At 36.5% G+C, this 72,089-nt stretch overlaps 4 protein-coding genes and 2 non-coding genes across 7 annotated transcripts in view; 1 reads left to right on the forward strand and 5 right to left on the reverse strand.

Moving 5' to 3' along the window:
* Positions 1-7,997: 7,997 nt before the first annotated feature.
* On the reverse strand, positions 7,998-8,105 carry LOC112793629 (small nucleolar RNA R71). The gene has a single exon (XR_003198329.1). It is a non-coding gene; the product is annotated as a small nucleolar RNA R71 (small nucleolar RNA).
* Positions 8,106-27,683: 19,578 nt separating this feature from the next.
* LOC112790561 (homeobox protein knotted-1-like 2) lies at positions 27,684-39,254 on the reverse strand. 2 transcript variants are annotated; one of them, XM_072233153.1, is made up of 6 exons: positions 38,332-39,254; positions 32,819-32,939; positions 32,028-32,224; positions 31,458-31,589; positions 28,364-28,515; positions 27,684-28,233 (listed from the first exon to the last, which is right to left on the reverse strand). In XM_072233153.1, exons 1-6 carry the CDS (start codon positions 38,860-38,862, stop codon positions 28,230-28,232), a joined length of 1,137 nt encoding a protein of 378 aa, XP_072089254.1. In that variant the 5' UTR covers positions 38,863-39,254; the 3' UTR covers positions 27,684-28,229. The 2 variants fall into 2 exon arrangements, with proteins under 2 accessions (XP_072089254.1, XP_025688798.1); XM_025833013.2 differs by having other exon boundaries at positions 27,684-28,244.
* A 3,445-nt stretch (positions 39,255-42,699) lies between these two features.
* On the forward strand, positions 42,700-44,142 carry LOC112790562 (rhicadhesin receptor). Its single transcript, XM_025833014.3, has 2 exons — positions 42,700-43,149; positions 43,486-44,142. Exons 1-2 carry the CDS (start codon positions 43,038-43,040, stop codon positions 44,031-44,033), a joined length of 660 nt encoding a protein of 219 aa, XP_025688799.1. The 5' UTR covers positions 42,700-43,037; the 3' UTR covers positions 44,034-44,142.
* Positions 44,143-46,448: 2,306 nt separating this feature from the next.
* Positions 46,449-46,556, reverse strand: LOC112793992 (small nucleolar RNA R71). The gene has a single exon (XR_003198675.1). It is a non-coding gene; the product is annotated as a small nucleolar RNA R71 (small nucleolar RNA).
* A 22,753-nt stretch (positions 46,557-69,309) lies between these two features.
* On the reverse strand, positions 69,310-69,957 carry LOC140182696 (phytochrome A-2-like). The gene is made up of 2 exons (XM_072229941.1): positions 69,711-69,957; positions 69,310-69,574 (listed from the first exon to the last, which is right to left on the reverse strand). The coding sequence occupies exons 1-2, from the start codon at positions 69,932-69,934 to the stop codon at positions 69,364-69,366; spliced, it is 435 nt and encodes a 144-aa protein (XP_072086042.1). The 5' UTR covers positions 69,935-69,957; the 3' UTR covers positions 69,310-69,363.
* Positions 69,958-71,796: 1,839 nt separating this feature from the next.
* LOC140183516 (phytochrome A-2-like) overlaps positions 71,797-72,089 on the reverse strand; it is a 333-nt gene continuing 40 nt past the window's right edge. The window contains exon 1 of the mRNA XM_072231964.1: positions 71,797-72,089. This exon is cut by the window's right edge and continues 40 nt beyond it. Within this exon, the coding sequence (XP_072088065.1) occupies positions 71,797-72,089 (293 nt within the window).

The raw sequence follows: 72,089 nt of genomic DNA on the forward strand, positions 1-72,089 counted from the left end.
CATTAAATAACAATAGATCTCTTTAACCCAATGAAAAGAGTTAGTTTAATTCATTGCTCTATTCTAACAGAAAAGAAAGAACGTACAGAAAAATAAAGAAGAAGATCAAGAATTAAAGAAGAACTGAAAATTAAAATTTCATAAATGAAAATTACAATTGAAACTAAACTATTACAAAGGAAAGAAAAGAAGAGAAAAGGAAGAAGAGTGGTGTATGCTAAGGGATGTGTGTGCATGATTCTAGACTCCCTTCCAATCCAGAATGATTCCTCCAATCTAGCTAATTCATTTATATAGGCTTACAAACTAAAAGATGAAAATACAAATTACAAATGAAAATTCTTAATCGAGATGCTTCTTATACCTTGGGTTGAGTGATGTTTATAGGCTCTACTTGCTTGCATGATCCAGGGGTGTATTGGGGCCTTTAGTGGTGTTGCAGCATTTAAAAATTGCTCCCAGACCCTTCCTCAGCATTTTCGTCAACGTTGGCATGCAAACGTTCTCCTCCAATGCTCTTCCTCGTGTGCGTACGCACAAGGCAGTGTGCGTAATCACACTGGCAAATTTCCTCTTCTGCGTATGCACACTAGCAAAAATTTCCAATGTTAGCGTTTGACCTGAGTGTTGGAGGCAACGTTGTTTGGCTAACGTTCCACTTGTGCGTACGCACACTAGCCACTTTTCTTCTTGTGCGTACGCACACAAGGTGATTCTTCCGGCCTTGAATTTTTGAGATGTATCGAGAACGTTGGGGGTAACGTTGGTTCACCAACGTTAGTTCTTCACTTTCTTCATACTAATGTTGGTTCTTCCTCGTTGCTTTTCTCTGCTTCTCTACTTCTATTTTTCCTATCATCAAACAAATAAGTGTATCAAAGTAATATACAAGATAATCTCTATTATACTAAGTGTGCTAATAATGCTCAAAATCATAACTTCACTTAGTGTGATCTATTTCATCATGTTTTCCTTGTATATTAACTAAAATTCACCTATGCTTGAGATTTTTGTTTATGAAGAGATTTTTCATGCTTTTGCTCCTTTATCAACAGAATTTGTATGAAAACTAAACTAAAATCTACTGAAAAGCATAGAAAAATAGGACATGATGCCCTGGCATCAGCGAGAATAATTAAAAGCAGTAGAAAAACCTTAAAATAATATTTAGAATTGAAAACCGGGCACAAATTTTAAAGGTTTGGGCCAAAAATGCTAACAGGATTGACCGGACCCAAGTTGGGCCCAAGCTTAACATATAAATACACTTAAAATGAGCCATTTCAGCTCATAACCCACCCACACACTAAACCTAGAAGCTGCAAGAGAAGAGAGGAGAAAAGAGAGTGTTACTATTCACATACAACTTCCGATGGCCATAACTCGAGCTACAGTGCTTCGATTCACATGCCGTCAGCGGCTACGCAAAGCTCTTGTCGAGGCCATTATTTCTATCTAATCTTTGTTGGTAATATTTTGATTTTTCACCTCTTCCCCTCTGCCTTAAAAATCCAAAAATATGGGTAATGATTTTGAATGAATTTTTGTGTTTTGATTGTTTAGATAGTACTTAAGGTTGGACTATTAGTAGTTTGTGCCCCAAACACCATCGAGAAAGGTAAGAAAACTCTTTACCTTGTGAAATTGTGATTTTGATGAACCCTAGGTATTGATTTGTGGTAATTAATGTGTATAGCTTGGAAAAAATTGATTGTTGATGCTGGTTGGAGTTAGTTGGTGAATTGTTGGTGACTTGATTTTGGGTTGAAAGCTTGCTTGGACTCAAAGTGGTGTTTTGTGCATATTGAGAATTGGCTAAGGTATGATTTCAGTTTCCTCTATGTAATATATAATATTTCTGGACACTTAGACTAGTGACCCATAGGATAGGATTGAATTAAATTGGTTGTTGGAATTCTTGTACGATGATGTATGATGATTTGGGTTGTTTTGGTGAATGGTAATGTTGATGTTAATAATATGGTATTGAAGATTGAGATTAAGATTGATTATGATGATTGTTGGTAATGGTGGAATGATAATTGATTAATGTGTTAGTTGAGAAATGAATATAGTGTTATGTAATTGATAATTGGGATTGATGATTTCATAAGATGAAGTGGTGAATTGTGGTATGAAAAGTGTGAGATCTGATGTGTTTTGGAGTTTGATGAGATTGTGGTTTGGTTTTGGTTGGGAAATTGGAAGGTTGAGAACTTATAAGTTTTTGGTAAAAATGAGTTTTGGGTTAAGTTTGACGCATAACTTGAGTTTCAAAGCTTAAAATTAAATGAAACTTGTTTTAAATTAAAGATGGCTTTGAGAGATTTAAATTGATATAAATTTTATAGAAAATGGATTTTTGTAGAGGGAGTTATGATCATTCAAAGGTTGGTGTCAAAATCTGAATTCTGTGAATGCTGCAGAATTTGTGATTTCTGGTTTGTGTGCGCATGCACAACCTTGTGCACACACACACCCTGTGAATTTTTGAACCTGTGCGCACGCACACACGGGGATATGGCTTATGTTGGGAGCGCTAGCACGCTCTGTGCGCACACACAACCAATGAAATTTTGCAAGTTGTGCGCACACACAGCCTTGTGCGCATGCACACGTTGGAACGTGCACTCTGTTGAGAGCATTCGCACACATTGTGCAGATGAACAGAGTTGAAATTTTTATTCACTGTTGATGACTTGCATCATTTACCCCTTTTTCTTATCTAAAAGGACCATAAAAAGAGCACAATCTCATTGAAACAATGCAATTTCATGAAACAAATGATATATATTATGGTACATTGCTTTGAAATGGGTTTGTGCTGAATTTTAGGTGAAAAGAGCAACAAAAGGGAAAGGAAATAACAAATAAAGCTAGGCGTGTGAAGCTGGGCATGCCACTTGAAGCTCTGGGCATGGCACGCCAAGCTTTTGAACTATCCCTCAACAATGGGTGTGCCACTTAGAGCTCTGGGCATGGCACGCCAAGTTTGTGAAGCCAAGTCTCAAAGAGGGCGTGCCACTTGGTGCTATGGGCGTGTCATGCCAAGTTTGTGAAGCCAATATGTCAAAGAGGGCACGCCACTTAGTGTTTTGGGCATGGCACGCCAGGCTTAAGTTCCACAGGAGTAATTTTGAGCCCCACTATGGGCGTGGCACGCCAAAAAGTGGGCGTGGCACTCCGGGGCATATGCCAGCCTGACCTCCTCTCATTTAAATGACGATATCTTGAGCTACACAACTCCAAATTGAGTGATTCTAGTGCCATTAGAAAGTAGACATTCAGGGCGTTTCAACCATATATAACACTTTATGATGGACACTGGAATTGAGAATGATATTGACACTGAAAACACAATGAGAAAAACACGTCACTGCAGAGTTACCAGCCTGACCTCTTCATCTTCAAAGGAACATAACTTGAGTTTTAGAGGTCCAAATGATCTGATTTAGGTGGCGTTTGAAAGCTGACATCAAGAGCTTTCCAACCATATATAACACTCTAGGTGGATGTTAAAACCTGGGCATGCCACTTGATATCGAAGGCATGGCACGCCAGCTCTATTTTCATAATAGGCATGGCACGCCAAGTTTTGGGCATGGCACGCCAGTTCTAATGGCCAGAGAGGAAGATTTTGTGCATCATTGAAGGCGTGGCACGCCGGGCCACTTGACAGACTAACCTATCCATCTTCAAATGGGCATAACTTGAGCTACAAAGGTCCAAATGAGTTGATTCTAGTGGCAATGGAAAGCTAACATCCAGAGCTTTCTAAAAATATATAATACTTTATGGTGAACATTCAATTTGAGGCCCAAAAAACTCCATACTTTCAACATTGTAAAATGGGTCATACTTCAAAGAGCAAATTCAAGTGGGCATGGCACTTCAACTTCTTCCTGCAGCCCCCAACCTTCAATCAAGCCCACTCCAACTCTCATTCAAGCCTACAATTGTCAACCAATCAAGGCCACAAGAAGCATCTAGAATAGTTTATTTTCATTTTATTGTAATTTGCTTTCAATTTTATTTAAGTTTGTAATTTAGGAGAGCCTATATAAAGGCCTTAGTTTCATAGAACTTGAAGGAATCATCTATCATTGGGAGGGGTCTTTGGACTCCCTCTTCTCACCCACACTTCTCTCCTCTTCCACTTTCTTACTTGTAAATATTTTAGTTATGAATCACTAATGCTTTCCATTGGGAAAGAGAGCTCTATTGTTTTTCAACGGATTAATTTGTTTTTATTCTTCTTCTTCTCTTCATCTCTCTTTGATTTACTAGAAAGAACTTCGTTCTTCAAGCTTAGCATTCAATTATCTTGGAAAAGAGATTGAATGCAATTGGGTTTTATGGGAACCTTGGAAGAGGAAATATAAAACCATGCTTGAAATTCTTTCTCACACTTGAATAGATTTGGGTTTTGGGATTGGATATGGTGACATATAATCCACCCACTATTTAGATCTGTGATGATGTGTGGTATAATCAAGTAACAAGCTTCATCTCCTCTCATGAGCAACTAGACCAAGGAATTGGCTATTGATCAAGATTGGGGAGATTGAGTTACCAAGGGATTGGGACTCAATCACTCATGATTGCCAAGAGGTCAATGAGTTGCATGATTGAAGATGAAATGAAATCAATTAATCCGGAGAATGCAATATCTCTTGATCTCAATGTTTATTTTTTCTTTCTTTCTTTTATTTACTTTATGGTTATTTACATTTTCTGCACTTTACATTTCTAGCACTTTACTTTCTTGTACTTTACTTTCCTTGTCATTTACTTTCTTGAACTTTATTGCTTTCCTTTACTTTTATGTCATTTACATTTTCTTGTTGCTCATCATCCAATTGTGCTTGTCTAAGTAGGCTAATTAATCAACTATTGTTTGCTTAATCCATTAATCTCTGGGGATCCAACCCCACTCCATTGTGGGTTATTACTTGACGACAATTTGGTGTGTTTGCCAAAGAATGGATTCATTATATGTGGGTAGTGAATTCCGGTCATCACCTGTGCGTACGCACACATTTGAAAATCCTCTTGGGCATGCGCATGCACACCCCTGTGCGTACGCACATGCCCTGGTTTTCAACTAAAATCTTGTTTTTAATTGTTTTGCCTTCCAAACAAGTGTGCAAACTTATGTGACACTTATTTAAGACTCTTTGGCTTATTTTTCGGGTATCAAAACATAGAAAAGGTCCTAGGAGATTCAATTTGATATTACCTTGAAATGTCAGAGAATGGAGGCTTAGGTTTCTGCCATACTGAGGATGGGTTTGGTTGAGAGAGAAGGAAGAGTAGTGAATTGGCAAATACTGACAATGAATTAAGAAACTTGTGAACTAATGAGTTCGAAACGAAAATTATGAATTGGCAGTGGTTGAGATGAGTCTGGGACTCGAGATGGAATGATGGATCCATGATATATTGAAAAATAATTTTTGAAAACCACTAAATCACTGTTTTATACTAAGATTGTTGAGACGCTATGCGCCTAGCAAGGATGGTTTGGTTGGATCCCGCCTGTTGAGGTAGCGGCGGCGGCGTAAGGGCGTTGGTTCGTCCTGCTTACGTTGATATGTGAGGTCTGTGCCTCCGTGGCAATAGTATCCCGCTCGCATCCCTTCGGATCACTAGAGTGTGCAAGCACAGAATCCTGGACGGTGTTTCGAGCACCATATCTCAGGGGTTCCTATTATGAGTCCAAAGGTCGACATCTCCATGGAGATATGTCGGGTTGGCAGTTGAACCGACAATGTGATATCACAGCCAATAGGGCAGACATTCATCATGTGTGTTGTTTATGTGGTTGCTTTCTTTGTCTACTTGCATATTATGCCGGGGATTGTTCGAGTTTGGACAACTGACGGTTCATCTTGTTGCTTAGATTAGGTAACCTTCTTTCTTGTTTCAACCTTTATTTTCTTTTCAAAAAGTTTTTGAATAAAAAAATTTAATAAAATCAAAAAACCAAAAAACTTTTGTGTTTCTTGTTTGAGTCTTGTGTCAAATTTTAAGTTTGGTATCAACTGCAATTTTTTTAATTTAATTTTCCTAAAATTTTCAAAAATTCATGCATTGTGTTCTTCTTTGATCTTCAAGTTTTTCTTGATGATTTTCCTTGTTTGATCTTTAATTTTTCTTGTTTTGTGTCTTTTATTGTTTTTCTTGTGTATTTTCAAATTGTTAGTGTCCCTAGTACAAAAGTTTTTAAGTTTGGTGTCTTGCATGTCTTTCTTTTATTAAAAATTTTCAAAAATTTGTTCTTGATGTTCATCATATCTTCAAAGTATTCTTAGTGTTCATCTTGACTTTCAAAGTGTTCTAGCATGCATTATTTATTTTGATCTTAAATTTTTATGTTTTGTTTCATTTTGTTGTTTTTCTCTCTCCTCATTAAAAATTTAAAAGTAAAAAAAATATATTTTCCTTATTCTTTTCATAATTTTTGAAATTTTGAGTTGACTTGGTCAAAAATTTTTAAAATTTAGTTGTTTCTTGTTAGTCAAGTCAAAATTTCAATTTAAAAACTTTATCTTTTCAAATATTTTTCAAAATCAATTCTTTTTCATTTTTTATGATTTTCGAATTTCATTTTGAAAATTTTTCAAAATCTTTTTCATTTTTTTCTTTTAATGTTTTCGAAAATTTTAAAAACTGATTTTTCAAAAATCTTTTTCTTAATTTTATTTCATATTTTCGAAAATCCTTGCTAACAATTAATGTTTTGATTCAAAAATTTCAAGTTTGTTACTTTCTTGTTAAGAAAGGTTCAATCTTTGAATTCTTAAATCATATCTTTTAGTTTCTTGTTAGTCAAGTCATCAACTTTAATTTTAAAAATCAAATCTTTTTAATTTCTTTTTCAATTCTTTTTCAAAATAAATTTCAATCATATCTTTTTAAAATTTTAATTTCAAAATCTTTTTCTAACTTTTTATCTTTTCAAAATTTATTTTCAAATCTTTTTCAACTAACTACTTGACTTGTTTGTTTTAATTTTAAAAAGTTTACTATTTCTTATCTTTTTCAAAACCACCTAACTACTTTTCCACTTCTAATTTTTGAAAATTACTAACCACTTTTTCAAAAATCTTTTTAATTAACTAATTGTTTTAGTTTTTAATTTTCTTGTATTTCTTTTTTCAAATTTTTGAAACTAACTTAATTAATTAAATAAAAATAAAAATATTTTTCTTTTCCCTCTTCTTAAAATTTGAATACTCTCTCTCTCATCTCTTTCTATTTATTTTATTTATTTGCTAACATTTCTCTTCTACTCATCTAATAATTCGAACCCTCTCCCTCTCTCTATGTTCGAATTCTTGTTATTATCTCTCTAACTCATTCTTCTATTCTTCTTTTCCTCTGACACATAAAGGAATCTCTATACTGTGACATAGAGGATTCCTCTTCTCTCTTTGTTCTCTTCTTTTTCATATGAGTGGAACAAGGATAAGGACATTCTTGTTGAAGCTGATCCTGAACCTGAAAGGACTCTAAAGAGGAAGCTAAGAGAAGCTAAAGCACAACACTCCGGAGAGGACCTTACAGTAAATTTTGAAAAAGAGGCAGACATGGCAGCCGAACCTGAGAACAATGGTGGAGATGCAAGGAAGATGTTTGGTGACTTTACTAAACCAACTTCCAACTTCTATGGAAGAAGCATCTCAATTCCTGCAATTGGAGCAAACAACTTTGAGCTTAAGCCTCAATTAGTTTCTCTAATGCAGCAGAATTGCAAGTTTTATGGACTTTCATTGGAAGATCCTCATCAGTTCTTAGCTGAATTCTTGCAAATATGTGACACTGTTAAGACCAATGGGGTTGATCCCGAGGTCTACAAACTTATGTTTTTCCCCTTTGCTGTAAGAGACAGAGCTAGGATATTGTTGGACTCACAACCTGGGGAAAGCCTGAACTCTTGGAAAAAGTTGGTCAATGCTTTCTTGGCCAAATTCTTTCCACCTCAAAAGATGAGCAAGCTTAGAATGGAAGTCTAAACCTTCAGACAGAAGGAAGGTGAATCCATTTATGATGCTTGGGAAAGATACAAGCAATTGATCAGAAGGTGTCCTTCTGACATGCTTTCATGATGGAGCATCTTAGGTATATTCTATGATGGTCTGTCTATATTGTCCAAGATGTCATTGGACCACTCTGCTGGTGGAAATCTTCATCTGAAGAAAACACCTGCAGAAGCCCAGGAACTCATTAAAATGGTTGTAAATAACCAATTCATGTATACTTCTAAAAGAAATCATGTGAATAATGGGATAACTCAAAAGAAAGGAGTTCTTGAGATTGATACTTTGAATGCTATATTGGTTCAGAACAAAATATTGACTCAGCAAGTCGATATGATTTCTCAGAATCTGACTGGATTGCAAGCTGCATCCGGCAGTACTAAAGAAGCCTCCTCTGAAGGAGGAGCTTATGACCCTGAGAATCCTGCAATGGAAGAGGTGAATTACATAGGAGAATCCTATGGAAACACCTATAATCCTTCATGGAGAAATCATCCAAATTTCTCATGGAAGGATCAACAGAAGCCTCAATAAGGCTTCAATAATAATAATGGTGGGAAAATTCAGTTTGGCAATAGCAAACCTTTTCCATCATCTTCTCAGCAACAGACAGAGAATTCTAGGCAGAGCCTCTCTGATCTAACTAAGACCACTCACAGTTTTATGACTGAAACAAGGTTCTCCATTAGAAATCTGGAGGCACAAGAGGTTCAGCTGAGTAAAAGAGTTATTGAAACTCCTCTTAGTACTCTCCCAAGCAGTACAGAAGAGAATCCCAAAAGAGAGTGCAAGGCCATAACTATATACAAAGTGGTCGAACCTGGAGAAAGTAAAAAGGCAGTGATTTTTAGTGAGAAAGACCTTGCTGGACGTCCACTAACCAATAAGGAGTTCCCTATTGAGAAACCAAAGGAATCTGAGGCTCATATAGAGATCATAGAGATTCCATGGAACTTAATGTTGCAGTTCATGAGCTCTGATGAAGATTCTTCCTCTGATGAGGATGAAGGTCTTGTTGAAGAGCAAGTTGCTCAGTATCTTGGAGCAATCATGAAGCTGAATGCCAAGCTATTTGGTAATGAGACTTGGGAGGATGGACCTCCATTGCACATTAAGGAACTAAATACCTTGGTTCAGCAGAAATTATCTCAAAAGAAACCGGATCCCGGAAGCTTCTTAATATCTTGTACCATAGGCACCATGACCTTTGAGAAGGCTCTGTGTGACCTTGGTTCAAGTATTAACCTCATACCACTTTTTGTAATGGAGAAACTGGGGATCTTTGAGGTACAAGCTGCAAGAATCTCACTAGAGATGGCAGATAAATCAATAAAATAGGCTTATGGACTTGTAGAGGATGTCTTAGTGAAGGTTGAAGGCCTTTACATCCATGCTGACTTTATAATCCTAGACACTGGGAAGGATGAGGATGAATCCATCATCCTTGCAAGACCCTTCTTAGCCACAGCAAGAGCTGTGATTGATGTGGACAGAGGAGAGTTAGTCCTACAACTGAATGAGGACTACCTTGTGTTTAAGGCTCAAGGATCTTCCTCTGTAACCATGGAGAGGAAGCATGCAAAGCTTCTCTCAATATAGAGTCAAGCAGAGCCCCACATTCAAACTCTAAGTTTGGTGTTGGGAGGCCACCATCATGCTCTGAGTGTCTGTGAAGCTCTATAAGAGCTCACTGTCAAGCTATTGACATTAAAGAAGCGCTTATTGGGAGGCAACTCAATCTTATTTATCTATGTTAATTACTTTTTGATTTCATTTTCCATTGTTATTTTATGTTTTCTTTAGGTTGATGATCATGTGGAGTCACAAAAACAGCTGCAGAATTAAAGTGGAATCAAAAATAGCATCAAAAACATCACACCCTAGAGGATAGGCTTACTGGCATTTAAACGCCAATAAGGATAGCAGAATGGGTGTTTAACGCCCAGTCTGGCAGCATTCTGGGCATTAAACGCCAGAATTGGCAGACAGACTGGCGTTTAACGCCAGAAAATGGTGTCTGGCTGGCATTAAACGCCAGAAAGGGGCATCAGTCTGGTGTTTAACACCATGAAAGGCAGCAGAGCTGGCGTTAAACGCTAGAAATGGCACATAAAGGGCGTTTAAATGCCAGAAAGGTGCAGGGATCAGAATTCCTTAACACCTCAGAATCTGTGAACCCCACAAGATCCGCACCTATCCCAACTATTTTTCTCTCCTTTTCACACCTTTTTATAACACTATTCCCCAAAATAACCTCCACCAATCACCTCCATTTCTCCTCCAAAACCATCATACAACCCACCTACCCCCACCCATTCAAATTCAAACCATCTACCTCCCAAACCCAACCCCTATTACAAGAATTCCCTCTCTACTCCACTCCTATATAAGCCCCTTATCACTCCTTCATTTTCACACAACATAACCACCTAAAACCCCCCTTGGTCGAACCATTCACACACCTCCATCTCCTCTATCTCTTCTTCCTCTCATCCTTTCTTTCTTCTTTTGCTCGAGGACGAGCAAACCTTTTAAGTTTGCTATGGAAAAAAGCTCTGCTTTTTATTTTTCATAACCATTAATGGCACCTAAGGCCGGAAAAACCTTTAGGAAGAGGAAAGGGAAGGCAGTTGCTTCCAACTCTGAGTCATGGGAGATGGAGAGATTCATCTCAAAAGCCCATCACTAGAATGAGGATGGAGCAAACAAGAGAGCCCACTCATGGACCTCAACAAGAGCATGAGGAAGTCCCCATCAAGAAATTCCTAAGATGCCTCAAGGGATGAATTTCCCTCCACACAACTATTGGGAGCAACTCAACACCTCTTTAGGAGAATTGAGTTCCAACATGGAGCAACTAAGAGTGGAGCACCAAGAGCACTCCATCATCCTCCATGAAATCAGAGAGGACCAAAAGGCCATGAGAGTGGGGCAACAAAGGCAAGAAAGTTATGTGCCCGTGGCATTTATGTATCCGGTGGTAATACTGGAAAACAAAATGCTAAGGGTCACGGCCAAGACTCATAAAGTAGATGTGTTCAATAATCAAAAAGAACTTAACTAGAAAAATCAATAACATTATTTGTATTTCTGAGTTCCTAAAGAGGCCAACAACTTTGAACTCCAATGGATAGAGAGATGCCAAAACTATTCAGAGGCAAAAAGCTACTAGTCCCGCTCATCTAATTAAAACTAATCCTCATTGATATTTTTTAAATTTATTGTATTTTTTCTTCTTTTTTATCTTATTTTGTTTTTGGTTTCTTGGGGACAAGCAACAATTTAAGTTTGGTGTTGTGATGAGCAGATAATTTATACGCTTTTGGCATTATTTTTGGGTAGTTTTTAGTATATTTTAGTTACTTTTTATTATATTTTTATTAGTTTTTATGCAAAAATCACAATTCAGGACTTTACTATGAGTTTGTGTATTTTTCTGTAATTTCAGGTGTTTTCAGGCTAAAATTGAGGGACCTGAGCAAAAATCTGATTCAGAGGCTGAGAAAGGACTACAGATGCTGTTGGATTCTGACCTCCCTGCACTCAAACGTATTTTTCTTTAGCTGAAAAATTCCAAATGGCGCGCTCTCAATTGGGCTGGAAAGCTAACATCTTGGGCTTTCCAGCAATATATAATAGTCCATACTTTGCCCAAGATTTGATGGCCCAAACTGGCATTAAACGCCCGCTAGAGACCCTTTTCTGGCGTAAAACGTCGGAACAGGCACTAGAACTGGAGTTAAACGCCCAAACTAACATCTAAGTTGGCGTTTAACTCCATAAAAGGCTTATGCATGTGTAAAGCTCAATGCTCAGCCCAAGCACACACCAAGTGGGCCCCGAAAGTAGATTTCTACACTATCTGCACTTAGTTACTTATTTTCTGTAATCCTTAGTAACTAGTTTACTATAAATAGCACTTTTTACTATTGTATTGGGAAGCTTATGCCATTTTTCACATTTGGGAGGCTGGCCATTCGGCCATGTCTAGACTTTTTTCTCTTATGTATTTTCTAACGGTGGAGTTTCTACACCTCATAGATTAAGGTGCGGAGCTCTGCTGTTCTTCATGAATTAATGCAAGTGCTATTATTTCTCTTTCAATTCACGCTTACTTCTTCTCCAAGATATACTCTCATACTTAATTCAGTTAAGTCAGAATGAAGGGGTGACCTGTGACAATCACCCACTATCTTCGTTACTCGCCTAGCTAAGATTCGCCTGCCTAACAATCACAAGCGGTCTACATGATGTTCAATGTAATTATTGGACGACAGTTGGAGTATAGTCTCTTAGGTCTCTGATCCACAGATTTGACTTGCCTCTCCTGACAACAAAGAATTCGAATCCGTGAGATTAGAACCTTCGTGGTAGAGGCTAGAACCAATTGGCAGAATTCCCGAGATCCGAAAAGTCTAAACCTTATCTGTGGTATTTCGAGTAGGATCTGGGACGGGATGACTGTGACGAGCTTCAAACTCACGAATGTTGGGCACAGTGACAGTGTGCAAAAGGATAGAGAGATCCTATTTTGACACAAGTGAGAACCGACAGATGATTAGCCATACGGTAGTTGTGCCTGGTATTTTTCATCCGAGACGAGAGATCTGACAGTTGATTAGTCGTACAGAAATCATACCTGGACCATTTTCACTGAGAGGACGGATGGTAGCCAATGACAACGGTGATCCACCAACATACAGCTTGCCATGGAAGGGAGCACGCACGATTGGATGAAGACAATAGGAAAACAGAGGTTCAGAAGCAACAAAGCATCTCCAAATGCTTATCTGAAATTCCCACCAATGAACTACATAAGTATCTTTAATTTAATTTACGTTTTATTTATCTTTCAATTATCAAAACTCATAACCAATTGAATCTGCCTGACGAAGATTTACAGGATGACCATAGCTTGCTTCAAACCCGTAATCTCCATGGGATTGACCCTTACTTGAGTAAGGTTTTATTACTTGGACGACCCAGTGCACTTGCTGGTTAGTTGTACCGGAGTTGTGAAAAGTGTAATCATAATTTCGTGCATCAGTACACAAATTATAGACCCGAAGGAGGAAACTTGCGAGCGTGCGACATCACACGGAGTGGTGAAGCTTTACTTTTGCAAATGACGTTTTCTATAATTAAGTTGACAGACAAGAAGACCCCATTGGTATGGACGTCAAACTATGGAGAAACTTCTCCAGGATTTGAAAAGAAGATTAATTTTGGTTTTTACGTGTAGGTTCTAGAATAATTGATGTAACATTTGGTACCTGGTGAATCATTTAAGTGTAGAGGTAAGTAGAAAAGGAGAAAAATAAGTGGGCATGAATTTAGGATTGAATTTTGATTGGGTTTTACATTGAGTGGTAATTGATATTAGTTATGATAAGTAAGAGTTTATTGGTTGTTAGTATATCTAATGGAGGTTGAATTATATACATAGGTAAAATTGTAAACGAAGCGGATAATTAGATACAAAATAAACAATGTGGTGGTATTGTGGATCTTGGAATTTTGTCAAATGAGTAAAGAAAATCGAGAATAGAATATTTTAGATGTTTGAAATGATTGAGTGTGTTATAAGTGTGATTGAGTATATGGTATTAAAATTATAGTTAGTATAAGAACGGTTGCTAGGCCTTGAAGGTGTTGAATGGTTGGAAATTGATGGATATTGTAATTGGAGCTATGGAAAGTTGCTTATGATTGAGAATTTGATGAGACATTGAATTAGGCATGGAGATGCTATAAGGCCCTAAGTATGACTTAGTCTTAGGACGAGTGTAAATCTTATTTGGGTCATGTTGAGGAAGTTCAAAAGTAAGCCTAGGTTTTGTAATCCGATGAATAATGTATGACATAATTGAATATTTGGATTAGTTGGTTAATTAGTGGCTAAAAATCAGAGTGGCGCAGCGAAAGCTTGTGGAATGCAATAGCACATGATAGTCGTGAGTAGAGGTCGTAGGAAGATGACTAAACGTATCTTAGGTTTGAATACTTGAAGAGTTAATGGGTTAATGTAAGTAAAGGTTTTCTAAACACTAAGTTTGATTGTGACAGTAAGATTAGAATGAGTTGGGCTGTGAAGATGCGGGTAGGCGAATAAATGAGAATTGGGTGATAACTGAATGCAATTGTCGTGTCAGGAAGATAGGGATTGCGATATTTGATCATGATGACTTTGGGCATAGGTTGAAATAGGAATTGAATAATTTGGAAGATAGATTAGAAGAGCATTGAATTGAAATGCTAATATTGTATTGAGCTTGAATTAAGGAAATCTAAGAGTAGGAAGGATGAGTACGATATAAGCTTGAATTCAGTCAAAATATGGAGTTATAAATAAGAATAAAAGATGTAATCAAGAAATTGAGCTGACGTGGAGGTACAAAATGATGAATGGTGAGAGGTAGGTTTAAGTTGAGGGAACTTTTAAGGATGATGATGGGTAAACCAGATTTTGAGGGCAAAATTTCTTATTTGGTGGGGAGAATGTAAGAACCACGAATCAATTAACCGATTAATTAACGTTAAATAATAATAACTTAATTGCCTGAATTAGGTTCAAAAAGATTTAGAATATTAATTAGAAAAAATAAATATGATATTTGGATTCAGTAGATTTTTCTAAATTGAAAAATGTAATTTTCTGTGAAAAATTGCATAAAAATGCGTATCGGTAAATTAACCGGCAGTACTGGCTTAGATCAGTTTGGTACTGTGCGACTGATACAGAAAAAATTAATTCTCCGCAATAACTACCGGCAAGTGCACCGGGTCGTATCAAGTAATAAAACTCACAAAAGAGTGAGGTCGATTCCACGAGCATTAATGGATTAAGCAAGCAATAGTTGATTAATTGGCCTAGTTAGACGGTTCATATTGGCATGATGATCAAACAAGAAATGTAAATAACAGAAAAGGAAAGTGCAGAAAAGTAAAATGACAAGAATGTAAAGTACAAGAATGTAAGATGCTAGAAATGTAAAGTGTAAGAAAGTAAATGGCTATAAAGTAAATAAAGAACTAAAAATAAAATGAACATTGGCATCAAGAGATATTGCATTTTCCGAATCAAGTTCATTCTCATCTCTTCCTCAATCAATGCATTCATTGATCTCCTTGGCAATCTTAGGTGATTTGATCCCAATTCCTTGACAATCCAATCTCTCTAAGCTTGAACAATTGTCCAATTCCTTGATTTAATTGCTCATGGGAAGAGATGAAGCTTGGTGACTGATTATACCACACACCTTCATAAATCAAAGTATTCGTAGGATTACATGTCACGATATCCATCCAACCCCCAACCTAATCCAGCATGAGAAAGCATTTCTAGCATGATTTCCTAATTCCTCTGTCAAGGTTCCGAGGAAATCCAATTATGGACAATTTCTTCGTCGAGACAATTGTTCAATTGAATAAAGATTGAAAGCTTTCTAGTAAGACCAAGAGAAAAGACAGAGGAAGAAGAATGAAAACTACAATTGATCCATTAAATAACAATAGATCTCTTTAACCCAATGAAAAGAGTTAGTTTAATTCATTGCTCTATTCTAACAGAAAAGAAAGAACGTACAGAAAAATAAAGAAGAAGATCAAGAATTAAAGAAGAACTGAAAATTAAAATTTCATAAATGAAAATTACAATTGAAACTAAACTATTACAAAGGAAAGAAAAGAAGAGAAAAGGAAGAAGAGTGGTGTATGCTAAGGGATGTGTGTGCATGATTCTAGACTCCCTTCCAATCCAGAATGATTCCTCCAATCTAGCTAATTCATTTATATAGGCTTACAAACTAAAAGATGAAAATACAAATTACAAATGAAAATTCTTAATCGAGATGCTTCTTATACCTTGGGTTGAGTGATGTTTATAGGCTCTACTTGCTTGCATGATCCAGGGGTGTATTGGGGCCTTTAGTGGTGTTGCAGCATTTAAAAATTGCTCCCAGACCCTTCCTCAACATTTTCGTCAACGTTGGCATGCAAACGTTCTCCTCCAATGCTCTTCCTCGTGTGCGTACGCACAAGGCAGTGTGCGTAATCACACTGGCAAATTTCCTCTTCTGCGTATGCACACTAGCAAAAATTTCCAATGTTAGCGTTTGACCTGAGTGTTGGAGGCAACGTTGTTTGGCTAACGTTCCACTTGTGCGTACGCACACTAGCCACTTTTCTTCTTGTGCGTACGCACACAAGGTGATTCTTCCGGCCTTGAATTTTTGAGATGTATCGAGAACGTTGGGGGTAACGTTGGTTCACCAACGTTAGTTCTTCACTTTCTTCATACTAATGTTGGTTCTTCCTCGTTGCTTTTCTCTGCTTCTCTACTTCTATTTTTCCTATCATCAAACAAATAAGTGTATCAAAGTAATATACAAGATAATCTCTATTATACTAAGTGTGCTAATAATGCTCAAAATCATAACTTCACTTAGTGTGATCTATTTCATCATGTTTTCCTTGTATATTAACTAAAATTCACCTATGCTTGAGATTTTTGTTTATGAAGAGATTTTTCATGCTTTTGCTCCTTTATCAACAGAATTTGTATGAAAACTAAACTAAAATCTACTGAAAAGCATAGAAAAATAGGACATGATGCCCTGGCATCAGCGAGAATAATTAAAAGCAGTAGAAAAACCTTAAAATAATATTTAGAATTGAAAACCGGGCACAAATTTTAAAGGTTTGGGCCAAAAATGCTAACGGGATTGACCGGACCCAAGTTGGGCCCAAGCTTAACATATAAATACACTTAAAATGAGCCATTTCAGCTCATAACCCACCCACACACTAAACCTAGAAGCTGCAAGAGAAGAGAGGAGAAAAGAGAGTGTTACTATTCACATACAACTTCCGATGGCCATAACTCGAGCTACAGTGCTTCGATTCACATGCCGTCAGCGGCTACGCAAAGCTCTTGTCGAGGCCATTATTTCTATCTAATCTTTGTTGGTAATATTTTGATTTTTCACCTCTTCCCCTCTGCCTTAAAAATCCAAAAATATGGGTAATGATTTTGAATGAATTTTTGTGTTTTGATTGTTTAGATAGTACTTAAGGTTGGACTATTAGTAGTTTGTGCCCCAAACACCATCGAGAAAGGTAAGAAAACTCTTTACCTTGTGAAATTGTGATTTTGATGAACCCTAGGTATTGATTTGTGGTAATTAATGTGTATAGCTTGGAAAAAATTGATTGTTGATGCTGGTTGGAGTTAGTTGGTGAATTGTTGGTGACTTGATTTTGGGTTGAAAGCTTGCTTGGACTCAAAGTGGTGTTTTGTGCATATTGAGAATTGGCTAAGGTATGATTTCAGTTTCCTCTATGTAATATATAATATTTCTGGACACTTAGACTAGTGACCCATAGGATAGGATTGAATTAAATTGGTTGTTGGAATTCTTGTACGATGATGTATGATGATTTGGGTTGTTTTGGTGAATGGTAATGTTGATGTTAATAATATGGTATTGAAGATTGAGATTAAGATTGATTATGATGATTGTTGGTAATGGTGGAATGATAATTGATTAATGTGTTAGTTGAGAAATGAATATAGTGTTATGTAATTGATAATTGGGATTGATGATTTCATAAGATGAAGTGGTGAATTGTGGTATGAAAAGTGTGAGATCTGATGTGTTTTGGAGTTTGATGAGATTGTGGTTTGGTTTTGGTTGGGAAATTGGAAGGTTGAGAACTTATAAGTTTTTGGTAAAAATGAGTTTTGGGTTAAGTTTGACGCATAACTTGAGTTTCAAAGCTTAAAATTAAATGAAACTTGTTTTAAATTAAAGATGGCTTTGAGAGATTTAAATTGATATAAATTTTATAGAAAATGGATTTTTGTAGAGGGAGTTATGATCATTCAAAGGTTGGTGTCAAAATCTGAATTCTGTGAATGCTGCAGAATTTGTGATTTCTGGTTTGTGTGCGCATGCACAACCTTGTGCACACACACACCCTGTGAATTTTTGAACCTGTGCGCACGCACACACGGGGATATGGCTTATGTTGGGAGCGCTAGCACGCTCTGTGCGCACACACAACCAATGAAATTTTGCAAGTTGTGCGCACACACAGCCTTGTGCGCATGCACACGTTGGAACGTGCACTCTGTTGAGAGCATTCGCACACATTGTGCAGATGAACAGAGTTGAAATTTTTATTCACTGTTGATGACTTGCATCATTTACCCCTTTTTCTTATCTAAAAGGACCATAAAAAGAGCACAATCTCATTGAAACAATGCAATTTCATGAAACAAATGATATATATTATGGTACATTGCTTTGAAATGGGTTTGTGCTGAATTTTAGGTGAAAAGAGCAACAAAAGGGAAAGGAAATAACAAATAAAGCTAGGCGTGTGAAGCTGGGCATGCCACTTGAAGCTCTGGGCATGGCACGCCAAGCTTTTGAACTATCCCTCAACAATGGGTGTGCCACTTAGAGCTCTGGGCATGGCACGCCAAGTTTGTGAAGCCAAGTCTCAAAGAGGGCGTGCCACTTGGTGCTATGGGCGTGTCATGCCAAGTTTGTGAAGCCAATATGTCAAAGAGGGCACGCCACTTAGTGTTTTGGGCATGGCACGCCAGGCTTAAGTTCCACAGGAGTAATTTTGAGCCCCACTATGGGCGTGGCACGCCAAAAAGTGGGCGTGGCACTCCGGGGCATATGCCAGCCTGACCTCCTCTCATTTAAATGACGATATCTTGAGCTACACAACTCCAAATTGAGTGATTCTAGTGCCATTAGAAAGTAGACATTCAGGGCGTTTCAACCATATATAACACTTTATGATGGACACTGGAATTGAGAATGATATTGACTCTGAAAACACAATGAGAAAAATACGTCACTGCAGAGTTACCAGCCTGACCTCTTCATCTTCAAAGGAACATAACTTGAGTTTTAGAGGTCCAAATGATCTGATTTAGGTGGCGTTTGAAAGCTGACATCAAGAGCTTTCCAACCATATATAACACTCTAGGTGGATGTTAAAACCTGGGCATGCCACTTGATATCGAAGGCATGGCACGCCAGCTCTATTTTCATAATAGGCATGGCACGCCAAGTTTTGGGCATGGCACGCCAGTTCTAATGGCCAGAGAGGAAGATTTTGTGCATCATTGAAGGCGTGGCACGCCGGGCCACTTGACAGACTAACCTATCCATCTTCAAATGGGCATAACTTGAGCTACAAAGGTCCAAATGAGTTGATTCTAGTGGCAATGGAAAGCTAACATCCAGAGCTTTCTAAAAATATATAATACTTTATGGTGAACATTCAATTTGAGGCCCAAAAAACTCCATACTTTCAACATTGTAAAATGGGTCATACTTCAAAGAGCAAATTCAAGTGGGCATGGCACTTCAACTTCTTCCTGCAGCCCCCAACCTTCAATCAAGCCCACTCCAACTCTCATTCAAGCCTACAATTGTCAACCAATCAAGGCCACAAGAAGCATCTAGAATAGTTTATTTTCATTTTATTGTAATTTGCTTTCAATTTTATTTAAGTTTGTAATTTAGGAGAGCCTATATAAAGGCCTTAGTTTCATAGAACTTGAAGGAATCATCTATCATTGGGAGGGGTCTTTGGACTCCCTCTTCTCACCCACACTTCTCTCCTCTTCCACTTTCTTACTTGTAAATATTTTAGTTATGAATCACTAATGCTTTCCATTGGGAAAGAGAGCTCTATTGTTTTTCAACGGATTAATTTGTTTTTATTCTTCTTCTTCTCTTCATCTCTCTTTGATTTACTAGAAAGAACTTCGTTCTTCAAGCTTAGCATTCAATTATCTTGGAAAAGAGATTGAATGCAATTGGGTTTTATGGGAACCTTGGAAGAGGAAATATAAAACCATGCTTGAAATTCTTTCTCACACTTGAATAGATTTGGGTTTTGGGATTGGATATGGTGACATATAATCCACCCACTATTTAGATCTGTGATGATGTGTGGTATAATCAAGTAACAAGCTTCATCTCCTCTCATGAGCAACTAGACCAAGGAATTGGCTATTGATCAAGATTGGGGAGATTGAGTTACCAAGGGATTGGGACTCAATCACTCATGATTGCCAAGAGGTCAATGAGTTGCATGATTGAAGATGAAATGAAATCAATTAATCCGGAGAATGCAATATCTCTTGATCTCAATGTTTATTTTTTCTTTCTTTCTTTTATTTACTTTATGGTTATTTACATTTTCTGCACTTTACATTTCTAGCACTTTACTTTCTTGTACTTTACTTTCCTTGTCATTTACTTTCTTGAACTTTATTGCTTTCCTTTACTTTTATGTCATTTACATTTTCTTGTTGCTCATCATCCAATTGTGCTTGTCTAAGTAGGCTAATTAATCAACTATTGTTTGCTTAATCCATTAATCTCTGGGGATCCAACCCCACTCCATTGTGGGTTATTACTTGACGACAATTTGGTGTGTTTGCCAAAGAATGGATTCATTATATGTGGGTAGTGAATTCCGGTCATCACCTGTGCGTACGCACACATTTGAAAATCCTCTTGGGCATGCGCATGCACACCCCTGTGCGTACGCACATGCCCTGGTTTTCAACTAAAATCTTGTTTTTAATTGTTTTGCCTTCCAAACAAGTGTGCAAACTTATGTGACACTTATTTAAGACTCTTTGGCTTATTTTTCGGGTATCAAAACATAGAAAAGGTCCTAGGAGATTCAATTTGATATTACCTTGAAATGTCAGAGAATGGAGGCTTAGGTTTCTGCCATACTGAGGATGGGTTTGGTTGAGAGAGAAGGAAGAGTAGTGAATTGGCAAATACTGACAATGAATTAAGAAACTTGTGAACTAATGAGTTCGAAACGAAAATTATGAATTGGCAGTGGTTGAGATGAGTCTGGGACTCGAGATGGAATGATGGATCCATGATATATTGAAAAATAATTTTTGAAAACCACTAAATCACTGTTTTATACTAAGATTGTTGAGACGCTATGCGCCTAGCAAGGATGGTTTGGTTGGATCCCGCCTGTTGAGGTAGCGGCGGCGGCGTAAGGGCGTTGGTTCGTCCTGCTTACGTTGATATGTGAGGTCTGTGCCTCCGTGGCAATAGTATCCCGCTCGCATCCCTTCGGATCACTAGAGTGTGCAAGCACAGAATCCTGGACGGTGTTTCGAGCACCATATCTCAGGGGTTCCTATTATGAGTCCAAAGGTCGACATCTCCATGGAGATATGTCGGGTTGGCAGTTGAACCGACAATGTGATATCACAGCCAATAGGGCAGACATTCATCATGTGTGTTGTTTATGTGGTTGCTTTCTTTGTCTACTTGCATATTATGCCTACTTGTATAATATGCCTAATTTCTTCTTGATTTACTTGCTATACTTGATTATTTCTTGTGTATTACTTGTATGTAATTACCTGTGTTTTCTACTGGGATTGAGGAGGATCGGTAGGCGGTGGCAATGGGATCGCATGGCGGTTAGGCTGGAGAAGGCTGTGAGACAGCGATAAACTGATAGTTAGAAATCCCTTAAGTTAGATTACCCCCTTTTTCATTGTGATTTCAAAGTTAACGTTATAAATTATTTACATTTTAAGCTTGAATCTCATGATGGATATGAAGCTCTAGGATTGCCTATGGCATCCAAGAGTCTTATATCTTACATCACTAGGCACTGTTACCATACTGAGAACCTCCAGTTCTCATTCCATACTTTGTTGTTGTTTTTCAGATGCAGGTCGCAACCCACCTCGGTGAGTTACTTGATGGTGACAGAGCGGAGGACCTTTATTCATGTATTTGGAGTCTTTTGATTTATTAGTACTCTCACTTTTGTATTTTATTTGTCTTATAGGCTTACTTATGAGAGATATTTTGTATAAGCTGTTTTACCTTCAAAACTCTATATGTTAGTATTTAACTAGTTGGCCTAAACTCCGCAGGCTGTGGCTAGTATCTTATGATTATTATACTCTTATATAACTACATATATCTTGTTATCTCACATAGTGGATCTTGTCTCTTACACTTGTAGCTTCGTGTGAACGTTCGCGCTTTGTAATCCCGTATTTAAGCTTATTTTCTTCATCAGGCTTCTAGAATTATTATTCCTTCTATATATATTTATGTATAAGCATTAGAATTGTCGTAACCTTTGATTAACATTTTCTTTATGGCATGTGGTAAGGCTTAGGGTAATTAGGGTGTTACAATTAGCATTGCTAAAGTCATCCGAGAGTGTTGGTGCTCATCTGCACCAGTAAACTGTGAACCACGGTCAAACCGATCTCCTGTTTTTAACCAAAATAGACCAGGTAACATTATAATATCATTTAAGCAACTCTAGTACTAAAATAATGATAATAGTATATTATTATCTCTCTTCTCTCATGAATCGAGTCCAATTTGTCAAACTGAAACTATTTACAGAAACCAGAATCAAAAGCCCCTAACCGATACGGTTCAAAAACTAGGTTCTTCACGACTATGTTGTCGAGCTTGCCTCAAAAAAAGGTTTTGGCTTAACGATGACATAATGACAATGAGGATTGAGATGCTTGATGATACAGCAGAGTTGTTCCCTTTACTGATCTTCCGGAGAACTCCGTGTCTTCAGAAAAGATCTCACGTACTCAAAAACTAGGTTGTTACAGTTAGTATATAAGGGAAGAGGGCACTAACCTCTTCTCTTCTTCGGCAGTTTTTACTTTCAATAATTCAGGATTTCTCTGAAGAACATGAGCAACTAATTATCCTTGGTTAAGGTTAGGAGTTCTGTTGATTCCATGGTTTAATATAATAGCTTTCCTACCTTTAATTATGCATTGATTCCTTCTAAATAAAAGGTTTTCGTTCTTCATTCTAAAAGGTTTGAATGTATTGGAAAACAATTCTTCTCTTACTTGAATTCTCTTAACCTCTTGGAAAAGTTTATTAATTGAATTAGCTTAAAAATCAATTCTCACAAATCTTAAGTTTTGAAACTAGACTTGATAAGTGATATCGAATCAACTAGGGGAGATTCTTATGAGTTGTATGGCTTTATAAATCAGTGAATGTGTGTAACTCTTTTCTTAAATAATTAACTAATGGATTAGCGATTAATTAGGTTAAAGAGAAACAGAATCACCAAGAGATTGGGGTTTGATTACCAACGATTTGCCATAGAAGTATCTTTGCATGATTATGGTGGAAAGTGAAAAGTATTAATCCGCAAGATTTAAGATCTTTGAAACTTAACTTTCTTAATCATATAATCTTTTCAACACTCACTGTTTGTTTTTGTTTGCTTTCTGTTTATGTTTCAAGTGTTCAAAACCCTAATTGTGATTATTTGACTAGATTAATCAGTTGACTATTGCATGCTTAATCCATTAATTCTCGTGGGATCGACACTCACTCACCTGATTTATTACTTGATATGTCCCCTGCGCTTACCGGTGTTTTGTGGTTAGAAAAATCCGCATTAAGTTTTTGGTACTGTTGCCAGAGATTAATTGTGGTTAACAAACTACCAATCAATTGATTACTTGGATTAGACCTTTTTAGCTTTTGTTTATTTGCTGTTTCTGTTTTATTTTCCCCTGGGAATTTCCTTCACACTATGAAAACAGTTCCAATTTGATTTTCTTGTTGTTTTTATACATGCAGAAAAATAGGGATAAAGAACCTCTTTAATACGATCCTGAGATTGAAAGAACTCTTTGGCGACAGAGGAAAAAAGCTAGAAATCAAAGAGTTGAAGAAGAAATTGACGTGGCAATAGAAGAAGTGCTTGAATTCAACATAGTAGAGAATGCAAATCACAATGCTAATGCCCCTCAACCTCATAGGACTCTTGGATCTTTTGCTACTCCTAATTCAGAGAGTTTTGGGAGTAGTATTGTGACACCTACTATCAATGCCAACAATTTTTAATTGAAGCCCCAGCTTATCGCTCTAGTGCAACAAAACTGTCAATTCAGCGAAAGCCCGCAAGAGGATCTGAATTTGTTTATCTCCAATTTCTTGCAAATTTGTGACACTGTCAAGACAAATGGCGTCCCGGCTGAAGTTTATCGTTTGTTGCTCTTCCCTTTTGCTGTAAGGGATCGGGCTAATCAGTTGCTGGATAATCAGCACAAGGAGAGGACAGCCACATGGGAGGACTTGGTCACTAAGTTCCTCTGTAAGTTCTTTCTGCCTCAAAGGTTGGCTAAGCTCAGAACCGATGTTTAATGTAACCATTTTACCCCTACGAGGCATGTGATTCCTCATTCTTTACAATGTTCGTTGACGTGCATAAGTTTAGATATGTGTGTGTGTGTGTGTGTGTGAAGCATAGATAGCGAATTAGAATTAAAATACGTAGCGCTAAAACTTTTTTAGTCCTTCCGAGTGATGAGTTTTGGTAATTAGATAATTACCGCTATAGTTAATTTATTTCTTTCAAAATTAACTACCTCTTAATAATTCATAAGTAATGAATTAGTAGAGGATTACTTAGATGCATTACCAACTATTAATCCGGTTTTTCCTTTCTCCCTTTTAAAGTCACAATTTTTCTTTTCCTTGTCCTGGTTCAACCGAACCAAGCTTCCCTTAATTAAACTAAGCCCAAGGGAATTTTGATTAAACTCATCTTCTCTTCTCCTCTCGCAACTGAACGTGTTTCAAAGGAAATCATGGTCACCGCTTCATACAATGAATGTTGTGAAGTGGTTTTACAAAAGGAGGAAGCCACGAAGCCTTGCCGCACCAGCTCATCCTTCTCCATCTTCTATAGATATATATAGTAGAGCCAAGCCTTTCAATTCCTCTGGAAACCACACGAAGAAAAGAAAGGAAGAAAAAGTGGCGATTGATCAAGGAAGGAAAGGAGGAAAACATCAACAACATGAATCACCATCAAGAAGGAAGAAGAAGACCATCAAAAGAGCTGCAACCCGAAGCTAAAGAAGAAACCCTATCCTTTTTTCTTTCTAATTCCCTTGGTATTTTTCTCATTAAGTAAGAATCAGTAACTCTATGCCTTGTCTTCCTGGATGCCATCCATCTTTGTGCAAATAGCATCAAATTCTAAGACAGGATTTTATATATATATATATATATATATATATATATCATCATCCCTATTTGATGTCCTCTGTTTATTGAGAGAAATTTTTACAGAGTTTTTGGTATCCATAGAAACTGTATTCCAGCTTCTTTTTCATATGCTTGCATCGTATTCATGTCGAGTAGTTGTCTGACCATCTTGTTGATCATCCACCATTGTCAAAGATTGAGCTCCAAGTCTCCGGCAATGGTGCCAATGTTCCAAGGGTTACCTAAAATGTTGATTTGGGTCTGAACGTGAGGTCCAGATCCCTTTGTATGTCAGCATCCAACTTGTTGATGTCGAGGTGCCGCCTGTCCGAGCTCCTCGTGAAGAGGTGGGAGGTGGTAACTACAAGAGACTCCGATGCTTAAGTTAGCAAGGGCTTTAGGTAGGATTTTAGTAGATTAGAATGTGAGTATACCTGAGAGGTGTCAATGTATTTATAGTAAAGTTGATAACCACCTTTATTGAACTAGTTCCACCTTTATTCATGGATAACCGTTCCCTTCATCTTAGGAGTTTGTTGGGATCTATCTTTCAGGAAAGATAAAAATAGTTAGAGAGATTCGTAGAGGCAGTTACTTATTTTAAATAAGCAGAGCCGGACAAGCAGAACAGGCCTACCTCTTTCGAGTGGGCCTTTATCCTTATTGGGCTGGACTTTATGTTTTCGGCCAGGGTATGAACTATATATGTGTGTGTGTGTGTGTGTGTGTGTGTGTGTGTGTGTGTGTGTGTGTGTGTGTGTGTGTGTGTGTGTGTGTGTGTGTGTGTGTGTACTTTGATTATCTTGTATCTATGATCCTTTTCTTACATTGTATGCATTTATTTATCATGTGTGAATACTTCGTGCTTTTGTATCTCTTTTTTCTGCGTCTTTGAGCTTTATATCTTCATTGGACTTCTAGCGTATTATATCCTTGACTATATATTGTGATATTGAGCTTTAGAACTATCGTGATGCTTTGTTATTCTTTGCTTTATGGCTAGAGGTAAGACTTAGGGTGATAGGGTGTTATACCAACTTTTGATCTCCCTTTATGATGGCAGTTCCTTCTGCAGTGGAAAATTTCATGCGCAAATGCAGTGTAGAGACAGCTACTGCTAGTCGATTTAAAGTTGTCTGACCTATCAGGGCATTGTATGTTGACATGGCGTCAACCACGATGTAGTAGACACTTAACGTCCTTGATTTTGTGCCCTTTCCAAAGGTGGTGTATAGGGAGATAAATCCAAGAGGTTAGATCAGCGTATCCCCTAGCCCGAAGAGGTTGTCTAGGTACGCCTTCAGATCCTTTTCTTCTAACCCAAGTTTGTCAAAAGCAGGTTTAAACAATATGTCCGCCGAACTCCCTTGATCCACCAAAGTTCAATAGAGATTTGCATTAGCAAAGATTATTGTTATTACCACTAAGTCATCGTGGTCAGGTGTTACTCGTTGAGCATCTTCTTTGGTGAACAAGATGGTTGGTAAGTCGGGAGTTTAGTTATCTTCTCCGACTTAGTAAACATCTTTAAGATGCCCTTTTCGGAGGATTTTGAGATTCCTCCTCCCACAAACCTCCCATTAATCACATGTATGTGTCATTCAGGAGTTTGTGGAGGGCATTCTTGCCGACCCCATCTTCATCTCTTTTCTTTTTTCTCTGGTCGTCTGACCTTTCAGCAAAATATCTGTCTAGCCGACCTTTTATGACCAACTTTTTTATGACATTCTTTAAATCATAACAGACATCGGTAGAATGTCCATCAAGCTTGTGGTACTCACAATATTCTGTCTGTCTTTCTGTCTTTTGTGTTTGATTTGGCGAGGAGGTGGAAGCTTCTCAGTGTGGCATATCTTCCTGTAGACGTCTACAAGAGAGACTCAGAGTGGGGTGTAATTATGATATCATCAAGATTTTTTCAAGTTGTACTCTTCTTTTTTCTTAGCTTCTTTCTCCTTTTTCCGAGGTGGGTAGGGCAGGCTGAGCCTCGGGAGAGACTCTCTTAGTCGGGAATATTCCTCCATGTTGATCTACTTTTCTGCCCGCTCTTATACTTTGTACAAAGAAGTCGGATGTCGCTTAGATATGGATTGAGAGAACGGCCATTTTTTAAGGCCATTAACTAATCCGAGTATCATTACTTCAGTTAAAAAATTTTGTATTTTTAAACAGATTTTATTGAATTTTTCTATATAATCTCAAAGTATTTTTTTGATTTTTTATTTGACCCCTAATAAACTTGAAACATGCTTTATTTTATCTTTCTAAATTAAAAATCTAGTAAAAAACTAACTTTACTAGGTCATCAGAGCAAGTTACGATCTAAAAGGTAAGCTATCAAACCACCCACTCATTCGATTATGCAGCAGCATGTGTCGGTCCATATGTTCGATTGACTCGATCCAAAAACACTCACTCATTTCATAAAAAAGGAACATTCTGATGAACTCGATCAATCCCTGGTCAAACTCCCACATATTTTCCTTATCGAAAGGCGCAAATTTCTCGAGTAACACGAAGAAAACTAAACTAACTAATCAAGCATTAAACTTTGAAGTACATTCAATGATTATGTTATTCCTTTGCCAAACATTTTCACTGTAATGCATGATAAACATATATGTATCAGCATGCCTTCATAAATACCATTAAATCGAAAATATTTAACCTGCATCTATGTCACGTATCAACCAGCAGCCTCATATACAACAATAATACATTTTTTCCCCCTTGAAGTAAGTGTTACTATTTCTAAGAGTGTATCAGAATAACTTTTCCTTATTGTACCCTTCTTTTCTAATAAACAGTCAACTTGGTCTCTTCTAACTATTTTTCAATAGACAATCCGATTTCTAATAAAAATAAAATAACAATAATTCAATTCTCAACCACGATAAGAACAAGAGATATTAGCCTTAGGGATTAATCTGTCTCACAATTTTTGTTATTAAGAATGGAATTATCATTATTATTTTAGTTTTAGAAATCGGAAAGTCAACAAAGTGGTTAGAGATAGAATTGAGCATGATATTGACTCCTTTAATTTCTTTTCACTGTTGATGAAAAAGCAGTGTCCAATCACATGAAGCTCTGGTTATTTGTTTCACCTGCACCACCGCTAGTATCCAAAAAGTCCCAACAACACTACTCATTAGCACCTATAAAAGTTGCAGAGAATAAAACATGATATGGAACAAAACAAGAACCAGCTAAGCAATAATTCTTCTAATAACCCACCTATTATTATTAGTATTCTTGCGCTTGCTTTTGGCGCCAGTAGACGACGAAGGATTAGTATGCCAATTCCTTTTCCTCTGATTTATGAACCAGTTATTTATCTGCTTTAATTGCAAGCCTGTTTCCTGCACCAGCCTCGCCTTGTCTTCTTCCTGAAAAATAACGGCACTCATTTATATAACACCTATCATCAAGCTCATCAAACATTGACAAAACTCCCACAACATATGTGTGGGTATATCTCCTCTTTCTTTTATTATTACCTCCTATCTAAAATAACTATCAAAAATTAATTACCACATTAATTAATTAAAAATATCTTCGTTTAGAACAAGTTAGATTATTGTGCAAAATTATATTCATTAACTCTTCTTATCATATATATTTACTATTTCCTTTCACTTATTTTCTTTTAATCCCTAAATTTTAAAAAAATTTCAAAATTTAATAAAAATATATTAATCACGTATAGGCTACAAAAAAAAAATTAATGGAAAGGATAGAATAAAAACCAATTTAAAATATTAAAGATAAAATTAAAATAAATTAAATATTAAAAAATATTTTTTGAAACATTTGAACAAACTTTTCAAAGAAGAAATATATATCTTATTTTTTTAGAAAAAGGTAACAATTTTAAAAATGAAATAACTTGACTACTAGTTGATCCTGAATAACTTAACATAGCAGAAGCAAAAATTATTTAATAATCATTATGCATATAAAAAAACAGCTACTAAAATAATTATATATAAAATAAATATTAAAATATAAAATACACATTAAAAATAAATTATACGATATATATTTATACGTAAATACATTATCTGATCGGATGACTGATTTTAATGTGGACATATATTTTCTATTATCTAATAAGCTTTGGGTAATTAATATACTTTCCGCTAAAACTTATTTTAAACTAAGTAGATATTTATATTTAATTCGGATTCAAGGTAAAGTATATATCATAGTTATTAGAACCAAACCGATAATTAACCCAATCATATATATCACTGGATCATTAGTTCACTCGATTAACTCAATCATAATTAAATAAAAATATAAAATTATAAAAATAAAATTAAAATCAAAAGTTAAAATGCATGTTTTCATTAATATATTAATAATAATCAAGTATCAAAAGTTAAAATGCATATTTTCATAAATAAATTAATAATGATTAAGTATCAATTTTTAGACATAATTAATGATACAAAAAGAGACAATAAACTAGTTAATAGGACAATATACTTTCTCAATTTAAAAGAACAAGAACAAGCAAAAAATAACAATTGATAAATCAAATTCAAAGAGTGATATCAAAGTCGACATCTATATTTTCGTAGGACAAATTTAGAGTTTGACCAATATTTTTTTCATTTTGATTTGTGTTTATATCTTCCATAGCATTGTTACTCAATCAATCATTATCTTAATCATTTTCCAAATTTAATTGATCTAAATTTGTGTATTTTTTACAAATTAATATCAACAATAATTCATAATAGCAACAAACAAGTAAAATGTTCGAAGAATAATTGAAAAACATATTAAGATTATATAAAGTTAGTTAAATGGACATCTTTGCTAAATCATTTTGTAAAGCATCAACATCTTTAGACGTTAAAAATGGTGGTAAATCTTTCAATATCCAATCCGTATAGTCATCAAATATTTACCTACTTTGATATGTATAGCACTTTTAAAAACTACCTGTTCATTAAATTTTAATCTTTAGTTTAGTGACTAGATAAATTGATAACATAGGAACCAAATGAGAAAGGAAAGCTATGATCTAATTTGTGTCAATGCATTTGATGACCACTTGGATTGGATATTAGAAGATTCACCACGGTTTTTAATTTCTAAAGAGATTGATGCTCTACGAAATGATTTGGTAAATATGTCTATTCAACCAACTTGAGATGATCTTGATATGTTTTTGAATTGTTTGAACATTTAATTATTAGTTGCTATTATGAATTATTTTTTATATTAATTTATAAAAAATACACAAATCTAGATCAATTAAATTTGGAAGATTATCAAAATAATGATGGATCTGAGTAACAATGCTTTGAAAGATATAGATGTAAATCAAAATGAGAAAAATATTGGTCAAACTCCAAATTTGTCCTATGAAAATATAGATGTCGACTTTAAAATCACCCTTTAGATTTGATTTATCGATTGTGTTATCTTTTAGTTGTTCTTGTTCAGTTAAATTCAGAAAATACTAATGACTAGTTTATTGTCTTTTTTTGCACTATTAGTTATATCTAAGAATAGATACTTGATTATTATTAATATGTATATGAAGATATGTACTTTAATTTTTTATTTTAATTTTATTTTCATAATTTTATATTCTTATTTAGTTATGACCGAATTAATTAAGTTAATTAGTGATCCATCAGTTGAATTTGTGATCTATCGATTAAATCAGTAATTCGGTAATATAATGGTATGATGGGATTAATTATCAGTACAAAAAAATTAATCATTTTTTAATAATTGTGATCATAAGTGATCAGCCTTAGAATACGAGAGGGATAAAGTGAAATGAAACGTTTTCAAAATTTATCCAAATCAAATCAATTTTTATTGGTCCAATGCTTAAGCGGTTGAACAAATGACTCAACTCGGTCAGGTGATTGGACGATCGAATTTTCAGTCGAACTGACTGAGTCAAGTCGAGTTCAATAACAATAGTATATAGTCGAACTGACTGAGTCAAGTCGAGTTCAATAACAATAGTATATGAAAAAGTTTAGGGGCAGCAGTTTTATTGAATTTTGGCCAGCATGTAATTAATAAAGAAAGGTGAGCCATTGGATAAAATCTCACACCAACTTCACACCAACAAATCATCGTTAATGACTTGTTGATGGTTAACGATCATAAAAATCATTCTCCCTAGCATTGCTCATAGTATATATATATACACCATTCAATATTATATCCTACTATTGATGGTTTATCCTTCAAACTAAGAAATTTAAATGTTTATTAGAAACTTGAGAATATGTATGGTGGCCCCCACAAGCTAAGGGCATATGTAGTTAATGCATGTGTGTGAGTAAGAACATACCGTTGGATAGGGCCATTTAGAATGAGATTGCCACCAAGCTTTTAAGAGAGAGGTGGTATCCCCAGGAAGCTTCCCGGCTCTTCTCTTTCGCAGAATTTCTTCTCTTATGTCAACAATTTTATCCTTGTAACCCTGATTCACAGCACCACTTAAATTATTTCAATTGGATCCATTCAACTACTGATTATGTCTGTCATTCACTCGTTATTTCATTAATTTGTCCCTATAATACAGATACAATCATATTATTATATACGTGTATAAAATAAACATCTACTAAATTAATCATTTTTATAAAATATATATTAAAAATAAATTAATACATAATGCAGATTTAGTAAGTGATTTTTCGTGTGTCAAATACTTCTTTCTAGTAGCTTGGTTTTATTAAGTTAGTTTAATTTACCTTCTTGTTTGTATTGATTTAGTTCTCTATGTACTCCACTCCACTTATTAGTGGGCGTTTAGATCCTTTGTAATTTATCAGAAACAAGAAAGAAAACTTGCATGCCACATATACGCCACCACCCAGAATCCAGATTTAATTTGTAATTATGTTGTTAAAAATACCTGTTTTAGCTCGTGCTTTAGCTCCTGGCGAACACGCTCCATTAGAGATCTTTCAGTTTCAGTTGGAACAAGAGGGCCAAAGCTGAGACTATCAGCGCCATCTAAACATCCTTCGTACAAGTTGCCATTGCTCTCTGCCGCCTGATCGTCTTCGTCGTCCGACATCGTCGTACCTGTCCCTTCTCCGGGAGATACACCTTTATGCATCACACTTTATTATTAGTAATTATCATTAAGACATTAACCCTTTTGATGTGTAGTGTATGTGTGCATAATGTTGACAATACAAACACAATAGACCGGTGGTTCTTCACTACTTTCCAGTTTTTTGCTAAGAATTGAAGCTCATGTACAACTTAAATATAACCATTATAACTTATTCACAGACATATACATTACTTGCAACTTTTTTACCGAAGATTTTTGTTGTTTGCACTCGTTGGGGTTGGTAATAGTTTCAACTCATAATTCAGTACAATCACATTAAATGCATAGTGAGTTGATGAGTTTTGGATTGAAAATTTTTTGGAAAAGTACAAGTAGATAATGAAAATATTAATCAATGTGAATAATGGATATATCGAATGTTCAGTGCACTAGATATTCAGATAGTTATTTTAATATTAAGATATAGGTGAGTAATTTGGGAGTTTAATGTGTTTTACTTGAATTGGGTCAATTTTAGACTCTGTTTAATATATGCAAGGTAAAGAGAAAGCTTTCTTGAACAATAACAACATTGAGCAATAATAACCATAATCAAAAGAAGATTTTTGTAGTAAAGGACTTACCCGTCAAGCTTTGTAGAGACTGCTCCAGCTCCCAACAAGCCATCACTGCTTCCATGGCATGGACACGGACATGTTGTTGCAATTGTTCTTTAAAAGCGCAAAGCAATAGAACGTAATGTGTCTACAAAGTACAAACAAAGGTAAGGGCCAAACTGAACAAATGCTTCATAGGAACTTAATAGAATTATATATAACCAAGACAATTATTATGGGAACTAATTATTTAAACAGGAGAAAACAAAGCACTCATCAGGTGAACACGTAAAATCCGAAAGATGCAAAAATTCATATGCTAGACGATATCAGCATGCAAACACAAGCATTAATAAAATAAAATATTAAAAAGATATTTTCATGCCTTGTTACTGCCTTTTTTCTCCTTAAAAAATTCATATAAGAGATACAAACATCCCAACATATTCTATTATTTCAGTTAATATTATGGCAAAAGAAATATGTATCAAAATATAAATTAAAAAAGAGGTTTAAAAAACGATGAGACTTCTTCTATTCTAATAATTTTAAAATTTTGGAACATTAATAACTTACTATATATTCAAGAAAAATATTAGGGAGAACATTTTTGAGCCTACATCTTATTTATATATTATTAGAATTTTGAATTTAAAATTTAATATTTAGAATTTAGTATTTATTATTTAAAATTGTGTAAATATTAATTAGAAATAATAAATTTTAGTAAAAATTTAATATTATTCTATATTTAAATCAAATATCAATTAAATTTAAATATATTAAATACGTCAAATTTTTAAAATAACAAATATGTTGAAAGAGATAAATTGCATAAAAATCTCAAAAGGGGTCATAATTAAGGGGTCATAATTAAGTCTTAGATGAATCATAATTAAAGGGTCATAATTAAATTTTAGATGAATGCTAAGAATGAACGAATCTACCAAAATCAGTCACTAAAGTTGGTTATTAGTATAAAATACATATTAAAACATAAATACACATTAAAAATAAATTAAATCACACATATATTTATACATAAATATATTGGTAATTGATTTTAGTGTTCAGAAACATGAACGCACCTTTAAACGTCATGAACGTTGGACCAAACTTGTTCGGATAATTTTTTTTCAACATAATTTTTACCTCGAAAGTACGCTTACTTGAAGTAATATTTGTAGCTTTTACTTTCAATTATTACAATTCAAAATTTGATTGCAAAATTTATTCTCTCAACTATCTTTTTTCACCTTTTTCTTTCTCTACATACACGATCATCTTTATTTTATTTTTGAACTACTCTTTTCACTTTCCTACTCCTACCTCATCTTTTCTACACATCATCCTCATTTTATTTCTCAACTATCCTTCCTCACTCTTTCCACACACTCATTTTTCTCATCTTAAACAATCAAGGTAAATTTCTTTCTTCTACCATAATTTTGCTTATTAAATAATTTTTGTACTGAAAATTTTCTTTTTTATTTTAAAATTAGTCGAACACTAGTTCACTCCAATTATTATAGTTTAGTTCTATAAATTTGTTTGTCTTTTATTACTATAATTTATAATTATTAGACATTCCCAATTATGATCTAATATTATGTGTAATTTATTATAATATGTATATAATATTTAAGGTAATATTTTATATAATATGTTTTAATTTAAAATTTTGTATTATAAAATTTATTTTGGTAATTTCACATCTAAAAATAATTTTGGTTATTATTATTTAAGTAATATTTTATCAATTATAATTATTTTGAATCAAAGTATTCAAATATAAATCATGTGAAAACAAATTTAATTTTGATCAAAATTAAACTCAAATCCAATTTGAAAAAGCTAAATCAAACACATATATATTTAGTGTAAATATAGTATTTTTGAACTTGTATTGATTTCTACATTAAATGGATTCGCCAACTGCCGTCCACTAACTAATGCATGATAACCAACCAGCTGATGATGGTATAGAATGACTTAGGTCCCATAGCTTCATTATTATTGTCCTTACTCCCAAAGCAAAATAGGAACGTACAAGAGGTGTTGTGAAAACTAATCTACACACGGCACAGCTTCAAGTAATATTTAAGAACATATTCTACAAGATTTCATGAAAATGAACCAACCAAATTAAGTTTCGGCTAAAAATAAAAAATACAAAATGCTTATTCATCCATCAAGTGGAAAGATTAATTGTATTATATTATATATGATTATGACTAACATTAACCCAAAGATTCTCAAAGGAAAAACTCATGTAGTATGGAGGAGTCTATCATCAACTCTCTCTCTTCGAGTCAATTCTCTACCTAACAAACAAACAATCACGTAACTGTTCTCTGCTCTAATGAGCAGTACAATGGCCCTCCTGTTTTTTTCTTCAGAAAGTTCAAACGACAAACGACAAACTCCATAAAATCCGGATATCACGAAGGTGCAAGTTTTTAGCACATTAAAGAAGACAAAATCCACAAAATTAATTTGACATTTCTGACAATGTAAAAGCCACCAAAGCAAAGAATGGAAGAAAAGACATTGGGGAAGCATAGGCAAATTTGTAAAATCAAAATGTTGTTTTTTTTTTTTGGCTATTCACGATATACCTCAACTCAATCTATCGCAGAAGTCTGAATTAAAATTTAAATTCGTTCAATCAAAATAAAACTGACTACTACTATTATATACCAACAGCCCAACACAGTAGGGGCAGCATCATTAGGCAGAAAGGGCAATTGCCACCCACCCACCATAAAACCTCCCAACCCTTGAATTTTTTTTCTTTCAATAAATTATATATGATTTTCAATTTAGTTTCTTCACATTTTATTTTAATTTTAGTTTTGTTGCAAAATAATTGTTAGACCCTGACAGTCCAGCTCTAATAACATGAAAATGACTAAAATCAAGCAAATTAAAGGAACACACGCTGACACGCATACAGATCTTGAATCAAACTCACTAACTCAAAGTAGTTGCAACTCTTACAAAAGCAAGTTAAAACAAGTACAATAAAATGGATAAAAATATACATAAAAGAGATTAGAATGAACAAAAACAATAATGTTAGAAAAACAAAAATAAAAAATCCGTCCAAAATAGTGTAAACTTATTTTATTTAGTTTATAATTAATAAATATTAAATAAGATAAATTTAATCATTTGAAGTAATTTTTTTTGTTTTTCTAATATTATCGAGATAAAAATATATGTAAACAGTTCGTAAATATTAAAATACGCCTCAAAATTTATTTTCAATGAGTAAAAATATCATGCCGTTAGTAAGAAATTTGATATTTTTAAATATTTAGTGTGTATTTTTGTTCATAATTTTTTTTTTAAATATACTTGATATTTATAAATTTTAATGTATATTTGTATCTATTTTAAAATTTTTATTTATATTTTTGTCCATTTACTCAACTAATGAAAATAAAGAAGATAAAATATGATATGAAAATTAATTATTCAATCTACCATAAAATAGTATTTATAAGGATCTAAAACTCAATATTATGTTAATAATGCAGAACTAAAATTTCAATCCTAGGACATAAAGTTTTAATTTTTTCGGTATCTCCACAAAATAAAATCACAATGGACTGAAAATTTTAAAGAACGGAGACTAAAACTTTAATAATATTCTTTCTCAAAAATATTTTTTTTTAACTTTTCAAATTTTAAATGTATTCTTCAATTTTCATATATCGTAAATTATACATAGTATTAAGACATACTCAATCCAGCATATTTTATACGAAATATAATACAAAGACTTAATTTAATCTATATTTCTCCATCTTTATCTCCTAATTTTAATTTAATAGTCTTGTATCTCTTTTATAATAATTGTCTTATTTACATTTTTTCTCTAATAATTGTCATTTAAGAGGGAAAATGTGATTCTATTATTAATCATAAAGATAATAAGAATCAACTTAATAACTTAGTTACATGCATGAATAATTTTTAGTCCCTTCATTTTAATGGGTTAAAATAATCATATAGATAATAAGCGTGAGTTATGCTAATCACGTTAGTTATATAACTATTTTGACTAATTAAAATCTGAGTAATCAATATAATTCATTCACGTACTGACGTACCTATGAATGAAACTAAATCGAACATTTGAGTTAAAAGAAAAAGGGTCATATGTGTACATAAAAAAAAATAAGCACCATATATTTTTTATATAAATATATGTTATTTAACTGATTTTTAATGTATATTTTATATTTTAATATATATTATATAAAAATAATTAATTTAATAATTAATTTTAATATGTATATAATATTATATTTTAATTTAATACATTAATAATCTAACAAATTTTATACTGTTATTCAATAACTTTAAATGTTCAAATAAATTTTTAATTAATAATTTAAAAATTAATTATTTTTGTTGATATGTCTATTCACCATTAGTTGTTTTATGTAAAAATTTTAGTGCATGAAAATAAATTCATTAATTATAACAATTGTATCTCCCTTGCATTTTTTTAACAAAGTTCTATTTAGTATTTAATCACTTGATTTTTTATTGTAACAGTTTCTTTTATAATAATAATAATATTTAAACGAATTTTTTTAAATTAAATAAATTTAATATTTATCAAATTATATAAAAAAGTATTTGCCAAATTATAAAAAAGATAAAGAACTAGACCATAACTCAACCTAAAAAAGTAAACAGAGAATAGGAGAATAAATAGGAAGAGGGCTGGCCAACAAGTGGCAGCACATGATGAGGATGTTGTAGCTTCGAGCAGCAAAGCGGGACACGGGGACGGAGGCAAGCTAACAGAGAAGTGAAAGAAAGTTGGAAAGGAAGACTTTTTGAGTTTTCAAAAATATAAAAACAAACCACAAATGCACAAACAAGAAAAAACATCCATACTCGCCATTTTCCTGTTTTGAATTTTAATTGATATTATATCTCATATTTAATTTTAATATTTTTATTGAGTTTAAATTAAATAATGATAAATAATAAATTATAATTTGAATTTTAAATAATATTAAATAACTAATTAATAATTATTAATATAATTTACTAATTTTAAAATTAATTAAATTAAATTAAACTAATTTTACTAAATATAATTTGCTAATGTAAAATTTTATCATTAAAAATTAATATAAATATATCGAATAAGCGTTTTTATCCGATTTTGACCATGGTCATCCCCTTTTTCTACCTCAAATAAAAAATGATTTTGATATTTAATATTATTTGAATTTACTTTGCAAAATAATAATTTTTTAATTTATTTAAAAAAAATTCCAAAACATGATAATAGGTACTACGATAATTTTGAGAAGAGCAATATCAGGGACCAGTAATTTTTGTGATTGTTAGCCATTAATTAATTATCAATAATGATTTAATGATGTAAAATTAGTGTGAGATTTTATTTAATAATTCACCTTTTTCTACTAGTTACATACTGGCCAAAATTCAATAAAATTGCTGGTCCTAGACTTTTCCACTTTGAGAATAAGTTGAGGAAAGAGACAAACCATGAAGTTATCAAGCTCCTTCTCATCGAGAGCACCATTATTCCCATGCGCAGAGTACTTCTCCACCACGCGCTGCGACTGCTGCAACTGAGCGTCGATTCTCGGTAGCTGGTCAACGGGCGTCGCGATCCTCAGACACGACACGTGCGCCGACAGCAGCTGCTCGTATAGCGGGTGTCCTAGGATGTCCGCCTTGTACTCCGCCGCATCCTCTGAGTCGCAGTTGTTACTTTCCGTCATCGTCCGCTGCTGCTGGAGGTAGTTCTTCCGATGATCCATGCTCTTCTCCGCTGACGTAGCTTCCGCCGCCATCATGTCTCGAACGTCGTCGTTTCGTGCCGACGACGCGTTCGGCTGAAGGTGCAGGAAATTCTGCTGCCGGACGTTGTTCAGCCACGTCGGAGCCGGTCCTCCATCGCCGGCGCCGGAGAGAGTTAGCATCCTCTGCATGTCTCTGTTGTGATTTAAATGTTGCTCGTCCGTGAAGGACTGAAAAGTAATTTCGTGTGGTTGGTGGTCGCGAAAAGCCATGTTTTGTTAACTAGAATTTTTTTTTTCTTTTTTAACCTTGATTTCTGACTACATTTAATTGATTCCCGTATCAGTGAGATGGAAGAGAAGAAGGAAGAGATGGAATTTGAAGAGTGACGGTGAAGATTATTGAAGAATCAAGAACTAAGAATAAGTGACGAGATTGAAGACAGGGCTTTGAGGAAGGAAAAGGAAGTGGTTTGGAAAAACACCTTTTTGTTTTTCTGGGGAGAAGACTTTTTTTCTTTTGAAGGGAAAGACACGAACATCGAGGGAGGGAATGAACAAAGGGTGGGATTGATGATAACGTGGGTGGAAAATTGTGGTGCCACCTTATTGGAGATTTTTTTTTCCAGCTGTAATAAGACAAAGATTAATCAATCATCGGACATGTTAGCTAATAGTAATATTATACGTCTATTTTTTTAAATTAAATTTAACTAAATTAAAAATAAGACTTAAAATAATATTAATTATAATTAAATTTTATTATATTAAATTAATTTAGTTAAATTTAATTAATAAAAAAATTTAAATATAAAATATTATTTGCTATTCTTGTTTGTTTAACCAAGTCAATGAGAATTGGGAAATAGTAATACTGTGGCGCTTTTTAGTTTTTATAGAAAAAAAATAAAGGGTAAAGTTTATTTTGGGCATAATTCTATTTTAGTTTTTAAAGTGCTTTATTTGAATTAAAAAAAATATTTAATATTAATTTAGTTCTACAGTAAGGTCAAATTTAAATAATTAGCGTAATGTTTTACATAACAACAGTACAATAATAAAATCGATAATTTGGAGAACAAATACAAGCTCTAGAGGCACAAAATTAACCGTTGATGATTTAATACATTTATTTGTTATTCTTTTTAGTTTTATAAAAAAATATTTTATTTATATTAAAAGAAAAATAATAAATAAATGTATTGATGTATCAACTGTTGATTTTGTGTCTTTAGAGCTTGTACTTGTTATCCAGATTATAGATTTTGTTCTTGTACTGTTGTTATGTAGGATATTTCGTTAATTATTTAATTTTGACTTCAGTAGAACTAAATTGATGCTAAATAAAATATTTTTATATTCAAATAGAATACTTTAAATCTTAAAGATCAAAACAGAATTATGTTCAAATATAGAATATCAATTTAATACTTTACCCAAAAATAAATGAGAAAAAATCAAATAAGATAAAATAAAACATATTTCTATATCATAAAAAATACACAAAAAATTACATAAAAATTAATACAAAAAATATTTATCTTAATTAAATGTTTATGTCTCATTTTTATAGTTTTTATTCTTACAAATAATTTAAGTTGAGGATTATGACCATATCGTTACCAATACAGACGCACTTGGCATCTTAGCGACGTGGTTTTTTTTGTTTTATATTTTTATAAACAATCATGATAATTATATCCTAGAATTAGTTATTAGAAGAAAATATATATTAAAAAAATTAAATATATATTAAGATGAGGCCACTATCCTCTAGTACAACACTCCACGTTCCTATCTTTGAGGACAACACCAAAAATAAATCTATAATCAAATTTTTTGGCCAACTTTTTATCAAACCATATATAATAATTTGCTTTTGGTGACTAACCATATACAATAATTGAAGCCCAAAAAAAAAACCATATATAATAATTATATATCTCTATTTCGTTTTGTCCTTATTTTTTACATATAAAAGAGGAAAAAATATCAGGAATGGGTCACTACTAAAGTCGCTAGGTGGTGGATAGGATATAAAAATGGGTGGTAATAGGTGATGGTAGGTGCAGATTAGGGATTGGCACAAGAATAGTAAATAGCTAGAGAGCTAAAATTTCCATGGCACAGCCAGGGTAAGGTACCCTTTTGCTGTTTGTTTTCTTTTGCAATGATGGAAATGAGAAGTTACTTTTCCTTTTTCCTAGTTACCTTCTTTCTCACATTTCAAACTGTTCACGGCGCATTGCATTTACTCATCCGAGAAGAGGACCCAAAAGGTGGCAAGGGGATGGGCCGGGCACTACCAAACCCGAAAGGGACGCGAGCAACCATTGTTGACACGTGGCGGCAGGAGGTTTCATGGACCACAACGTAGTACTGGAAAGGCTTAGGAGTGCGGGTCATAGGAGTAGTGAAACAGGGTCGTATTGACTGCAAACAATGGCACATTGGCTAGGAAGGGTGCGAAGTTGAATTTCACTGTGCTATACTGATATTTCAGCTGCCTCTTTAGCTTTAGAGAGGTAGAAGGTGCTGGCGGCAGAGAGAGAAAGACAAAGACAGGTCACGCGCGACTGTTTCGTGGTCCCCAAGTCCCTTGCGTTATATCTAACGGCAATTTCAGTTTGTGTTTGTAAAAATTTAAAGATGTTTGCTACGGTACGATAATAAATTCATTTGTACTGATACGTTTAAAATATAGACAAATAATAATAAAATATGTAGAATTTAGTTTTCACGTCAGCATTTATTTTTTTTTTAAATATATAGTATATCACCTCTTTTACTAAAACATTATTTTAATTAAATAAAAATAAAAAATATTTATTTATTTAATTTTATAAAAAGATTTAAACATCCTTTTTTTATTTGATTATACATAAATACCCTTTTAAATTAATCAAATTTTAAAATTCAATTAATCCTAATTTTATAATTTCAAATAATTGAAACAACAAAACAAAAACATATTAAAAAAACAAAAAATTAAAATCGTCTATGTTAAACATATTAAAAAACAAAAAACTAAAATTGTTTTTCATCTAAGGTTCAGAAACCTTCCCGTTCACATCTCTAAAGGTTTCAGTCTTCTTCATCTTCTTCTCTCCTCTTCCTATCCTCTACCTCGGTCTCTCTCTGCTCCTGAATCTCTCTCATCTGTCTCTGCGTCTCTGCATTGCACACAAGACGCCATCGTTTTGCTGGGATGCCCTAGCCAATTACCCAACCTAGCAACCTTAGCTCCACACAACGGCAAACGCGAATCCATCCCTCCCATCACCCTCGAACTCCTCCTTCCTCTCTCCGTCATCGATCTCACTCCTTCACCTCCGTCCATCTCCCGCCGCCGTCGCCGAAACGAGCTTCGAAGCCACCGTCGGTATCGCGCAGCTCTGTTCGACCATCGTGTAGCTACTGTTTCAGCTTTGAAAGCACCGTCGCGCAGCTCGGTTCCATTCACCGTCTCCTGCACTCCCACCGGCACCGAACAACAACAGCTCGACTTCCAAGATCCCCCTCCTTCTTCTGCCGTAGATTGCGTCGGCACCGGCCAAGACGTCGAGTGCGTTGCACCCTTTGCCAATGAAGAACAGGGACAAAATGGCACCGTATCGTTATCTTCGGAGAACAATAAGGAACAAGGTATCAGTCTGTACCCAAAATAAACTAGTAACAATTTCCCTAACTAACTAATAACTAACTGTAAGTCTGCAAATGTCAGTAACGGACCACACTACTAACTAATAACTGTCAGCAACAAAAGAAATCTGTTTAACTAAAGTTATCTTGTGTGTGGATTGAAGAAGGTGAATCATTGAAGTGCCTTGCGGAAGGGCTTTGGGAATTGACAGTGCTGGTATCACCGTTCTTCTTCTGGGGAACTGCAATGGTGGCTATGAAGGAGGTGATTCCAAGGACAGGCCTGTTCTTTGTGTCGGCGTTCCGGCTAATACCTGCCGGGTTCCTCCTCATCGGGTTCGCTGCTTGAAGGGGAAGACCGTTCCCTTCGGGACTCAATGCCTGGCTCTCAATCTCTCTCTTTGCATTAGTTGATGCAGCTTGCTTTCAGGTTTGTTCATATCTTATGCTCTCAAAAGTTATGAAATTTTCCATGGCAGTATATTTGTTACTTCGTTAGTTTGTTTGTTTAGAATGAAGGGGAATTGAAAGCAATGCTAATTGATTGGAATGCTTTAAGAATTGGCATATTGCATGCTTTAATTCCAAACTCATTCAGTATTGAAATTCAACTCATGATCATCCTTTTGTCTCTGTTCTAAGTCTTCTTCTCACCTTTGTGCCTTTCTATATAAATACTGAAAACCTCATTAACTTATTCCAACTTGCCCAAAGCATTTAAAGCAATACACATTTTCTTCTTCTCTTTTTTGTTTTCTTTCATCCCACCCAAATTTGTTTCCTCATTCTTGGGTTCATAGTTAACCATGAAGTTCATAGGGTCAGCGTTAGCGGTGACTTTTGCTCTGGTTTTAGCCTCAACCTCAGCATCAGATCCTGATGCTCTTCAAGACCTCTGTGTTGCAGACATTGCATCTGGTATATCTTATATTTCTCTATCTATCTCTTCTCCTTTGATGTTTCTATTCTCATGTGATATGTGTGTCTGGAACAACAACAACATAATAATCATTATATTTGATCCTTTGGTTTTCTTTCAATTAACTCCAACTAACTCACTATTAGGCCTACCAACTACTTTAATATTGCTTCCTTTTTCATAATATGGTGCACCCACTTGCATATTACTACTAATTAAGGTTTCTTTGTTAACACAACATAAAAAAAGTTAATCTTTTTAAGTAAATTAAGCATAGCCCAGATCTCAAAAATCATTGGCTGGTTGACATGGGTAGTGTGTGAATGAAAAAACAGGTGTTAAGGTGAATGGATTCACGTGTAAAGACACTGCAAAAGTGAATGCATCTGATTTCTCATCAAACATATTAGCAAAACCAGGTGTGGCAGCAAACACAACCTTCGGTTCCATTGTAACAGGAGCCAATGTTGAAAAGATCCCAGGATTGAACACACTTGGTGTGTCTTTGTCACGCATTGACTATGCCCCAGGTGGACTCAACCCACCCCACACACACCCACGTGCCACTGAGATTGTGTTTGTTCTTGAAGGTCAACTTGATGTTGGGTTCATAACAACATCCAATGTTCTCATATCAAAGACCATCTACAAGGGTGAGATCTTTGTCTTCCCAAAAGGGTTGGTTCATTTCCAGAAGAACAATGCCAGTGAACCTGCTGCAGTTATTTCAGCCTTCAACAGCCAATTGCCTGGAACACAGTCTACTCCTCTGTCTTTGTTTGCTGCCACCCCACCGGTACCGGATAACGTGTTGACCAAGGCATTCCAGGTTGTTACCAAGGAGATTGAGAAAATCAAGTCTAGGCTTGCTCCCAAGAAGTAATTGTTATAGTAGGAATGATATATACTTGATTGGTATATGTATGCTTTAATAATGTCTCTGTTGTTTTTGTGTATTTGTCTCTCTCATTCAATCTCTCTTTGTTGCCTCACAATTCTCTGCCACCAGTGAAGAAATTGTCGGCAACAGAAATTCAACTGCGACGGGAAAAGGGGTTGTGCTTTACTTGCGACGATAAATTCTCGTGGAAGCACAAATGTCCGAATCACCAATACATGATTCTGCAGGTGGATGAACCGGATGGCGATATTTTCTTGATAAACCACTATTTTATAGTTTATATTGTGTTTAATTGTGTGGTTTTGTCGTGATCCTTACCCACTTATTCATCAATTTAGCATGCATTTAGATTTTCTTCCTGAATTTATTACATGTTTGAAAATTGCTTTCCAGAGACTTTAATTATTTAATTTTAATTCTCCTTTATTCCATTTGATGTCGTAATCTGTGTGTCAAGCGTTTCAGGCTTTATAGGGCATGAATGACACGGAGATTGGAGAGGAAGCTAGCAAAAATGGAAGGAACACAAGAGTTTGAGGAGATAGCCAGCGAAAAGTGACGCGGTCGCATGGCTCATGCGACCGCGTGAAGGAGCGCAAATCGCAGTGACGCATCAGCATGGCTTGCGCGGCCGCGCGGATTGGAAAGCACAAGCAACGCGGTAGCGTGGACGACGCGAACGCGTGAAGAGGAAAAGCGCCAGCGACGCGTCCGCATGGATGACGCGATCGCGTGACATGCGCGATCTGCATAAACTGCAGAATCTGAAACCAGCGATTTTGGACCCTATTTCGGCCCAGTTTTCGGCCCGGAACAGCAGACCAGAGTCAAAGATTATGCAGAAACAACAGAGAAAACATTCATTAAGTAGTTTAGATCTAGTTTTTGACTCTCTTAGGTTTCTTTCTCTCTAGTTTTAAGAATTTTAATTTTCAATTGATCTTAGCATTGGAACATTGAGAAGAGTTATTTTCCTCATCAAGACTTCGTCACTCTAGTTTGTTCTCTTAACTTGGTTTTATTCTTCCATGTTCTTTGTTATGTTCAATTTTGTAATTCAAATATTTTTATGATTAATTAATGCAAGGATTATTTCTTTTTAATTTAAATTCCATTCCAATAATCATGTCTTCTTTTAATTCCCTTTCATGTGCCATGGATTCTTTATTTACAATGCGTGAGTAGTTTCATTACTTGATGAGGAGTTGATTAAAAGGAACTCTTGAGTTGGAAGGATTGAAAGAAAAATTTGTAATTGGGTTAAATGTTGGATTGCTATCCTGTCACCGACGCCAATCCCTTTGAACTAAGTGGGTTGCAACTTGTGAACAGATCTAGCATTTCTACTTGTTTGACTTTCTCTTACCTAGTAAGGGATAACCAAACAGAACAACTATTAATTATAAATTAATCTTACAATCACACCATCAATGATAGAAATTCTAACCAATCAATTCCCAGTCAAGGCCTCTTATTTTTATTATTTAAAATTCCTCAATTTAAATCCCAATTTACTTAGCTCAACTCTTTTTGGAATATCTGATTAATAAAACAGCACATTTTTCTGCAACTCGTTGGGAGACGACCTGGGACTTAAAACTCCAGTAATTTTGATTTAAACTTTCAGTGACATATTTCTAAATTGATAGGCAGATTTTCGGTGAGTTAAGAACTATACTTGCAACGTAACCATTTTAATAAATTTTTAATTCACCAGCTTCTGCACTCCATCAATTTTTGGCGCCGTTGCCGGGGAGTTGCAATAGAGTGCTTATTTTATTAATTAGAATTTATTTATTTGCATTTTCTTTAATTTTGCTACTATGAGCTGCGTGTTTCTTCTGTCAAATGACACGTTCACTTCCTGATCCGCGCTTGCTAATATTCGATCCTGAAATTGAAATAACAATTTCACAAATAAGGCGAGAACAGCGTAGGTTAGTCCGCTCTGGGGGCGGATCTGAAAGTGAATCTGAGGAAGAAACCAGCCCCCGTTCTACTGATTCGGTCGTTTTACGTGCAGAAAACATGGCAGCTAGAAGAATTACCATTCAGGAGGAAGGAGCTCTTGATTTTACACTGCAACCGTTTCAAGCGCATCATCCAGCGGTAGCTACGGATTTTGAAATAAAGACCGTACTGCTAAATTTGATGCCGAAGTTTCATGGCCTACCTGCTCAAGAACCTATCAAGCACTTGAGAGATTTCCAGGCAGCCTGTTCTACTGTCAGGCGTGATGGCGCTGATGAAACTTCAATTCTGCTGAAAGCTTTTCTGTTCTCTCTTGAGGGAAAAGCAAGAGAGTGGTACTACACTCAACCTCTAGCAAACGTATCCAACTGGGATACACTCAGAAAGGAGTTCCTGGAGAAATTCTTCCCATCTGAAGTTACTGATAAACTGAGGAAGGATATCTCTACAATTGTTCAGGATGACAATGAGACTCTCTTTGAATACTGGGAGCGCTTCAATAATCTTTTGGAAGCATGCCCCCACCACATGATTGACAATATCGTGCTACTCAGCTATGTCACACAAGGTATGAGACCCCAAGATAAGACCACATTGGAAAGTGCCAGCAATGGGTCTATGAAGAAGTACAAGACCACTGATGAAGCTTGGCAATTGATCAGTGATTTAGCTGAATCTACTCGGAACCACAGACAGAAGCAAGGTTGTTCAAGGGCCGTTGCAGAAGTATCTTCTGGCATAGAGACTGCTGCTCTAAATCGAAGCATCTGTGAAATGACCAACCTGCTGAAGCAAATGCAGTTAAATCAACAAGCTCAGCAAACTCAACCGCAGCAAAACCAACAACTAGTTCCACAAAGAATTTGTGGAATTTGTGCTGATTACAGCCATTACACTGATGAATGCCCGCAGCTCCAACAAGAAGACAACATGGTGGCATCCACTCACAACTTCTATGACCACCCCAACCAAGGGTACAATCAAAGTGAAAATAATAACCATGGATGGCAGGATAATTCAAACCAGAATTGGAGGGATAACAATAATAGGGGAGGCAGAGATAATCAGGGAAATCAGAGGTGGAATAATTACAACAACAGGCAGCAAAATCAACCATACCGAGCACCTCACTTGAGGCAAAACCAAGGACCACCGAACAATCAGTAGCAAACCTCTCAATTTACTCATTCTTCTGTATCTTCTAATGAAGAATTATTACAAGCTTTTGAGAAAAGACAACTGGCCATGGAAAATACCATCGTGAACAGTATTAACACCGGTCTGAATGGTTTCACCTCTACTCTACAAGCTTTTATGACATAACTTGGTTCAGCACAAAATTCCAGTAACCAACCTTCAAGCACCACTGGAATCCCCTCTCAACCATTACCCAATCCAAAGGGAGGAATTAATGCCATCACCCTGAGGTCCGGAACCACACTGCAGGAGAGGAATCAGGAGAAACCAAGCTCACCAGAATACGCCTCAGCTGAAGAGGTGGTAGAAATCGAAGATGTTGAAGAGGAAGAGGATATACATGACATAGCTGAAGAAGAGATAGCTCAACCACAGGAAGAGGCACAAAAAGGTGCAGGCACCACAGAAAACACTACTCCCATTCCATTTCCACAACTTGCAAGGAAGCCTAGGAAGCAGCTGGAACCTGATCCTAAAATGGTAGAAATATTCAAAAAGGTTGAGGTAATTGTTCCCTTTTTTGATGTTATTCAGCAGGTACCTAAATATGCAAAGTTTCTAAAAGACTTATGTATCCATAAAGATAAAATTACTGAATTAGAAACTATTCCTTTAGGTAGTTCTATATCTGCTTTAATGGGAGGATTACCTGAAAAATGTAGTGATCCAGGTCCTTGCATAGTTAGTTGTACTATTGGTGGTGTAGTAATTTATGATTGCATGTGTGATTTAGGAGCATGTGTTAGTATAATGTCTTTGTCTATATATGATGTTTTAAGATTCCCTCCCTTAAAAAGGTCGGCAGCTCGTTTTGTGTTAGCAGATAAAAGCATTATTACAGTTGCTGGAGTTGCTGAAGATGTTTTGGTGAACATTAAAGGGCTCACATTTCCCACTGATTTTTATATCTTGGAGATGCCCCATAATGATTCAGATAAGTCATCATCAATACTACTTGGAAGACCATTCCTGAAGACATCAAAATTCAAATTGGATGCTTTTTCAGGGACATACTCCTTTGAAATAGATGGCCGCATAGTAATCTTCAATCTGAATGGAGTCATTGACAACCCCCCAGAAGATCGTTCTATCTTCCAGTGTGATGTCATAGACGAAAGTGTGGCTGAAGTTCAAAAGGAAGAGTTTGAAGAGAGGCACACTGGACAAGGTCCAAGTGTGGGGACCTTCTTAACTGACAATGAGGACACTTCACCATTTTCACAAGCCCCAGATAACCCAGAGCCTGTCCATGATCAAAAGTTAGAATTGAAACCTCTCCCTCCACATCTCAAATATGCTTACCTTGAGGATGAGCAGAAGCTTCCGGTTATTATTGCAAGAGAACTAACTTCTCAACAAGAAGAACAGCTACTTAATGTGTTGAGGAAGCATAAGAAGGCAATAGGGTGGAGTTTGGCAGACATAGTGGGAATCAACCCTCAAATATGCGAGCACAGAATATTTTTAGAAGAAGGAGCAAGACCTGTCCGTCAACCACAAAGAAGATTGAATCCTACCATCTTGGAAGTTGTCAAAAAGGAAGTGACCAGACTATTGGAGGCCGGTATCATATATCCCATTTCAGACAGTGAATGGGTAAGCCCAGTGCAAGTGGTGTCCAAGAAGTCCAGAGTCACTACAGTGAAAAATGAGCATGGAGAGCTCATAGCAACTAGAGTTCAGAATGCTTGGAGAGTCTGCATTGATTACAGACGTCTCAACCAAGCTACTCGTAAGGATCACTATCCACTTCCATTCATTGATCAAATGCTGGATCGCCTGTCAGGTAGATCACATTATTGCTTTTTAGATGGTTACACAGGTTATTTCCAGATTCATATAGCTCCTGAGGATCAGGAAAAGACTACTTTTACATGTCCTTTTGGAACCTATGCTTATAAAAGAATGCCCTTTGGCTTGTGCAATGCACCAGCTACTTTCCAAAGGTGCATGATGAGTCTTTTCTCTGATCTTATTGAGGACTGTATGGAAGTTTTTATGGACGATTTTAGCGTTTATGGTGATTCTTTTAACCTTTGTTTAGATGGATTATCTAGAGTATTAGATAGATGTATTAATACAAACCTTGTATTGAATTTCGAAAAATGCCACTTTATGGTAAAGCAAGGGATTGTATTGGGACATGTGGTATCTAATAATGGCATTTCTGTAGACCCAGCAAAGGTGAATGTTATTTCTAGTTTACCTTACCCCTCTTCTGTGAGGGAAGTCCGTTCGTTCCTTGGCCATGCAGGTTTCTACAGGAGATTTATTAAGGACTTTAGTAAGGTGGCACTTCCCTTATCCAGATTACTACAAAAGGATATTGAGTTCGAGTTCAGTGAGGATTGCAAACAAGCATTTGATAAGCTAAAGACTGCTCTAACTCAAGCTCCAATTGTGAGAGGACCCGATTGGAGCCAGCCATTTGAAATCATGTGCGATGCTTCCAACCATGCAGTAGGAGCAGCACTGGCTCAGCATGAAGGTAAAAATCCTTTTGTTATTGCCTATGCATCTAAGACTTTAGACACTGCCCAGTCCAATTATACCACTACTGAGAAAGAGCTACTTGCTATTGTTTTTGCTCTGGATAAATTTCGGGCTTATTTACTTGGTACTAGAGTAGTAGTGTATTCAGACCATGCAGCTCTAAAGTATCTATTGGCTAAAAAGGAATCCAAACCAAGACTTATACGTTGGATACTGCTGTTACAAGAGTTTGATTTAGAAATCAAGGATAGGAGTGGTACTCAAAATTTAGTTGCAGACCACTTGAGTCACCTTGAACATATTAAGGATGATTCTACTCTTATAGATGATAATTTTCCTTTTGACAACCTGCAAGCAGTATCTGAAGTAGTCCCTTGGTATGCACCTATTGCTAATTATTTAGTTAGCCGCACATTTCCTCCACATTTTTCTTAACATCAAAGAGACAAGCTGGAAAGCGAGTCTAAATATTATATATGGGATGACCCATATTTATGGAGATGTGGCACTGACCAGATAATTAGACGTTGTGTACCTCAATCAAAATTCCAGTCCATTTTAGAGGCCTGTCACTCATCTGAGAGTGGAGGACATTTTGGCCCTCAACGAACAGCTAGAAAGATCTTAGACTGTGGATTTTGGTGGCCTACTCTTTTTAGAGATGCTGCTGAGTTTTGTAAATCTTGTCACCCATGCCAGAAATTTGGTAACATATCCAAGAGGGATGAGATGCCTCAATAATATATGCTTTTCTGTGAAATTTTTGATGTTTGGGGCATTGACTTCATGGGTCCATTTCCAAATTCTAGTGGATATTTTTATATATTGTTAGCTGTAGATTATGTTTCCAAATGGGTGGAAGCAATTCCTACCTGCACTGATGATGCTAACACTGTTGTTTCCTTTGTGAGAAACCATATTATATGCCGCTTTGGATCACCACGAGCGATTGTGAGCGATCAAGGCACCCATTTTTGTAACAGGAGACTAACATGATTGATGAAGAAGCATGGGATAATCCATAAAGTTGCAACAGCTTACCATCCCCAAACTAATGGGCAAGCCGAGATGTCAAACAGAGAAATTAAACGTATCTTGCAAAAGATAGTAAAGTCTCACAGAAAAGACTGGAGCACCAGACTACAAGATGCACTGTGGGCATATAGAACAGCATACAAGACACCCATTGGGATGAGTCCCTTCCGCTTAGTTTATGGAAAAGCTTGTCATCTCCCAGTTGAAATCTGATGAGCGGATAATTTATACGCTTTTTGGCATTGTTTTCATATAGTTTTTAGTAAGTTTGAGCTACTTTTAGGGATGTTTTCATTAGTTTTTATGTTAAATTCACATTTCTGGACTTTACTATGAGTTTGTGTGCTTTTCTGTGATTTCAGGTAAATTCTGACTGAAATTGAGGGATTTGAGCAAAACTCTGAAGAAGGCTGACAAAAGGACTGCTGATGCTGTTGGAATCTGACCTCCCTGCACTCGAAATGGATTTTCTGGAGCTACAGAACTCCAATTGGCGCGCTCTCAACGGCGTTGGAAAGTAGACATCCAGGGCTTTCCAGCAATATATAATAGTCCATACTTTATTCGAAGAATGACGACGTAACTTGGCGTTGAACGCCAAGTTCATGCTGCTGTCTGGAGTTAAACGCCAGAAAAACGTCATGATCCGGAGTTGAATGCCCAAAACACGTCATAACTCAGAGTTCAACGCCAAGATATGCCTTAGCACGTGAATTCATCAAGCTCAGCCCAAGCACACACCAAGTGGGCCCCGGAAGTGGATTTATGCATCAATTACTTACTCATGTAAACCCTAGTAGCTAGTCTAGTATATATAGGACATTTATCTATTGTATTAGACATCCTGGATTGTATTTTGATCCTGTGATCACGTTAGAGAGGGCTGGCCATTCGGCCATGCCTGAACTCTTTGCTTATGTATTTTCAACGGTGGAGTTTCTGCACACCATAGATTAAGGGTGTGGAGCTCTGCTGTACCTCAAGTATTAATGCAATTCTATTATCTTTTATTCAATTCTCTCTTATTCTTATTCCAAGATATTCATTCGTACCCAAGAACATGATGAATGTGATGAGTCAGATTACCCTCATTATCATTCTCAATTATGAACGCGCGTGATTGACAACCATGTCCGTTCTACATGCAACATAGCTTGAATGTATATCTCTTAGATTCCCCAACAGAATCTTCGTGGTATAAGTTAGATAGTTGGCGGCATTCATCTGGATCCGGAAAGTCCAACCTTGTCTGTGGTGAGTAGGATCCTGGGAGTCCGGAAAGTCCAACCTTGTCTGTGGTGTTCCGAGTAGGATTCCGATCATGAATGACCGTGACGTGCTTCAAACTTTAACCTGCTGGGCGTTGGTGACAGACGCAAAAGAGGGATTCTATTCCAGTAGGAGCGGGAACCAACCGGTGATTAGCCGTACTGTGACAGAGTGCGTTGCATAGTTTTCACTGCGAGGATGGGATGTAGCCATCAGCCACGGGTGATGCCTCCAGACTGGTTAGCTGTGCGAGTGACAGCCGCACAGGTTATTTCCCCGTGAGGAATGAAAGTAGCCACAGTTGATGGTGAACCCCTATACAAAGCTTGCCATGGAAAGGAGTAAGAAGGACTGAGTAGAAGGAGTAGGAGAGCAGGCGTGCTTGGGCTCTACAGCATCTCCATCCGCTTATCTGAAATTCCCACCAATGAATCTGCATAAGTATCTTTATCCCTTTCATTATTTCTATTTTCAAAAACCCATAAAACTATTTTAATCTGCCTAACTGAGATTTGCAAGGTGACCATAGCTTGCTTCATACCAACAATCTCTGTGGATTCGACCCTTACTCACGTAAGGTTTATTACTTGGACGACCCAGTACACTTGCTGGTTAGTTGAACGGAGTTGTGAATTCAACCAGTGCCATAATAATGATTTCATACAAAGACAAACAACTTGAAGAGAATATGGATCACAATTTCGTCCACCAAGTTTTTGGCGCCGTTGCCGGGGATTGTTCGAGTATGGACAACTGACGGTTCATCTTGTTGCTCAGATTAGGTAATTTTCTTTTCAAAAATCTTTTTCAAAATTTTTCTTTTATTTTTCGTTTTTCCAAAAATGTTTTTCGAAAAAAATCAATAAAAATACAAAAAAATTAGAAAATCATAAAAATCAAAAATATTTTGTGTTTCTTGTTTGAGTCTTGTGTTAATTTTTAAGTTTGGTGTCAATTGCATGCTTTTAAAATTTTTCTTGCATTGTTTTCGAAAATTCATGCATTCATAGTGTTCTTCATGATCTTCAAGTTGTTCTTGACAAATCCTCTTGTTTGATCTTGATGATTTCTTGTTTTGTGTCTTTTGTTGTTTTTCATGTGCATTTTTGCATTCATAATTTTCATGCATTAAAGATTTCTAAGTTTGGTGTCTTGCATGTTTTCTTTGCATCAAAAATTTTTCAAAATTATGTTCTTGATGTTCATCATGATCTTCATAGTGTTCTTGGTGTTCATCTTGACATTCATAGCATTCTTGCATGCATCTTGTGTCTTGATCCAAAATTTTCATGTTTTGGGTCATTTTTGTGTTTTTCATTCAATATTTAAAAATCAAAAATATCTTTTCCTTATTTTCCTCTAAAATTTCGAAATTTTGGGTTGACTTGGTCAAAAATTTTTAAAAATTAGTTGTTTCTTACAAGTCAAGTCAAAATTTCAATTTTAAAAATCTTATCTTTTCAAAATCTTTTTCAAAAATCATATCTTTTTCATTTTTTTTAGCATTTTCGAAAATTTCAAAAATATTTTTCAAAATATTTTCAAAATCTTTTTCTTATCTTTTTATCAAATTTTCGAAAATTAGCTAACAATTAATGTGATTGGTTCAAAAATTTGAAGTTTGTTACTTTCTTGTTAAGAAAGGTTCAATCTTTAAATTCTAGAATCTTATCTTGTAGTTTCTTGTTAGTTAAGTAATTTTTAAAATTAAATTTTTTTTTTCAAATATCTTTTTCAAATATATCTTTTTATCTTTTGTCTTATCTTTTTCAAAATTTGATTTCAAAATATCTTATCTAACTTCTTATCTTCTTATCTTTTTCAAAATTTGATTTCAAATCTTTTTTCAATCAATTAACTAACTTTTTGTTTGTTTCTTATCTTTTTCAAAACCACCTAACTACCTATCCTTCTCTAAATTTCGAAAATTCTCCTTCTCTTTTTCAAAAATTCTTTTTGTTTTAAATTTTAATTTTAATTATATTTTGTCTTTGATTTTCGAAAATTACTAACCTCTTTTTCAAAAATTATTTTCGAAATCTTCCTTCTCTTTTCTTCTTCTATTTAATTATTTAATTACTAACACTTCTCTTCACCTCTCTTCATCCAAAAATCCGAATCCATCCTTCTTCTTTCTTATACCCCTTTCTTCTTCTACTAACATAAGGGAATCTCTATACTGTGACATAGAGGATTCCTTTTTCTTTTCTTGTTTTCTTCTCTTTCATATGAGCAGGAACAGGGAAAAGGGCACTCTTGTTGAAGTTGATCCAGAACCTGAAAGGACTCTGAAGAGAAAATTAAGAGAAGCTAAATTACAACAATCCAGAAATAACCTTTCAGAAATTTTCGAACAAGAGAAGGAGATGGCAGCCGAAAATAATAATAATAATAATGCAAGGAGAATGCTTGGTGACTTCACAAAGCCAACATCCAAATTTGATGGAAGAAGCATCTCCATTCCTGCCATTGGAGCCAATAACTTTGAGCTTAAGCCTCAACTAGTTGCTTTGATGCAACAAAACTGCAAGTTTTATGGACTTCCATCTGAAGATCCTTATCAGTTCTTAACTGAATTCTTGCAAGTCTGTGATACTGTAAAGACGAATGGAGTTAATCCTGAAGTCTACAGACTCATGCTTTTCCCTTTTGCTGTAAGAGACAGAGCTAGAATATGGTTGGATTCACAACCTAAGGATAGCCTGGACTCCTGGGATAAGCTGGTCACTGCCTTCTTGGATAAATTCTTTCCTCCTCAAAAGCTGAGCAAGCTAAGAGTGGATGTTCAAACCTTCAAGCAAAAAGATGGTGAATCCCTCTATGAAGCTTGGGAAAGATACAAGCAGCTGACCAAGAGATGTCCATCTGACATGTTTTCAGAATGGACCCTATTAGATATATTCTATTATGGTCTCTCTGAATTTTCGAAAATGTCACTGGACCATTCTGCAGGTGGATCTATTCACCTGAAGAAAACGCCTGAAGAGGCTCAAGAACTCATTGACATGGTTGCAAACAACCAGTTCATGTATACCTCTGAGAGGAATTCCGTGAATAATGGGGTCCCTCAGAAGAAGGGAGTTCTTGAAATTGATGCTCTGAATGCCATACTGGCTCAGAACAAAGTGTTGACTCAACAGGTCAACATGATCTCTCAAAATCTGAATGGATTGCAACATGCATCCAACAGTACTAGAGAGGTAGCTTCTGAAGAAGCTTATGATCCTGAGAACCCTGCCATGGCAGAGGTTAATTATCTGGGTGAACCATATGGAAATACCTATAACCCATCATGGAGAAATCATCCAAATTTCTCCTGGAAGGATCAACAAAAACCTCAACAAGGTTTTAACAATGGTGGACGCAATAGGCTGAATAATAGTAAGCCATATCCATCATCTTCTCAGCAACAGACAGAGAACTCTGAACAAAATAATTCTAATTTAGCTAATATAGTCTCTGATCTGTCAAAGGCCACCTTCAGTTTCATGAATGAAACAAGATCCTCCATTAGAAATTTGGAGGCACAAGTAGGCCAGCTGAGTAAGAAAGTTATTGAAACTCCTCCCAGTACTCTCCCAAGCAATACAGAAGAGAATCCAAAAGGAGAGTGCAAAGCCATTGACTTAGTCAACATGGCCGAATGCACAAAGGAGGAGGAGGACGAAAATCCCAGTGAGGAAGACCTCCTGGGACGTCCTCCAAGCAAGAAGGAGCTTCCTAATAAGGATCCTGAGGAATCTGAGGCTCATACAGAGACCATAGAGATTCCATTAAATCTCCTTCTGCCATTCATGAGCTCTGACTATTATTCATCCTCTGAAGAGGATGAAGATGTGACTAGTGAGCAAGTTGCTCAATATCTAGGAGCTATCATGAAACTGAATGCCAAGCTATTTGGTAATGAGACTTGGGAAAGTGAACCTCCCTTGCTCATTAGTGATTTGGATACTTGGATTCAGGAAACTCTACCTCAAAAGAGACAAGATCCTGGCAAGTTCTTGATACCTTGCACCATTGGCACCATGAGCTTTGAAAAAGCTCTGTGTGATCTTGGGTCAGGGATAAACCTTATGCCACTCTCTGTAATGGAGAAGCTAGGGATCATTGAGGTGCAACCTGCTTTGTTCTCACTGCAATTGGCAGATAAATCCATGAGAGAAGCTCATGGGATAGTAGAGGACGTGCTAGTAAAAGTTGAAGACTTTTACATCCCTGCTGATTTCCTAATCCTAGATACTAGGAAGGAAGATGATGAATGCATCATCCTAGGAAGACCTTTCCTAGCCACAGCAGAAGCTGTGATAGATGTCAACAGAGGAGAGTTAGTCCTTCAATTAAATGGAGAATACCTTGTGTTTCAAGCACATGGCAATCCCTCTGTGACAAAAGAGAGTAAGCATGAAGAGCTTCTCTCAGTTCAAGGTCAAGAAGAGCCCACACAGTCAAACTCTAAGTTTGGTGTTGTGAAGCCACAACCAAACTCTAAGTTTGGTGTTCAAACCCCATATCCAAACTCTAAGTTTGGTGTTGGGACTAGACAACATTGACTTGATTGCTCTGTGGCTCCATGAGAGCCACTGTCAAGCTATTGACATTAAAGAAGCGCTTGTTGGGAGGCAACCCAATTTTATTTATCTAATTTTATTTTATTTTGTTTCTTTGTTATTTTTATGTTTAATTAGGTACATGATCATGAGGAGTCACGAAAAAAATCAAAAAAATTAAAAACAGAGTCAAAAACAGAAGAAAAAAATTTTTCACCCTGGAGGACGCGCGGGCCGGCGTTCAACGCCCAGAAGATGCATCTGGCGGGCGTTCAACGCCAGAACAGAGCATCTTCCTGGCGCTGAACGCCCAAAACAAGCTACATCCTGGCGTTTAACGCCAGGATGCGCACACAGAGGACAATCTGGCGCTGAACGCCAGAAACAAGCTTGAAACTGGCGTTCAACGCCAGAATCAAGCATTACATGGGCGTTTAACGCCCAGAACATGCACCAATGGGCGTTTGAACGCCAGAATGGTGCATGAAGGCAATTTACACGCCTATAGGGTGAAGGAATGGTATTTCTTTTCACCTCAGGACCTGTGGACCCCACAGGATTCCCACCTCAGGATCTGTGGACCCCACAGGATCCCCACCTACCTTTTCTTTTAATCCTATTCACACTCTCCTAATCCAAATCTCATTCTCAATGTCACCCTTCCCAAAAACCTTCACCAATCACATCAATTTCTCTTCCCAATTACCCCATGCACCATTCACATCAACCTCCTCTTCCCCATAAACCCCACCTACCCCCATTACATTCAAATTCAATTTCCCACCCATTCCCACCCAAAATGGCCGAAACCTAACCCTCCCCCCTCCCTATAAATACCTCCCTTTTCTTCTTCATTTTCACACAACATAACCCCTTCTTCTCTACCTAGCCGAACCCCCCTTCTCCCTCTCTACTCAAATTTTCTTCTTCTTCTTCTTCTACTCTTTTTTTTCTTTTTGCTCGAGGACGAGCAAATTTTAAGTTTGGTGTGGTAAAAAGCCTAGCTTTTTATTTTTCATTCACCATCAATGGCACCCAAGACCGGAGTTTCCTCAAGAAAAGGAAAAGGGAAGGCAAAAGCTTCCACTTCCGAATCATGGGAAAAGGAGAGATTCATCTCCAAGAGCCACCAAGACCACTTCTATGATGTTGTGGCAAAGAAGAAGGTGATCCCTGAGGTCCCCTTCAAGCTCAAAAAGAATGAGTATCCGGAAATCCGACATGAGATCCAAAGAAGAGGGTGGGAAGTCATAACCAACCCCATGCAACAAGTCGGATTATTGATGGTTCAAGAGTTCTATGCTAATGCATGGATCACTAGGAACCATGATCAAAGTATGAACCCGAATCCAAAGAACTATCTCACAATGGTTCGGGGGAAATACTTAGATTTCAGTCCGGAAAATGTGAGGTTGGCGTTTCATCTACCCATGATGCAAGGTGATGAACGCCCCTACACAAGGAGGGTCAACTTCAATCAAAGGTTGGACCAAGTCCTAATGGACATTTGTGTGGAAGGCGCCCAATGGAGAGTAGACTCCAAAGGCAAACCAGTCCAACTAAGAAGACTGGACCTCAAGCCTGTAGCTAGAGGATGGCTGGAGTTCATCCAAAGATCCATCATCCCTACAAGCAACCGATCTGAAGTTACTGTGGATCGGGCAATCATGATTCATAGCATCATGATTGGAGAGGAAGTAGAGGTTCATGAAGTCATAGCCAATGAACTCTACAAAATAGCTGACAAGCCTTCATACATGGCACGGCTAGCCTTCCCCCACCTCATATGCCATCTATGTTATTCAGCTGGAGTTATCATAGATGGAGATGTCTCCATTGAAGAAGACAAGCCCATCACCAAGAAAAGGATGGAGCAAACAAGGGAAGTCCCTCACGGCCCCCAAGGAGAACATGAGGAAGTTCATCAACAAATGCCTCATGGAATGCACTTTCCTCCCAACAACTATTGGGAGCAACTCAGTACCTCCTTAGAAGACTTGAGCCAAAACGTGGAACAACTAAGGGTGGAACACCATGAACACGCCCTCACTCTCCAAGAAATAAGAGAAGATCAAAGAGCTATGAGAGAGGAGCAACAAAGGCAAGGAAGGGACATAGAAGAGTTAAAGAACATCATTGGTCCTTCAAGAAGAAGACGCCACTAAGAGGTGGATTCATTCCTTGTTCTTTATTTTCTTTCTGTTTTCGGTTTTTAAGTGTTATGTTTATCTATGTTTTTGTGTTTCTACTTCATGATCATTAGTGTGTAAACCATGCCTTAAAGCTATGAATAAAATCCATTAGTCTTTCACATCTCTTAAAAGAAAAATGTTTTAATTCAAAAGAACAAGAAGTACATAATTTTCGAAATTATTAGTGAATTTAATTTAATTATATTGATGTGGTGGCAATAATTTTTGTTTTCTGAATGAATGCTTGAACAGTGCATATTTTTGATCTTGTTGTTTATGAGTGTTAAAATTGTTGGCTCTTGAAAGAATGATGAACAAAGAGAAATGTTATTGATGAACTGAAAAATTCATGAATTGATTCTTGAAGCAAGAAAAAGCAGTGAAAAAAAAAAGAAAAAAAATGGCGAAAAAAAAAATATAAAATAGAAAGAAAAAGCAAGCAGAAAAAGCCAATAGCCCTTAAAACCAAAAGGCAAGGGTAGCAAGGATCCAAGGCTTTGAGCATCAATGGATAGGAGGGCCCAAGGAAATAAAATCCAGGCCTAAGCGGCTAAATCAAGCTGTCCCTAACCATGTGCTTGTGTCATGAAGGTCGAAGTGAAAAGCTTGAGACTGAGTGGTTAAAGTCGTGATCCAAAGCAAAAGAGTGTGCTTAAGAGCTCTGGACACCACTAACTGGGGACTTTAGCAAAGCTGAGTCACAATCTGAAAAGGTTCACCCAGTTATGTGTCTGTGGCATTTGTGTATCCGGTGGTAATACTGGAAGACAAAGTGCTTAGGGCCACAGCCAAGACTCATAAAGTAGCTGTGTTCAAGAATCAACATGCCTAACTAGGAAAGTCAATAACACTATCTGAAATTCTAAGTTCCTAGAGAAGCCAATCACTCTAAACTTCAAAGGAAAAAGTGAGATGCCAAAACTGTTCAGAAGCAAAAAGCTACAAGTCCCGCTCATCTAATTAAATTAATATTCATTGATATTTTGGACTTTATAGTATACTCTCTTCTTTTTATCCTATTTGATTTTCAGTTGCTTGGGGACAAGCAACAATTTAAGTTTGGTGTTGTGATGAGCGGATAATTTATACGCTTTTTGGCATTGTTTTCATATAGTTTTTAGTAAGTTTGAGCTACTTTTAGGGATGTTTTCATTAGTTTTTATGTTAAATTCACATTTCTGGACTTTACTATGAGTTTGTGTACTTTTCTGTGATTTCAGGTAAATTCTGACTGAAATTGAGGGATTTGAGCAAAACTCTGAAGAAGGCTGACAAAAGGACTGCTGATGCTGTTGGAATCTGACCTCCCTGCACTCGAAATGGATTTTCTGGAGCTACAAAACTCCAATTGGCGCGCTCTCAACGGCGTTGGAAAGTAGACATCCAGGGCTTTCCAGCAATATATAATAGTCCATACTTTATTCGAAGAATGACGACGTAACTTGGCGTTGAACGCCAAGTTCATGCTGCTGTCTGGAGTTAAACGCCAGAAAAACGTCATGATCCGGAGTTGAACGCCCAAAACACGTCATAACTCAGAGTTCAACGCCAAGATATGCCTTAGCACGTGAATTCATCAAGCTCAGCCCAAGCACACACCAAGTGGGCCCCGGAAGTGGATTTATGCATCAATTACTTACTCATGTAAACCCTAGTAGCTAGTCTAGTATATATAGGACATTTATCTATTGTATTAGACATCCTGGATTGTATTTTGATCCTGTGATCACGTTAGAGAGGGCTGGCCATTCGGCCATGCCTGAACTCTTTGCTTATGTATTTTCAACGGTGGAGTTTCTGCACACCATAGATTAAGGGTGTGGAGCTCTGCTGTACCTCAAGTATTAATGCAATTCTATTATCTTTTATTCAATTCTCTCTTATTCTTATTCCAAGATATTCATTCATACCCAAGAACATGATGAATGTGATGAGTCAGATTACCCTCATTATCATTCTCAATTATGAACGCGCGTGATTGACAACCATGTCCGTTCTACATGCAACAGAGCTTGAATGTATATCTCTTAGATTCCCCAACAGAATCTTCGTGGTATAAGTTAGATAGTTGGCGGCATTCATCTGGATCCGGAAAGTCCAACCTTGTCTGTGGTGTTCCGAGTAGGATCCTGGGAGTCCGGAAAGTCCAACCTTGTCTGTGGTGTTCCGAGTAGGATTCCGATCATGAATGACCGTGACGTGCTTCAAACTTTAACCTGCTGGGCGTTGGTGACAGACGCAAAAGAGGGATTCTATTCCAGTAGGAGCGGGAACCAACCGGTGATTAGCCGTACTGTGACAGAGTGCGTTGCATAGTTTTCACTGCGAGGATGGGATGTAGCCATCAGCCACGGGTGATGCCTCCAGACTGGTTAGCTGTGCGAGTGACAGCCGCACAGGTTATTTCCCCGTGAGGAATGAAAGTAGCCACAGTTGATGGTGAACCCCTATACAAAGCTTGCCATGGAAAGGAGTAAGAAGGACTGAGTAGAAGGAGTAGGAGAGCAGGCGTGCTTGGGCTCTACAGCATCTCCATCCGCTTATCTGAAATTCCCACCAATGAATCTGCATAAGTATCTTTATCCCTTTCATTATTTCTATTTTCAAAAACCCATAAAACTATTTTAATCTGCCTAACTGAGATTTGCAAGGTGACCATAGCTTGCTTCATACCAACAATCTCTGTGGATTCGACCCTTACTCACGTAAGGTTTATTACTTGGACGACCCAGTACACTTGCTGGTTAGTTGAACGGAGTTGTGAATTCAACCAGTGCCATAATAATGATTTCATACAAAGACAAACAACTTGAAGAGAATATGGATCACAATTTCGTCCACCAAAATCGAACACAAAGCCTTCTGGGCAGTTAAAGAGTGCAACATGGGGATTGAGAATGCTGGAGCTGAAAGAAAGTTACAACTGCAGGAACTGGAGAACCTTCGCCTAGAAGCTTATGAGAACTCCAGAATATACAAGGAAAAGATGAAAGCTGTGCATGATCAAAACATCAAGAAGAGAGAGTTCCAACCTGGAGATTTTGTTCTCATTTACAAATATCGACTGAGGCTCATGCTCGGCAAGTTGAGATCAAAATGGGAAGGTCCATACAGAATAGAGAAGGATGAACTGTACGGAGTTTATCACCTAAGCCATCCTTTAAGTTCTGAACTTATTAAGGTTAATGGACACCGTCTGAAGCTATACCATGGTGAGAAGGTGCAGAAGAGCAAGGAGCTTGAGATCTTCCGCCTGGAAGATCCTTACATAGCAACAGATTGAGCTAATGGAGCGTCCAACATACGGACGTTAAAGCAAAGTGCTTGGTGGGAGACAACCCACCGCGTTATGATCGTTCTTTTCTTCACTTTTAGTTTTTCTTCTTTAAATAACTATTCTCTTTATTAGTGCTTTCGCGCTCTTTCAATTACATGTCTTTATCTTTCTAAACAAAAAGAAATTTTTCGCCGCGCGACGCGATCGCCCAAGCGACGCGTCCGCGTGGCAGGGGGAATGAAGAAAAATAAAAATGAACAGAAAGTTTCGCAGGAGCAGCGCTGGAGTCGTGCCAAAGGCACAATTTACTCCACGCGATCGCGTCGCTGACGCGACCGCGTCGCATGGAAATCATGGCCTCCCACGCGACCGCGTACTCCACGCGGCCGCGTGCCCTGCATTTTCGACGTAAAAGGGTGCACAATGCTATATTGTGCGAGAATGGTGCTGGATTGGTGCTGGAAGCACAATCCTGGTCACGCGACCGCGTCGCCGACGCGGCCGCGTCAATTAACTTCTGATGCACACTCACGCGATCGCATTACCCACGCGATCGCGTCACCTTAATTTGGCAATTGAATTATATTGAACAGAGAGTTGTGCTGGAGCGAGACTGCACTCGCGCCAGCAGCACAATGTAGGTCACGCGACCGCGTGACCGACGCGATCGCGCCCCCCCTTCCAGACGCGCATCCACGCGAACGCGTGCCTTCCGCGGCCGCGTCGCATGCGCCGCACCGCTCAACCCAATAAGCCAACTTATCTTATCTTTCTCTTCTCCAAACCCTACTTTTTCTTTTCCCCCCTTCTTTCTTCTTTCTCCCTTTCCCCTTCTACCTCACCTTTCACTTTCTCTCTCTCTCACCACCATTAACAAGGTTTTACCTTCTTCTTCCTTCTTCTCTTTTCTATCATTCTTATTATAGTATGTATATATATTATTATTTTCTTTTTATTTTCTTTTTTCTTTTCACATCTTTATTTTTCCTTCTTCTTCTTTTACATGGTGTTAGAAACCTTTTGAGTCATCATTCCTCATTATATGCTTGTGGATTATTGCAAATTATTTGACAATTATTTTTCTCCTATTTAAGGGATTGCTTGCATGTTCAATTCCATACTTTTTATATCTTGTTTACCATGCATGCCATGTATTTGTGAAAAAGCCCATATAGCACTATGCACTTTTCTATATTACTTTACTCTACTCTGCAATGCTTGCTTTTCAAAAATTCCCTTTCATATTTTATTATTTAAATTTAATTTTCAATACAACCGTGATAGTTAGTTTGTTACAAATGGTAACCTAACTTGGACATTGAATGTTTGATATATGCTACTCATGCCTTTGCCTGCATGCCAATAAACCTCTTGCATTCCATTGTCCTACATGCACTTGCTATATTTCCATTGATGAGCTTTTCACATGTAATCCGGACCATGTGTTCATGCCATTTATCTTTATTGTGCATTGACTATCACTTACAATACCCTCTTCCTTGCTCTATCTCTATGAATTTAATTTTCTTTCTCTTCCCTTCTTTCAGGATGGCCACCAAGAAAGGACAAGAGAAAGCTACTTCCAAACCATCAGCAGGAAGAGGAACTAAAAGAGCATTAGTGGCAGAGCCTTCTTCAACCGCAGTCAAGCCCTCAACAAAAAGAGTTAAGGGGATAATAAAGGTTGACGACAAAGAGAAAGCCTTTCCAGCAAAGGACACTGCGCGATTTCCCAATCGCTACTGTGAGCAGATGTTCCCTATCCTAGCAGAAAGGAACTATAACAATGAATACCTTCTCATCCTCCCGCCCAATATTGCCACCTTTGTTGAGCCACAAATTGAGCGAAGACAATGGGGTTTCCTATGGAGACAGCCAAGGCAGGTCAATCTTTCTTGGGTAGTTGAGTTCTACTCCAACTTCTATATACCAACCCTGCAGTCTGTTTATGTCTGGCAGAAGTAAGTCCCCATTACAGAAGAGGCCATTCAGCAAGTTTTGAGTCTTTCCCCTATTCCAGAAGGAATGGACGCTTTTCAAGAAGCCACCCTTCAGCGCCAGAGATACCAATTTGACTGGGACTCCGTTCTCAGAGTCATTGCTTTACCTGGCAGCCGTTGGATCTATGGATACCACCGCAACCGCCCTAAGGGAATCTTGGCTTCCGCACTTACCTTGGAGGCTCGCGTATGGGCACAGATCATGTCCCATTACGTCTTTCCAAGAACTCATGAGTCCTCCTTCACTGCGGACATGGCTGTTCTACTATGGTGCATCCTTACAGAGCAACCTCTGAATCTCTCAAGACACATCCGGCATGCTATGGAGCATGTACAAATCGCGGGCAACTTACCTTTCCCCGCCTTGGTCTCAAATCTTGTCTCCGCAGCCGGAGTCTCCTGCAGAGCTGGGGACACCAAAGTCATGCTTCCACGGGATGATCAATATGTCCCTAATGGGAAATACCTTAGACTTTCAGCAGCCACTACAAGCCAGCCTACTGAGCCGATTGAAGATATTCCTTCTTCAACACCACAAGCATCTACCACTGAAAAAGTGCTCCAGCAGATACTTGAAAAGTTAGATCGGCATGAACAAAAAGCAAAGATGAGAGAGCGCCGTAACGAGCGCCGATTCAAACACCTCAAGGAGCTACTCAAGGGACGCTTCAGAGACTCAGACACCCCGGACTCCACTTCTTTTACCAGCACCGGGAGCCATACTGGTCCCGACTGTGGAGATACTGCCACCAGCCCACCCCTGTTCCTGACAGATGGCACCGAGGATGGTGCAAAGCCTTAAGTGTGGGGAGGTCGGTCAGTACCTGACTTCCGGAGGTAAATTCTCTTCTCTGACACCAATAATTAGGATATTTTAGTTAGATTTTTTTTCTTTTATAGAATAGAATAAATTGCATAGGTTAGGATAGTTGCATTTATGTTCTACTTGATTGAAAAGACAATAAGTTTCTTTTAAAAAAAATCTATCTTTGGAACAAAATTTCACTAATTTTTTTCAAAGTTTTTATGATAAATCTGCTTGAGTTGTATTTGGAACATGATGTTTGAGCTAAAGAACACACAACCTGTGAAAGATTTGAGCCTTTATGTATGGTTACACTATTTAACCATAATTATTTTATTCTTGTGTGTTTACTTCTCTATGATTGTAATCTATATTTTGTTTTATCTTATATGTCCAATATTTATTATATTTACATGCTTGCACATGATTGAGGCCATTATTTGTTTAAACTCACTTATCCAAATCAAGCCTACCCTTTTCAATTACCCTTGTTAACCACTTTGAGCTTTTAAAACCCCATTTGTTCTATATTTCACCACATTACTAACCTTAAGCTGAAAAACAATTGCATATCCCAAATTGAATCTTTGGTTAGCTTAAGATAGAATTGTGTGTGCTAGTTAAGTATGGGAAATTGTGGGAACAAAAGCTGTTAAGGGAATGTGTCATGAAAATTTAAAGGAAATTTGGATACCCACTCATGTGAAAATATAAAAATGAAAAATCTATGTGCATTGATAAGCTTTATTTATTCAAAAAAAAATATTCAATAAATAAGGGGACAAAATTACCCCAATGTTAAATTCAGAATTCAAAGATCAATGCACATATGATAGAATTAAAATACAAGGTTGAAACATGAGTATGGGTTGAAAAAGGGAATTATGGGTAGCTAGGCATGAATTTAAAAGTATATAGAATATATGTATATTAGGTGAGAGCTTAGGTTAATTAAAGATTCAATTTATAAAGCTCACTTAGCCATATGTATATCCTTACCTGCACCTTGGCCCCATTACAACCCTGAAAAGACCTCATGATGTTTGCATTGGTATATTAACTGTTGTTGATTGGTTAGGAGAAAAACAAAAGTTAGAAAGCATGACTAGAGAAGAATAGAGTGATTACCCTATACACTAGAGATTAGAGCGTACATACATTATCAGTGAGGGTTCAATGCTTGAATTTTCATGTTTCCAGCCTTCATAAGCTATCTTCTTGCACTTTTATCGGTTTTATTATATGATGATAGAATTAGTGGAATTTGATTTGTAATTGTTTTGAAGGGCTTATTTACTTTTGATCAAGTGGATAATAATCATATAGTTGCATTTATTTATGTATGTAGGATTGCATTGCATTTCATGAGTTTCTGCATGTTCATACTTATTTCCTTGTCTCCTTCAATTTAGCATGAGGACATGCTAATGTTTAAGGGTGGGGAGGTTGATAAACCACTATTTTATAGTTTATATTGTGTTTAATTGTGTGGTTTTGTCATGATCCTTACCCACTTATTCATCAATTTAGCATGCATTTAGATTTCCTTCCTGAATTTATTACATGTTTGAAAATTGCTTCCCAGAGACTTTAATTATTTAATTTTAATTCTCCTTTATTCCATTCGATGCCGTAATCTGTGTGTCAAGCGTTTCAGGCTTTATAGGGCATGAATGAGATGGAGATTGGAAAGGAAGCTAGCAAAAATGGAAGGAACACAAGAGTTTGAGGAGATAACCAGCGAAAAGTGACGCGGTCGCATGGCTCATGCGACCGCGCGAAGGAGCGCAAATCGCAGTGACACGGCCGCATGGCTTGCGCGGCCGCGCGGATTGGAAAGCACAAGCAACGCGGTAGCGTGGACGACGCGAACGCGTGAAGAGGAAAAGCGCCAGCGACGCGTCCGCATGAACGACGCGATCGCGTGACATGCGCGATCTGCATAAACTGCAGAATCTGAAACCAGCAATTTTGGACCCTATTTCGGCCCAGTTTTCGGCCCGGAACAGCAGACCAGAGTCAAAGATTATGCAGAAACAACAGAGAAAACATTCATTAAGTAGTTTAGATCTAGTTTTTGACTCTCTTAGGTTTCTTTCTCTCTAGTTTTAAGAATTTTAATTTTCAATTGATCTTAGCATTGGAACATTGAGAAGAGTTATTTTCCTCATCAAGACTTCGTCACTCTAGTTTGTTCTCTTAACTTGGTTTTATTCTTCCATGTTCTTTGTTATGTTCAATTTTGTCATTCAGATATTTTTATGATTAATTAATGCAAGGATTATTTCTTTTTAATTTAAATTCCATTCCAATAATCATGTCTTCTTTTAATTCCCTTTCATGTGCCATGGATTCTTTATTTACAATGCGTGAGTAGTTTCATTACTTGATGGGGAGTTGATTAAAAGGAACTCTTGAGTTGGAAGGATTGAAAGAAAAATTTGTAATTGGGTTAAATGTTGGATTGCTATCATGTCACCGACGCCAATCCCTTTGAACTAAGTGGGTTGCAACTTGTGAACAGATCTGGCATTTCTACTTGTTTGACTTTCTTTTACCTAGTAAGGGATAACCATACAGAACAACTATTAATTATACATTAATCTTACAATCACACCATCAATGATAGAAATTCTAACCAATCAATTCTCAGTCAAGGCCTCTTATTTTTATTATTTAAAATTCCTCAATTTAAATCCCAATTTACTTAGCTCAACTCTTTTTGGAATATCTGATTAATAAAACAACACATTTTTCTGCAACTCGTTGGGAGACGACCTGGGACTTAAAACTCCCAGTAATTTTAATTTAAACTTTCAGTGACATATTTCTAAATTGATAAGCAGATTTTCGGTGAGTTAAGAACTATACTTGCAACGTAACCATTTTAATAAATTTTTAATTCACCAGCTTCTGCACTCCATCATTCCTCCTCTGTTGTCGCCGCTCTTCCCTAATCGTGAGGGTTCTCACGCCAAGCTTCCTTTCTTTCGGGCAAGTCCAATTACAAACAAAAGAGAAGGTCGGTCCCGTCCCACGGGTTAGGTGCTTAACTGAAGGTGGAAGTCCAAAGCTTAATAAGGCGGAAGGCGAAGCCGAGGCAAGAGCAAGGGTTGAAAGAGAAGAATTCAGCCGTGAAGAACGCAGGTAACCTTACCGGGCTTTATTCGTGAAAGTCAGCTCTGGCTTTTGGTATTATATATGTTTGGAAAACTCATAAAAGCAAATAATGGGACATATTCATTTCTTTTATAATTGGAATTTGAAAGGTGCTATCAGCATGCTTTGTTCTTTTTGTTAATCATAATGTGTGTGTGTGTGGTGTATTATTCAGTGTTGACTTACTAGTTCTCAACAGTGCTACTCCTTGTTGCTTATCTATCAGTGCCTTATAATAACAAGAATATTAAAGTTATTGCCTCCTATGCCTTATCTTACTCTCTTTCCCTTTCTTCTATAACCTTCCAATTAATCTCATTGAATTTGAACCATGGTGGTATTAAAATAATGTATAATAATATTAATAATTACACTTCCTATCATATTGGTATGGATAGATGGAAACAAATAACCTAACCCCATCTTCCGTGTCTTATCTCCCAATATTTAGCAGCACAAAGAAATGTAGCTAGTATGGTCAAAATAGTAGAAAAAACCTGCCTTGATTATTAGAAATTATCATCGTGGCACCATGTAACCCGCTAAAGTCATAGATACTACAATACAAATAACTATTTTTTATTTATTCACACTAATCAAAACTAGTTATACAGATTGATTAATTATCATATCCTAATATATAATATAGTTTTGTAAAGTTGCTGCAAATAAAAAGCCATACAGCCAAAGCGGAAGGTGGAATTTCTTTGTCAGTGTCCTAAAGATTAATTCCTAATAGCTTTGTTCCTCCAATTATATTTAAAAGCAAGGGAGTTGGTAACTAAAGTATGGGCCAATGTTAATTATATGCTACTCAATAGAGGCATAAACTGCCCGTACACATATTCTTCCGGCTATATGAAATGGTGAATTCACAAAATAAACTAACCAATAAACTAACTAATGGTTAGTGATGTTGGGCCACTACCCAAATTCATCTGTGTATATTCCCCTGGGGGAAAACATCTTAATTTGAGTAGATTTTCGTCTAAGGTAATTCCAATTGAACAATATGCTTCTTTCACATAAGAAAAAGAAACCACACCTCATCATATTACCGCTAAGGATGTGAAGACGGGATAACAGCAATTTCAGAGACTTGTTTAATGTTTGATTACTAAAAATGCTTCTTAAATAATCTAAAATTGCAGGAAGTAATATAAATATATAATAGTTTATGTGAATAGCTTAATAACGTGAAGATTCATACATATATACACTGTACCGTACAAGGAGTTACAGAAGCGTTAAGACTTGAGACTATGTTACTCTTACTCTTAAGGCATGTTGTACAAGAAAAGTGATTTCTTGCACACTTGCTTTTCTGATGCACAAAAATTGATAGTATTTCTTTATTTCCTATAACTTTAAGCAATCAATTTCTGGGAAGCAGCCAGTTCAACTGTTAAGATGAAAGATGATTTGCCAGCTTCCCTCAGATACCGCACGTCTCCATTCATTAGCTTCAGCAACTTTCTACTGATGAGCAGACTAATACCCTCCTCGGATTCTTGTCCGTCTTGTCCAAACATTTGGTTCAGCAATATTTTCGGAACACCAACACCATCATGTGTTATGCTGCAAAGATAGCAAAAACAATCAGTGAACCACTTAAGTAGTAGTTAGATGATCACATGTGGGAATGTCACAAGTTTCTTGTTCCCATAAAGTTGAGGTACAACAAAGGAATATATAGTATGCAAGGAACAGTTACCTTATCTCCAAGTTAGCCAAATGAACTGATTTGCCTAATTGATCTTTTGTTAAAGAGGCTGCAACAACAACTTGACCTCCGGTTGGCGTAAAATTGATGCAAATCAATAAGAAGTCAGCCAAGACTTGCTGCAGCCTAAGACTATCACCATATAAGGTTTCTGTCATGATGTGCTCCGTGACTTCGTTGATTATATGGATACCCATTGCCTTGCTCTTTGTCATGACCTGACTAAGGCAGGCAACAAAAAGTTAATGCAGAGTGAATTCAACCATTTCCAAATTCAAGTAGCTGTTCAGAGTACAAGAATGAAAGGAATTTAATATTGTCATAAATAACATCATCATAATCATATTCATAAATCATACCCATCAATGATACGGTCAAGATCCGAGTTTTCGAGAAATTTGCTAAGCTGGCGTTGGCACTGAGCCACTGAGTGCTGGTGGACGAAATTGTGATACATGAGTTCCAGACACTGTTAGAAAAGCTTTTTCTTTCCACAACTCTGTTCAACTTAACCAGCAAATATACTGGGTCATCCAAGTAATACCTTACGTGAGTAAGGGTCGATCCCACAGAGATTGTTGGTATGAAGCAAGCTATGGTCACCTTGTAAATCTCAGTTAGGCGGATTAAATTGGTTTATGGATGAGTTCGAAAATTAATAATAAATAGAAAATAAAAAGGGATAGAAATACTTATGTAAATCAATAGTGGGAATTTCAGATAGGTGTATGGAGATGCTGTGCTCCTCTCGAATCTCTACTTTTTTATTACATTCATCCAATCCTTCTTACTCCTTTCCATGGCAAGCTGTATATAGGGCATCACCGTTGTCAATGGCTACATCCCATCCTCTCAGTGAAAACGTTCCTATGCTCTGTCACAGCACGGCTAATCATCTGTCGGTTCTCAATCAGGTTGGAATAGAATCCCTTGATTCTTTTGCGCTTGTCATCACGCCCAGCCTTCAGGAGTTTGAAGCTCGTCACAGTCATTCAATCCCAGAATCCTACTCGGAATACCATAGACAAGGTTTAGACTTTCCGGATCCTCATGAATGCCGCCATCTATCTAGCTTATACCACGAAGATTCTGTTGGGGAATCTAAGAGATATGCGCCCGGTCTAAAGTAGAACGGAAGTGGTTGTCAGTCACGTATGTTCATAGGTGAGAATGATGATGAGTGTCACGGATCATCACATTCATCAAAGTTAAGTATAACGTATATCTTGGAATAAGAATAAAAGAGAATTGAATAGAAAGTAATAATAATTGTATTGAAACTTGAGGTACAGCAGAGCTCCACACCCTTAATCTATGGTGTGCAGAAACTCCACTGTTGAAAATACATAAGTAAAAGGTTCAGGCATGGCCGAATGGCCAGCCCCCTGAATGATCAAGAGACCGAATGATCAAAGACTACAAAGTCAAAATATTAAACTGTCAAAAGATGTCTAATACAATAGTAACTTATCCTATTTATACTAGACTAGCTACTAGGGTTTACATGAGTAAGTAATTGATGCATAAATCCACTTCCGGGGCCCACTTGGTGTATGCTTGGGCTTAGCTTGATCTATCCATGAGCTGAGGCTTTTCTTGGAGTTGAACTCCAAGTTATAACGTGTTTTGGGCGTTCAACTCCGGATCATGACGTGTTTCTGCCGTTTAACTCTAGACAGCAGCATGTACTTGGCGTTCAACGCCAAGTTACATCGTCAATTTCCGAATAAAGTATGGACTATTATATATTTTTGGAAAGATCTGGATGTCTACTTTCCAACGACGTTGAGAGCGCGCCATTTGGAGTTCTGTAGCTCCAGAAAATCCATTTCGAGTGCAGGGAGGTCAGATTCCAACAGCATCAGCAGTCCTTTTGTCAGCCTTTTTCAGAGTTTTGCTCAAGTCCCTCAATTTCAGCAAGAAATTACCTGAAATCACAGAAAAACACACAAACTCATAGTAAAGTCCAGAAATGTGAATTTAACATAAAAACTAATGAAAACATCCCTAAAAGTAGCTTGAACTTACTAAAAACTACCTAAAAACAATGCTAAAAAGCGTATAAATTATCCGCTCATCAAGTGCCAGTGTGCAGAAGTTGTTTTTGCTCAATTCCCAACTCAGTATTCTCCAACAATTTTCGAGAGAACACAATCCCACACAAAGGATTCCGAATTTGCCTTTTCATATAAGTTAAAGCTTTGAGTCTCTTCAAGGCAGTTTGTTCGGATAAACGCTGAATATGCAATGCTTGTTGAAGCTCAGGGCTAGCTGTCTGTAAGAAGCAGAAGACTCCAGTAACTTCACCCTCTACATCCAATTTCTTGCTCACAGAAAGCAAGCATTCTACATACTTCCCCTTCCGAGTGA

Source organism: Arachis hypogaea, chromosome 3 (genome assembly GCF_003086295.3).
Source record: "Arachis hypogaea cultivar Tifrunner chromosome 3, arahy.Tifrunner.gnm2.J5K5, whole genome shotgun sequence".
NCBI lineage: Eukaryota > Viridiplantae > Streptophyta > Magnoliopsida > Fabales > Fabaceae > Arachis > Arachis hypogaea.

Excerpts from the sequence above, each read along its gene's own strand:
- LOC112790561 (XM_025833013.2), bottom strand. The coding sequence starts at position 38,862 with ATGGCTTTTCGCGACCACCAACCACACGAAATTACTTTTCAGTCCTTC. Across the intron at positions 32,225-32,818 it reads GTCTCTACAAAGCTTGACGG|GTGTATCTCCCGGAGAAGGG; the intron begins GTAAGTCCTTTA and ends TGATGCATAAAG. Across the intron at positions 28,245-28,363 it reads AAGAATACTAATAATAATAG|CGGTGGTGCAGGTGAAACAA; the intron begins GTGGGTTATTAG and ends TTTGGATACTAG.
- LOC112790562 (XM_025833014.3), top strand. The coding sequence starts at position 43,038 with ATGAAGTTCATAGGGTCAGCGTTAGCGGTGACTTTTGCTCTGGTTTTA. Across the intron at positions 43,150-43,485 it reads TGTTGCAGACATTGCATCTG|GTGTTAAGGTGAATGGATTC; the intron begins GTATATCTTATA and ends ATGAAAAAACAG.
- LOC140182696 (XM_072229941.1), bottom strand. The coding sequence starts at position 69,934 with ATGACAAAGAGCAAGGCAATGGGTATCCATATAATCAACGAAGTCACG. Across the intron at positions 69,575-69,710 it reads TTGGCTAACTTGGAGATAAG|CATAACACATGATGGTGTTG; the intron begins GTAACTGTTCCT and ends CTATCTTTGCAG.